Source organism: Camellia sinensis, chromosome 12 (assembly GCF_055761805.1).
Source record: "Camellia sinensis isolate YWXY chromosome 12, ASM5576180v1, whole genome shotgun sequence".
In the NCBI taxonomy this organism is placed as follows: Eukaryota; Viridiplantae; Streptophyta; class Magnoliopsida; order Ericales; family Theaceae; genus Camellia; species Camellia sinensis.
The window spans coordinates 36334996-36407084 of NC_138972.1; the positions used below are offsets into that span (position 1 = coordinate 36334996).

A 72089-nucleotide genomic window follows, 5' to 3' on the forward strand; every position below is an offset into this window, starting at 1 on the left:
ATTTTAGAAGAAATCTTCATGCTTTGGAGGAAGAAGAAGTGGTAAGGCTTACTAATAGGTTAGGTGTAGGGCTAAGGTTAAGTACGGATATAGAGGACCATGTGAGATGGAAGGCTGATCAAGTAGGGGGTTTCAAGGTAAACAATTCTTACAAATTGTGTGATCTAGAATATGGGCCTACTATGAGATTAGTTAGTTTGATATGGAATAATTTTTCTACACTCAAAGCCAAATTCTTTATTTGGCTGGCATGGAAAGGTAGACTAAAAACAGCAGATTATCTAAATAGAATTAGTGTATTTAGGAGTAGTGTGGACTTATCTTATGTATTCTGCAAATTAGAAATGGAATTAGTTAATCATTCAGTGTTGCCATGTCCCTTTGTATGGCAAATTTGGGCATGCATAATTGACTGGTAGGGGCTATCTTAGGCAACTCCAAGATTAGTTGACGGTCTATTTCAATGGTGGATGAGCTGGAATTTCATAAAGAAAGAAAGGCAGATTTGGAGAGTTATCCCCTCAACTGTGGTATGGTCTATGTGGAAGTGCAGAAATGATTGTATTTTCTCTAACAAGCAACCAATTTTGGAGGAGTTATGTAAGCTAATGAAAGTTCGATTAGCATTGTGATTGAAAACACTTGATCCTAGTTGTTTTTATTATGTTGGTGACATTGTAAGGAATATTCAACTAGTAAGAAAGTTCATCTAGTAGCTTAAAGGGTGAGCTGCTATGGTGATCTATTAGTGTGTATAGCTAGGGGTAGTAATGGAGTTTATTTCTTTTATGGTTGTTGCAAAATTTGTCTTGGGTATTGTAGTTGTGGGGTGTAATTAGCCTTGGTGTTAGTATGTTTACTCTGTTTCTATTTGTTTTTGGCTGTTTTTGATTGGTCTCCCACTAAAATTGGGTTCGTGCTAGTGTATCATTGAACTAGCTCTCCGGTGCCAACCTAGTTGGGATTGTTGCGTTTAGCTATGATGCTCATTGCATTGCCTTTTTTTATTGATGTAAGATTTCACGTGTATTTGTTTCGTTATCAATAAAGCTTTCTTTTGCTGATCAATATATATATATATATATATTCTCTAATATAAAAATTGGTTGACACAGTAATATATTAAACAAGTTTTTTTGAAGAGAAAAAACTAAAGAAAATAGTGATTTAAAAATTTAATATCATATTTGAATAGATTAAATTGAAACTTTTTTTTTTTACTAGAGGCTAAAGTACAATTTTTTACTAGAGGCTAAAGTACAATTTTCCGAGGGGGTACGTGCCCCCCCGGTCCTTAATTGCATTCATCCTTGTGGAGAAGAATATTATTATTTTCTTGTAACATGTAAATTGTTTAATATAATCTACTACTATTATAAAAGTGTGAAAATCTTATCATGTTTTCTATTTTTTTTTAAATCTCAATTTTACTCTTCCAAATCTATTATATTTTCTAAAAGTCATGAAGAGTCCTATATAAATCAACTATCTCTTTTCTTCTTTTTTTTTTCTTTTTTTTGGAGTTGAATACTCAAAAATGATATATCTACTTCCAAGAGTTTCATATAAATATAAACAAACTGTCTCCTTTCTTAAAAATAAATTAAAAAACAAAAAGTCTCTGTTTTTTACATTGATGATGATTGAAGAATAAAAAATAATTACTCTTTTTTACTTCATGTGTCTCCTTTTATATTGATATACATAATATTTACAATTGTCCATCATGGATCAAATTACTGTGAATAATTTTGGTTGAATTAAAGTTGTATGCATTCGTTCGAATTTAGATAGAGAAAAACGCATGCATTTTTAAAATAGAGATTTGTATACTATCTCAAAAGTTCGCAGATTATCTTCAACACTTTCTTTTTGTTTAAATTATATTTTATGAACTTTAATATTTTATATGGTACTTTAATAATCAATGTATGATATCAAAATTCTAAACAAAAACTACTTTCGTTGGTTTTATTTTTTAAATCTGTTTTTTAGCTTTTGATTTTTCATGTTTTCTCAGTTTTTGTAATGCCCCAAAATTAAATACAATAAACCATCCATAACGACAATTAAATAACAATATAAATCAGAGTATAATATCCTTCCATTATATGAGACGCAGTTGTACAAAAGAGAAGACACATGTGAATATACATTCATAAGTTCTAACCCTGAATCTATAGCATGTGCCAACAACAAAGATATGAGATAGAAGTTAAACAAGTAATAGAAATGCCCTGAAGGCTTCAACTTTCCAAGACTATACTTGGTTACATCAAAATGGATTCAAATCCAACACAAGTAAAGCCCTAGGCTTGTACAAAATACTAACAAGAAGTAAATAAAATGAAACTCTTGCTCCAATCCTCCCAAGCTACTACCTTGGTGTAGGCATCTCTCCAACACGTGAAAATGGTTTTCCCATATAGGGTGAACCAAAGCCTGGTAGAAATAATCTAACACAATATATGAATCTTAACAAAGATATAAAGTTCTATGCACATTCAATGCCCTTATCAAAACTTTTTACATTTTCTTTTCAAAAACAATGCCATGGTCAGTTGAGTTCACACTTCTCAGGTCATGCTCTTTATAATAGAAAATAAGGAGGAAAATCTCAAACCAGTAAAACCTTTCATGGATATTTCGTTCACGAGAAATCGTCAAATGGCGCCCATGTAAACGTAGTTTATACAAGCACTACTATTGTCATTTTACGGATATTTCATTCGCGGAAATCAACACCCATGTATACGTGCGTTTTTCGGGACTTTCACCCTAGACACATAGGCCAACTTAATTTGGTGATACGCACCTCTTTCCAACAATCATATACATATGCAATGTATTAAATGAGCAACAATGTTCAATGCACATGGATGAGAAATTAGTTTTAATTCATCTAATTCTCATGCAATTCTTCCAACAATCATAGCTATCCTCCATTGATAGCTCGAAACAGATATTTCTAAACAGATATAAAATCTCCAATATAAATAAACTTTCCAAATTTCAAGGTGAGTGATAATATATATCCAACTCCACCATCCATATCAATATCCATCTAATTTCACATTTTCAACATTAATTCTATTTATTTATATAAAATAAATATTTGAAACATTTAGGAAAAACTCCTTTCTTCTTCCAAAATCCAATTCAAGTATTAAAATCAATAATTTTATCACAACTCAACCTCATTTCCACTCCCATAACCATTTTCCATATATCCATTTAAAAATCCCTCTTTTGGTTTTAAACCAAAACCCTAGGTTTGTTCAAAATCTTCCAAAACCATAAGATTGTTTACGAAAAACAAATAGCTAAGTTAAAAATCACAAAAGAGTGTAGAAAATCCTAACCTCGAAGCTAGAAGACCAAGAAGAGAGTGGAGAAACCTCAAGGAAGTCGAAATCCAACTCTATTAGGATGAAAACAAAGATCTGGGTAAGCTCTACCTTTTTAACAAAGGGAGTAAGGTAGAGAAATGGGTAGATCTTGGTGTATTTGTAGAGAAAGAGAGCAAGTTCTAGAGAGAGAAGCTCTAAATTTAGGATTTTAAAATGTTTAGAGAGAGAGAGAGGTGAAAAGTGATGTAAAAAGTGACTTTTACGAACTCATATACATACAGTCCGCTGGAGCGCAAGATGTGTCGCTCGAGCGGCCAGACACAATAAATTGTTCCACTTGAGTGCAAGAAGTTTTCGCTCGAGCGTAGAATACACACTCCCTGTAGTTTTGCAGACAATAGACCAAAGCTCAAGCGTAACAAGGACCGCTCGAGCGCAAGAAGTATAGCTCGAGCATGGAATACACTCTCCTAGTAGTTTTGCAGACTTGCAAAAGAACTGAGAGTTTGCAAAGATCGCTCGAGTGTAGAGGCCAAAATCTGGATAACCAAAGTTTTAAAAACACAAGCTACCAATCTATTTCAAACACAACCAACACATCCCAATAGGCAAACTCAAGGAGGGAAAAGATGAATAAGACCAGAACAACAGTACAAAACCAAGAAACCTGAATCTAGAATATCAAATAGGTCGGATCTTAAACTAGAATCACTATAATTTTGGTGATTAAAGATATTGAGATTTCTTCATATTTTATATTTAAATTATACTTTTACATGAAAATCTAATATCTAATAATCTAAATATAATTAAAAAGTAAAATATTAGTAAATTTTTTTTATAAATTCAGACATGTACTTATTTTTTATTATTATATTTTTTTTGTTATGATTATTTAATATTAATAATTTCTTAAAAAAATACACAACAAATTATTTTTTAAATGTATTTAGATTATGTGAATTTAAATCTAAAAGTAAAATAAAAAAGTAAAAAAAGTATTAAATTAAGTGAATCTAAAATGAAAATAAAAGGGTTATTAAAAAAAAGTGTTAAAGACAAAAAACATGAAACTGGAAAATTTAAAACAAAAGTTTGAAAAAACAAACCAAACCAAACGCTATAAACTTCTCTTTTTTAAATATTTCTTTACTAATCTCTAATTTTATACAAATTATTCATAAATTCCTTTCAATTTTTATGTGAATTTAATAATGAGAAAATTATATGAAGGTGAGAGAAAGAGAAAAAAATAACCTACACATGATGGGGTGCAAGTGACACTTGCACCCCCACAGCCTTTCATTTGCACTCCACTAGAGACACATTTGCACCCTCCATGTGTGGGTATTTTTTTTTCCTCCTTCTCCCACCTGCATGTAGTTCCCCCTTTAATAATCTAATTAAAAAATGGTGCATATACGCAAAAATGTAACACTAAACATCAACATTATGACCAACTATTTAAGTATGAATAATTAATTTCTCATCGTTACCTGTATTATATTGTTGTGAAAAATTTCACATTTATTTTTGTGATGTTTTATATAAGTCAATGTCTACGTATATATAAATATATAAAAATATAAATGTAAATTTATTTATGTTACTGTATTTATACATTGTTAATTTGTAATGCTATATTACCATTAGATACTTTAATTTTCTAATAATATGTATCGCTTTAGTAATATAGTTATATTTGCTAGGAAAAAATTACGAAATTATGTATTGTTCTCCTATCAACTTATATTCAATATATATATACATACATGTCATACAAACAAGTGTCCGCAACAAACACTTTCAATAACAAACTAAAATTTTACAAAACATCTACATCACAATAATAGTTAGACATTTTATATTTATTTTTTTTCACGATAATTGTATAGCAATTGTATACTAATAACTAATGTTATATTTTTCATCATGCAAGATATTCGTGACACAGAAAACGAGACTCAACAACTCTTGTCGTACAAAAATATATTACATATTAATATTAATGCATTTTTATACAAATAGTATACAAATAATACACAATAGTGGGTTCAATGAATTTGTATTACGAGATAAACTATTAAACAAAATTGTGCAATTAATTTCATACCTTCAATTGTATTATAGGCATGGATTATGAAAAATTGAAGTGGAAAGTTGATAGAAAAAAATTTGGGTAATACTATATATTTAAAGGACCTGTTTACTGTTTATCGTTTAAGATAAGATTGTGATCTCAACAATTTAGCTATAAATTAATGTTTATGTTTACAAAATTTCTCGTTTATCATTTAAATTCTTTAGGAGAGTGTGTATTAATCTATTGTTTAGTTGTATTTTGGATACAGATCAATTTACTCAACAAGTCTCTATACTTTGTATAAACATATCACATATCAATTTAAGATATATGCATAATTACAGTACTAACAGTTGATGAAAAATCACATGCCACGTGCAATGCATGTGCTCAACTATTAGTATGAGTAAAAATGTGAGCATTTTATTGTATAATTTAGGCTAGTGTTGCTATTAGCACCCTATTAATTATTTTAAACTCTCCATTTCTTTGAATCCCTACTTATAAATTCTGAAACCATTAAAATTTCTTTTCTTTCCTCAAATAATACCAAAATTATCATTGTGAAAACATTCCACCCATTCACACACCCCTACACCCCAAAAAACCTCTCTTCCCAAAACTCTAACAAAACCCAGGAAAGAGATTACTATTTCATCTCCACATATTTGTTCATGACTTGAGAAAATAAATGTAGGCTTTTTTGTTGTTGATTCAAAATTTCTCTTTTGTGAGCTCTGTGATCTCCACAATTTTCGGTTATTTGTTCTCGAATAAATAAGAAATGTTCGATTACCTATTCTTGAACAAATGAACAATGTTCGGACTTGTGTTCCCGAATTTCAGTCATATATTTGGGAGTTCAGTCCCAAAAAAAGGACAAATAATTTTGATTATTTTTGTTATTTTTTTTCAACAAACTTACCTTTACAAGGCCAATCTCCCCTGAACTAAGAATATCATTAAAGTAATAAATCTCTTCTAAACTTTTATTGTTGTACTCCTTTCGTCTCATGGAGTTGTGATTGCCGGAAAAACTTCTACTCATTGTCATTGTCAGAGAAGTGTAGGTAATCAAATGGTTGTTATCGTTATCGTCGAAATATTGCTGCCAAAGGGTTTTCAAGATTTTGAGGGTATGTAGGTTTGAAGGTGGGACTTAGGGAAGATGGATGGGTGGTGATGGAGGTGGGTGCTCTCATAAACCTTAGCTCGTGATGTAGTGGGTGTGTCGATTTAATTGTGAGACAGGGTATCCCAAAATTATTGATGTCCTTTTTAGTAATTATTGATGTCCTTTTTAGTAATTCATTTGAGGTTATTATTGTAATAAAAAAAATAAAAAATGAAGGGTTTAAAATAAGAGTGGTACTATTAGCACCACATGAATTATTTTGGACCCCCCATTTCTTTAGTCCCCAATTTATAAATTTTGAAACCCTCAAAATTTCTTTTCCTCCTCCCAAATAATACCAAAATTATCATTTTGAAAACATTTCACCCATTGAATGCACACCCCCCACTTCCACACCCCCAAAAAACCCATCTTCCAAAAAATCCTAACAAAACCCACCAAAAAAAAGAAGAGCCAATGTGATTACTGTCACTGCTGCCTCGTTTACCATTGTCACAGTTAGTATGCTCTTTCTCTCTTTCTCTCTCTCTCTCTATATATATATATAATTTTTTAGTTTTCTCGTAATAATTTCTTCTCTTATAGGGAAAAAAATTATAATAATTGGTTTGGTTGGTAGATATTATAAAATTGTGAGTTTAGCAAAGAACTACGTAGCAATATTATCAAAGTTACGTGATGAATGAATAACTTTTGAACCTGATAATGGATTTGGCCTACTTCCGATAACTTCTGCAAATGTTAGAAATTTTGATCATTCAATGTGTTAAGAGATTTCCATGTTCGGACCTATATTCCCGAACTTGAAAAAATGAAAACTTCTGCATACATTAATAATTTTAACTGTTCAATGTGTTAAGATATTTCCATGTTTGGACCTGCATTCTCAAACAAATAAACAATGTTTGGGCCTATATTTCCAAATTTCGGTCATATATTAGAGAGTTTAGTCCCCAAAAAATGACAAGCAGATTTTATTATTTTTGTAATTTTTTTCAAGATACTTATTACAAGGTCAATTTCCTCTGAGTTAAAAATATCACAGCTATGAACCTCCTTTAAGCTTTTATTGTTGTACTCCTCTCGTCATATAGAGTTGTGGTTATCAGAAAAATTTTCATTCATTATCATTGTCGAAGAAGTACAGGTAGTCAAATGGTTGCTACTGTTACCGTAGGAATATTGTCGCCAAAGAGTTTTTAAGGTTTTAAGGGTAGGTAAGTTTTGAATGTGAGATTTGGGGAAGATAGATATGTAGTGATGGAGGTGAGTGCTCTCATAAACCCTAATCCATGATGTAGTGGGCGTGTAAGTTTAATTATGAGATGGGGTGTCTCAAAATTAATGATATCCTTTTTAATAATTTTATTTAAGATTATTATTGTAATAAAAAAAATGTTAAAAATTGAAAGGTTCAAAAAAATTTATAGGATATTAATAACAATACTCTAAAATAATTGATGTGTATATTATAAAATTACTTTTTTTTGCCAATTAAATAAGCTTTTATGATTACTAATTTGAATAGATTGTCTCTAATTAAACTATATGAACTAAAATAAAAAATATTAAGGACCAAGTGAAATTAATAATTTTAAAAAAATGACAATAATTTAAATTTAAAAAAAAAAAGGAAAAATTAAAATATTCCGGGAAAAGCAAACATGGCCGGTGCTACCGTCACCGGATTGTTGGACTATTCGCCAACTCATCACATGCCCAAAATCTTCTCTCTCCCCTTCATCGCTCTCTCCATTGCTGCATATACTCTGAGAATTCTAAAGTCTCTCTTCAAATCTCAAAAGCCTAAAAAGTTAGACAGAGAAAAACACCACACAGCAATTATTCACACCTCTCTCTCTCTCTCTATATATATTGCCAGCTCTACATACTCTCCTCTCTCTCTCTCTCTCTCTCTCTCTCTCTAAGCCTCACTTAATCATCTTCTTCAGGAGAGGGAGAACACAGAGATCTCAGAAGGTACGTCGATCTACTGACCACTGCTTGATCAGGATTGATTTAGATCTCATGTTTTGTGGTTGCTTATATTAATCTTTTGTTTCCAATTTTGACTGTTATTTGAAATTTCTTTCTTTGATCTGAGCTAGATGGTCTATTATTAATATTTTTGGTTAATTAATTGAATGTGAGAACTGAGAAATAATGTGTTGTTAAATTTAATTGCTGGCGATTAATGGTTTTTGATGGTTTGATCTCTGCTTTTTGCATGTGTTTTAGTGTGCTTCTTTTAAGCTTGAATGATTGTTGAGGCCTTGTTTGAAATGGAACTGATTTTGATCTGTAATTGAATATGAGAGTGAGGAGATCGGTATATTAAATGTGTTTTGTGACAATCAAGTGGGATCGTTTAAGGGTTTATGATTTTTTATTTTATTTTATGATGATGTTTGCAATCGGACAATGTGGGTCATTATGATAAAACAAGTAATTGGAAAATTGTTTCAGAAAGCAGTGTTCTTGGGCCATGATAGTGAAGTGAATTAGTGCATAATTATGTTCAGAATTCTTTGGGTATGTTTGGAGCTATTGGAATGGTGAGGGCTGCATAGGCTGCATTTTGTTTGACATAACTGGTTTTGAAGCCAAAGAGATTTCTGACTGTGTGCTTCTATTCTATCCACAATACTTGGCTTTTTGCATTACTCTTATGAAGTGTGGGAAACAATGTGTGAAGTGTATTATACAACAGATAACATGTGTGGTAGCGGAGCAAATGCTATTAATATCACTTTTTCGAAGTGCTGTGGGTGTTTTGGTTTTCAGTAATTGTACTACCAAAATTATTTGAAGGAGTCTCCAAATGGATCATCAGCATGAATTTGCAGATTGCGGAATAATGTTGCTCTGGAGTAACATTAAAGGGATGAAATGAAATGTCATGGCATAATGAGAATTCTAAGAGGTGACTTTTTTATGGTCTACTATGCTCAAAAACAGTATGATGTATCACCTCAATATGAATCATGGAGAAAACAAATGGAAGTGAGGGGAAAACTTGTAGTGGGAGGACCCAGAGATATCAAGGAAGGAAAAGAGGAGATTCTTCTATTAATTTTTAAATTTACTCGGAGACTTCATTGTTTTGTGGAAGAAAACACATAGGAGAGTCAAATAATATAGGCCTATTTGATGTTTTCCTATTTGTGGTCCCATGTCTAGTAAACAATTGGGTTGTTAAGTGTGAAAATGGGTGTTTGAGATAAAGGGTGTGCAAGAAAGATCAAAGTTAAGTTTGTACCTGATTTCCAACACCATAGATTGATGGGCTGACATTGGTTAATAACTAACTTCCTTCTTTTTTTTTTTTTTTTCTTTCTCTATTTTGTCGTTGGAAAAAATTCTAACAAATAAAGAAAAGAAAGATGTGAAGTTTAATGGAGTTGATTATCATAATATGGGAGAAGGTTTTGAAGTTTTGTGTGATTCATTAAGCAAAACTACCTTAGGGTTAGGGTGGTAATTCCTAAGGGATTCTAGGTTGGATTTTTTTTGTTCTTTTTCTTCTTCTTCTTCTTCTTCTTACACAAGAACATCATAGTTTCTAAGCATCACTGACTGTTCACATCCTCCTCAGCCAGACAGCCCTCTTTTTATTATCAAATCTTACGCTGCCAAGTGCTAAACATCTCTGGTCACTTTTCCTACCCTTTGGTCTACAAGTGACACCTAAATTCATAATTAGAAGATGTGCAGAGACTTTAGCATTCAAATTCTAGATGCAACAACACATCACCTTCTAAATCAAGGCAACAACCATTTAAAAAACCCTAGAATTTTTTTCTACCTATTTGAACAGTGAACAGTAAACAGTAAACCTAGAAACCTTCCATAACTAAAACCCACCACAAAACCAACTCTATGCTGCTTTGTCATAAGTTTCTCAAAGCTGTCCTATATCACCCACTTCACCTCAAAATCCAAAATAGCCTGAGCAGCACCTTTCCATAAATCATTAGTCAATGGGTAAGAACAATATGAAGGACAATTTATCTTCCTGATTGTTTACAAGGCAGTTTATATGTTCATTTATTACCCCTTTGGTGGAACTCAGGATGACGAGAAAGAGGCATATAACTCTAGATCAACAGCCTTGGGGGATTGATAAATGTTTCATGAACTTGATTGCAACATCTTGAACACTAAAAGAATGATACTCTAGAATGACATGATTATATTATCCAAAATGGCAGATATACCAATGAAATCTACATTTCATCCACCTTTTATTTAACTTGATCACTTGAAAATAAAGCCAGTATAATAGAAGTAATAGGTCAGCCATTATCAAAATTGATCAGGAAGGGGGATACAAAAAATTTATGAACAAATGGCCTACTTCCACGTGACCAATGACTTCAAAATATTGCATCTACCTTTCATTTTGATGTGATTGGATTGGAGAGGGGGATGGAATAAGATACGTAGTCAAATGGCCTATTAACTCACTAGCTGACATGCCAAGTACATATATTAATATCCACAACATTCTCTCTCAATAGATTCAGACCCATAGAATGAATACCATTTCAGCATTTCAGAAGAAGTTGCATTTATTGTACTCCATATATATTTATGGAAAGTCATATAACTTCACTATTATATTAAGAAACCTACTGCCAAAATCTACCACTCTTATGAAGATATGTTTCACATAATCATAAAAATTCTCATTTATGAATATTTCTGCTGATATCTCCAAATATAGGTCACACACTTGCACTATTTTATATGTGAAAATCTACTGCCAATATAGTTCATCCTTGTGTAGATAAGATGCATTTAGCATCAATGGACAAGTTTATTTAGAGAAGATTGAAACTGATCTTACTTATCGGAAAATATCAACGTTGACTTTAGTATGAGTCTGATTCATTAAAAAATTATGTTCCTTTTGGTATTGCTTGATTTGATATCTTGATTACAGCTTGTTACACAATTGTTTTTTAGTGTAACTGACACAAATCATGATGGTGTGTTAACACCTGATTCCTATGAAAGCTTAAGCTGATAATGACTTTTGTAAATTTATTTATATCATCAAACACACCCTCATCTTTGACCACACTCCTTGTAATTGGCCAAGCATGTGCATGTGTCATGGTGGTTAGTGAGTTGCTGGAAATCAAATATGTGTCTGCCTACTTTAAACCAAGCTAACAATTGACTACTCAAAAACTTTAGATGATAGTGTGGCATGTCTTAGTTGCTTTTACATTTACAAATGGATCGGCCCTTCTTTCCCAATTGGTTGTAGAGCCTTTTTTCTATTTTCTGTGTGGTAATTCTGTCTTGTTGAAGCTTTTTGCTTGTTTAATGAGTAGTGTTTTAAACCTTGATAAATACTAAGCTTATATAACTACAAACTCTCTTTTTGATAGGTTTCCAATCATCCAATGCAAAAGGCTATATTGCTTGCAGCAGCTAAAGTAGATGATTATGGCCAAATTGCTTTTCTTGTTATCTTGCAATTTCTTGATATTTTTCCTCTCTTGATATTTTTTCTCTCTGCTTCCTTATTCCTTCTGCAGTAGGCACCTGTGGAATTTTGAGACAACAGATCGTGGGAGCTTGAAAGGTCTTATTGCTCTCTGCCATTGTTGAAAGAAACAATAATACCAAGAATTTCACACAATGTCGAGCTCTGCAAAAGCTTTGGAACCTGCTTTTCAGGGAGCTGGTCAGAGATTGTATCCTTACTTGAAGAACTGTGTAGGATAATGTATGGTGTATCGTTTTGCCCTTGTAGTTTTGTGCATTTGGGTGTGTGTGGTGGATATTATAATTCTACTTTGACAATAAGAAAGAATGGTGTATCGTTTTTCCTTGTGTGTAGTGTGTCTATTCATTTATATTTAATTTCCTTTCACTGCCACTAAGAAAGAAAGAATACATTTCAGTTTTTCTGTCCTGTGTGTGGGGGCACATTAATTTTGTTAATTGCTAACGATGCCTCAATTGCACATCACTTTTGAGTTTATACTTGACACCTCGTAGAGGGACTGAAATTTGGAGAATCGAGAACTTCCAGCCAGTTCCTTTGCCAAAATCTGATTATGGTAAATTCTACTCGGGCGATTCATACATTGTCTTGCAGGTGCATGCTTAATTATTATTATTATTTTTCACTTTCACTGGAAATTTTCATGTTCATCTGTCTTTTACATGTAAAATTTTTTAAAAAAATAAAAAATTCTGCTTCTCTGGAGGGGATATATGCACGGCAGTTACACTTCTTATATATGTCATAAATTTCTGCAGACAAGTCCTGGTAAAGGTGGTGCTTATTTGTATGACATACACTTCTGGCTTGGAAAAGACACAAGCCAGGTATGCTCTATGCTTCTTGTGTCCTTATTTATACTTTTTCAGAATTATTTTTTCATTTGTTGTTATGAATTTTAATAGGATGAAGCTGGAGCAGCAGCCATTAAAACTGTTGAACTAGATGCAATTCTTGGTGGGCGTGCTGTACAACACAGAGAACTCCAAGGTCACGAGTCTGACAAATTTCTGTCTTACTTCAAGCCATGTATTATACCATTGGAGGGTGGTGTTGCATCTGGATTTAAGAAACCTGAGGAGGAAGAGTTTGAAATACGGTTGTATGTCTGTAAAGGGAAAAGAGTTGTCAGATTGAAGCAGGTATGAGAGCCTCCAAACATGAACTTTCTGAGCTTATTATGCAACTCTTTTGAATATGAATCTTCTCTAGATTAAGGGAATGAATTTATCATTTTTGTTATCCAGGTTCCTTTTTCACGTTCCTCTCTGAATCATGATGATGTGTTTATCCTGGACACTAAAGATAAGATTTTTCAATTCAATGGTGCAAACTCCAATATCCAGGAAAGGGCCAAGGCATTGGAAGTAATTCAATATTTGAAGGACAAGTATCATGAGGGAATGTGTGATGTTGCAATTGTTGGTATGGTCACATACATTTAAAACTTTGGTGTTGTCACCTTCCCCCCTACCTACTTCCACATATATCTCTTTGAACTTAGTTTGTTGGTTTATCTTTTTCTTTTTCTTTCTTTTTTGGTTGGGAGAGGGGAGGGGAGGGGTGGGGTGGGGGGTGCTTGAGAATGTGTGCCAAATTGCGAGGCACTTGTCAACACACTTCAGGAAAGACTGGGATTTTTCCAAATGGGTTACTGGGGGGAGTTTTGAATCCATGACCTTCACTTTGGAAGGCTAGGTCCCTGCTAGCTGTTCTAACCTTTGGGTTTTGCTCATGCACATTCACTCATAAGTAGTTGCTAATTCTTCACCCATTATTTATTTTGTAAATAAATTTTGTTTGCTGAGACAGATGATGGAAAACTACAAGCTGAGTCAGATTCTGGTGAATTCTGGGTCATTTTTGGTGGGTTTGCTCCAATTAGCAAAAAGGTTGCTAGTGAAGAAGATGTTATGCTAGAGAAGACTCCTCCTAGGCTTTATAGGTATTCTCCGCTCTAGGTTCATGATGTTTACTGCTTTCCAGTTTGTGATTGCTAAATGGCTTTCGATGGAAATATTTTTCAGGAACTATGATTATATTGCTTTCTGCATATATGCATAATAATGCAAATTAAACAACGATGACTTAAAATTGAGAATATTGAAATAGTGACACATACATGTTCCAGTAAAATGGGATTGAGGTTATCAAGTATTTACAACGAACATGTACGGAGGTGATCCCAGACAGGACTCCTCCTAAATGTAATCTGTACTTTTGTTGTTGTGTCCAATTGAGGAGTGGCATGTATGTCTAAATCATTGTTGAATCACAGTTTATTGCCCTTTTTAATATTGTTGAAAACTAGCTGGGTTAAAAATGAAAAAAACACTTTCAAGTACCTATGTGTTACAGTTTATTTTTTCTCATTCATACATAAAACACACTTTGTTTATGGTGATGTACGATTGGCAATATTATTTAAATAATTATGTCTACATATATCAATGGTATGGGAATTGGCTTGTTAGTGATATATGTAGAATGGGAGTTGGCTTGTTAAGCATTGATAAAGAGTGTGAACTCAAAGTGAATGGAATAATCATCCTGAAGTTTTATGAGAACTGAGGATACCTTGTGGATGTAGTTCATGAGAAATGTAAAAAGAAGGAAAAGCCAATTAGACTTTATTATGCCAAAGAATATGTTGAAGACGTGGCTTGAAGCTTTTGGATTGAAAGGAACTGTGAAGGGTTCTTGTTTCATTATTGTCTTTCTGTGACGTCATTTGTTTGTATGTTTGTCCAAGTGTTCTTGGTGCTCTGTTGTTTGGGAATGGTAGTTCAAGAACTTGTTTTCCACCTTTAGACAAAATTTTAAGTTTTTTATAGTCACTACTGAGGAAGAGAATTCTTGGAAAGCAGATGATGGCATCTATGTGCGGTCAACTACTTTGACTATTTAGCTGTATGTCAGAGGTAAGAACTAACAATGGCCACTGGTTTAGTGGTTAAAACCAGGCCTACTACCCTTGAGGTTGTGGGTTCGAACCTATGGGCAGCCATTTTGTGCAAATTATGCCAAAGTTTAGGTCTTCATCCAATGGGGACTAAATTGGGCATACATTTTTTTGTCAGTGGTAAGAACTCGGGCTGGAAACTTTTTCCATTTCTTCTAGAAAGGTATTTAGTGTCTTCTTCCGAAATAATACACAATTTAATGTGTGTTTGCCTATTTGTTGGATGAATGTTCTTTTCATTTTTTTAATCATTCCTCTGTTAATTGTTTCTTTTGTTCTACTTAGAATTCTATTGCATCTGCAACTTTCTCTGCAGTCCCTGTGGTGTGCATATTTGTTTCTTATTAGTTTAGTTTGGTTTGTTCTCAAGTATAGTAAGTCCATTTACTTGTTAGCATACGCTGAAGACACAAAAAATATGAGGTGTCTACAAGTTCCATTGTTTTCACTCTTTTATAAATTTGTGGCCTTTGTAATCTGGTCCTTAAAAACACCTTTAGATTTCTGCTTAAACTAACTCCCATGTTTTGTGTGGAAGGCCATTATCCATCTTGCTATTGTGCTGTACAAATGTCCTACATTCCTTATTTAACCTGTTGCAGGAAGCTTTAGAATTAGTTGTGGACTACAATATTGACTGAGTGGAAAATAGTATTATTTAGTACGGTTTTCTACTAGTCTACTATTAAGTGCTGTTTCTGTTTTTAATTTTTCATTTTTGAGAGCAAGAGTAGAAGATGAGGCATTGCTATTATGATGCTTTTTACTAGAACCGTAAGAAAGTTGAGGCTGACTTGATACCCTTCTACTCTTTGTTGTGTTTTCTTTTGCATAAAAGCTTGCTTTGTTTACTTTTTGTTGGTATTTTTCATGCTAGTAATAATTTGGTCGTGATTGGCTCACATATATATGTTCTCCCATGGTCGAGTTTGTGCTTTTGTAAGGAGAATATTATGGTGCTGAGTTATGATTGTCACTTTTTGCAGCATCATTGATGGACAGGTTAATCCTGTAGATGGTGAACTTTCTAAATCTTTGTTGGAAAACAATAGATGCTATTTATTGGACTGTGGTGCTGAGGTATTTCTTTGGGTTGGTCGGGTAACACAAGTGGAGGACAGGAAAGCTGCCAGCCAAGCTACTGAGGTTGAGAAGCTTAGCATTTATATCTAAATGTTCTTCTATAACAGCCCGATTCTTATCCCTAGTTGTGATCTGCAGGAATTTGTCAGTAGCCAAAATAGGCCCAAGTCAACACGCATCACTCGGATTATTCAAGGTTATGAGACGAATTCATTCAAATCCAATTTTGATTCTTGGCCATCAGGATCAGCACCTTCAACTGGTGAGGAGGGAAGAGGAAAAGTAGCAGGTAGATTCATTTCCTTGGTTGTGAAACACACTGAAAGATTTGCTGGATATCATTTTTGATTATGGAACTGTTCTTTGTACTGGTAGCTTTGCTGAAGCAACAAGGTGTTGGGGTCAAGGGAATGACCAAAGGTGCTCCTATAAATGAGGAAGTCCCACCTTTGCTTGAAGGTGGTGGAAAAATTGAGGTCTGGTAACCAATTTGTTTTCGTGGTTGTATTTATAGTTTAAATGACTAGTGTTGGCTGGCTATATTGATGTGGTAGGAATATTGAATATTTGGTTTTCCAGGTATGGCGCATTAATGGCAGTGCTAAGACTCCAGTGCCCAAGGAAGATGTAGGTAAATTTTACAGTGGAGATTGCTACATCGTTCTTTACACCTACCATTCTGGTGATAAGAAAGAAGATTACTACTTGTGCTGTTGGATTGGGAAGGATAGCATTGAGGTAATTTACTTTTTTCACTGTTGACTTTGAAGTAATGAAAAGAAAGGATTCATATTATATTGCAGAATATATAAAAAAATGGTTACAAATTCTTTAACCTTACTTCTAAAAATAAAAATAAAAACTACATGTCTTTAACCGATGTCCCTTCTAATATTCAGTTTCTTTTCCTTTATTTTCGATGTCAGATTGTAATTTTTTATTTTATGATACCATACTCTATGCTTATAGAAGAGATATCAAAGACTGGTTTCATTCGTATGTCTTATGAAATCCTAAGCTAGTTTTCCCTGATATTCAGATCTATGACCTTTTTGGAACTCCCATAATCCTTGAAGTAATACTTGTTATGAGTCTGTAGAATATTGTGGCAATGTGTTGTTATTGGATCCTATTTTTATTACTGAGATCTTAGACTGTGTACTACTTCTTTCTGTGACATCTGTCCTACTATTGTAACGTTATGTTCATTCCTTAAACTTTAACATACAAATTTGCTGAATTTTTCAAATTTTGATTTCCACTTTACTCAGATTCAATTAGCAGTTAACTCATGGGCTGGATTAATATCTTCATTTTTTTTCTCTTGCTACCTACTTTCAGCTGTATATTTTCTAATTGTAATTCATTCCTCACGTTGCTCTGATACATGCAGATGAAAGTTTTAGTATTTTGCTTTCCTTCTATGGGTTGGTCGCATTTTATTTTATTTTGTTTTCAAATAACTATCATAACCTTGTTGTATTTCCAAGTTCAGGAGGATCAAAAGATGTCTGCCCGTTTAGCTACTACTATGTTCAACTCACTGAAGGGAAGACCTGTGCAGGTATCGTAATAGTTTGTTACTTGTTCTGTTGGGGATTCAATCTTTAAGATTAATAAAATATGTGCATTGTGTAGGGTCGCATATTTCAAGGGAAAGAACCACCACAATTTATTGCCATCTTCCAGCCTATGGTGGTTCTTAAGGTACTCTTCCTGAAAATGCACACAAGGATTAAATATCTGGCCAAAGATGCTTGGTTCCAAAGCCTTTTAAGTTGCTTTTATTTTGATGAACTGAATCAACTGATCTTCTTTTATTAGGGTGGAATGAGCTCTGGTTACAAAAACTATATTGCAGACAAAGGTTTAAATGATGAAACTTACACTGCCGATTGTGTTGCGCTCATCCGGATATCTGGAACTTCTGTGCATAAAAATAAAGCTGTCCAAGTTGATGCTGTATGTACCTATTGTGATATTTTTGCCTCTTGAGCTAAAACTTTTTAGGGTTTTTAAATCTGTTGTATGCAGTGTCTTTTGTTTATTTTATGGCTTCGTTCTATTATTCCTATTGCCTAAAAATCTTTCCGATTCTTTTAGATCTCTTAACCCTTGTAGCAGTGTATTTTTGTGTATCACTTCATTGTGCAAATGAGTTGTCTGGGAGGGCTACAGCTCAGCTATTGACTTTGAACCGTGGTTCATGACTTATCACCGAAGAAAGGGCTTGGTCTCTTGTACATGGGTGTGCCTTTGCACTAGACGAATGAAATCATATTTACAAAACAAAAAAGAAAAAGAAAAATGAAATGGCAAGGAAACAGAAGATAGAACAAGAGTTCTTTTGTTAATGTTAAACGAGTTAAAAGGTATTTATAGGCAAAGTCAACCTTTGTGGCCTGGCACATGTGAGAAGTTCCAATAAAATGTGGGCATGTGCCCAATACATTGTTCCTTAAAAAGTGTTACGTGTCCCATGGCCATCCCTCTATCTCCTCATAGACAGTTAGGGATTAGAGTTTACCAAGTCCAGGGCAGCACAACTAGCAAATGCTGGTGATGCAGCACACACAATTTTGAATCAAGTTTAAGCTACCTAGGGTTAGGTTTTGTGAAATAATACTAAGGATTGTTTAGGGTTTGGTTATGAATGGTTTGGGCTCAAAAAGATCAGAATTTGGTGGCAAAATAAAGACTGTTTATGGACTGCAAATAGTAATTTATGAACAGTAACAGTAACAGAAAAGAACAAGATGAAGAAAACTAGGAATCACTCCTAGAATCCCGTAGGAAAATTCTGAACATATTGATTGGATTGCAACTTCTTGTAGGGTTTTCATCAACTTCAATTGGTAATTTACCAAACTGATTCAGGACAATTAGGGACAGCGCTGTGAGGACTTTAAAGCTATATTTTTGTGGGTTTTTGTGGTGGCTTAAAGCTGAAAATCAATAGGAATTTTAAGATTTCAATTAATGAATGGATTGAACTAGGTTAGGATTGATAAACCGGGTGAAAGAGACTATGAAGCACGGACAAGGACACGCATATGGACACGGACACGGACACAGGACACAGCAATTTCTAAAAAATGGGGACACGGACACGGCAGGAGACACGGCAAATTTTTTAATTTTTTTATAAATATTTTTATTTAATACACATTAATTATTTTATTTATTTATTATATTTTTTAAATAATGTGTTCCAATTAATTTTTTTTATTTTATTTTACCTAGACATTTTTCCTATTAATTAACATTAACATTAGAAGGATTGAAAAAAAAAAAAAAAGAATTTACATACTGTATATATATATATAAACCTATAATTAAATTTTTTTTTTTAAAAACTACAGTTTTAGTTTTAGATATATAAACAATAAAAAAAAAAAATCTTACACATATATAAATTTATATATAAAGAAATAAAAATCAGTCTAACTCTTACATATATATATATAAACGTATAAAAAAAATATAAATATAAATCAGTGTTTACCTTCGAAGTCGAAAACAAACCACAAAGAGAGAGAGAGAGAGAGAGAGAGAGAGAGGGCTTCGATCGACTGAGAGAGGGCTTCGACTGAGACGACTGAGAGAGAGAGCTTCGACCGACTGAGAGAGAGAGGGCTTCTACTGAGAAGGTCTTCACAGGTTCACTATATTTCTTCACCCTCAGTTTTTACTTTTTAAATATTACACTTTGACCCCAAATACATATAAAAAATTCAAAAAAGAGCCCGCCGTGTCCCATAGCGTGTCCACATCGTGTCCAGATGTGGACACGCGTGTCCCCGCCGTGTCCCCTTCCAAAAAAAACATTAAATTAAAGGGACACGCCGACGTGTCCGCGTGTCGGACACCGCCACAGCACCAATTTTGGAGTGTCATGCTTCATAGGAAAGAGATCAAAAAGGGGGCTGTTTATGAGCTGTGAACAGTAGCTTGTGAACGGTAAACTGAAATAGAAGAAGAATACGAAAGAAGAAGAAAAAGTCTAGGCATCGCACCTAGATTCCATAGGCATCTCACTTATGGTTTGATTGCATCACACAATCCATAAAGAAGCTTTGTTTGTTTGTTTGTTTTTGTTTTTTTTAGGTACAACATCCATAAAGAAGTTTTGAAAGCTTTGAAATTCTCTAAAATATTAACTACATTAAATAAAAAGTATTACATGAATTTATATAGAACTATGAGACTTTCTAAAACTCCAAAATAGGAAACTACTAAGCTTTTGACTTCCAAAACTAATCTAAGACCAAATAAGAAACAAAAACAAAGACTAATTAAATAACTTGACTCACAAGACGACGCATGGACAATCCACACAACACATATCGCTAAATTCTGCAAATTACCGAAAATAGCCTAACCTTAATACTGACCCAACAGCTTTAACATTAATAAGACTCTTGTAAGATTGGAAACATAATTATAGATGGTTCTAATTGATCCCAATTGAGTTCAGCTCCAAACCAAGCAATTTCCAAACATTAATGCTTCATTAATTTTGGTTTTCCTTGTTCCCATTGTGGACTGCATCAGCTGGCCTTGTTGTGCATGATATTACATGGCTCATCACACCTGCCTCCTACTTGTGACATTGCACCATAGCTAGCACTTTCCTCATAGCTCGCCATACCACAACCAATTTGAAGTTCCCAAGCATGAATAGTCAAGGCGCAACATGGCATATTGTAGAAATTTAATGTATAAAGAGAAATAGAGAATTGTATTATTGATTGATTTATATTGATATCTATTACAATGATTCATGATTCCTATATATAGAAGAGGGTGAGTGTGTAGTAGGTAAGGAGTAGGTGAAGTGGAGGTGGTAGTGGTGTAGTGGGTTAGGTTTAGTGGAGTAGGTTTAAGTGGGTGAAGTAGGTGGAGAGTAGGTGGATTTTAACAGCCCCCCGCAAACTCAAGGGGGATAGGAACTAACCAACTTGAGTTTGGAGAGAGTAACAAAACAAGAAAATACATAAAAATAAAAGAGGATAAGAGACACTGTATGGTCGTGTCAGACCATTGGTGAAGACACTGGATGGTGGTGTCATAACGTTGTAGAGGACACTGTATGAGGGTGTCATAACCATGTAGAGGACACTGTATGGTGGTGTCATAACGGTGTAGAGGACACTGGATGGCGGTGTCAGACCGATGTAGAAGACAGTTTATGGGGTCATGTCGGACCGTTGTAGCAGACAATGTTGTGACAGTTGTGGTGACAGTTTACGGAGTCTTGCTGGACCCTTGTAGAAACTAACCGGAATCAATGTCGGGACAGTTTACAGAGTCTTGTCGGACCCATGAAGGAGCTAACCGGAATCAATGTCGGGACAGTTTACAGAGTCTTGTCGGACCCTTAAAAAGTCGCACCCTCAAAAGGTGTGCCCAATCTTTCAAAAGGCGTGCCATCAAAAGGCGTGCCCAATCCATAAAAAGGCGTGCCATCAAAAGGCGCGCCATCAAAAGGCGCGCCCACTTCATCAAAAGACGTGCCCGACAGAAAGCGTCCAGCCATCAAAAGGGGCGCCTGACACGCGGCGATGCACGTGATTGACAGAGCGCGTGTCGGCCTCGTCGTCTCTGTCTTTATAAACCAAAGCGAAGTCTGAGGCTTGGAAGCATAACAAACCAGTTGAAACCTCTTCGTTCTCTGTAACATTCTGTAACCAACCCTTCTCTGAAACACTCAGCAACCCAAAAACATGGATTCTTCTTCCCGTTCAGCTACCCAAAACATAGCCTCTTCTTCCCGTGGTCTGCTCACTCTCTTTCCCGACCTCAACGAGTCAACAAGAGAGATAACTGGTGCGGTGGCCTGTGAACCTCAACCAAACACCTCTGGTTTTGCTCCGTTGAACTTTCCGATGCGGTCGGTGGAGCAAAAAATGGCAGTGCAAACGGATATTGAAGCTAATCAGTATACATTGAAGTCCTGTGTTGAAACTATGACTGCTGTCACAAACTTGTCGCACCGGCTGCAGAGTAGGACAAATGAGGTGCAGCAGTTAAACGCCCAACTGGCTCTGCTCCAACGCATGTATAAGGATGCGTGAGCAGAGATAAGTGTGCTAAAGGCGGAAAATAAGGAGCTGAAGCGGAAGGCCACCGTTATGTTCCGATTTGGAGGTCCGCCATATGCTGTAGTGGAGGAGCAGGGTGGAGTGATCGTGCCCAGTGGAGTGGGAAACACGGAGGCAACACCGTCAAGGGCCGCCCAGGACGGAGGCAAGAAGAAAAGACCGGCGGAATAGGCGAAAAAATGAGGTCGGTGGGTGGCCGTCTGCAGAAAAGAAAACAAATCTTGTGGTGTTGTGGTTTGTGTTGTTGTGGTTGTGGTTGTTTTTTTTTTTTTTTTTTTTTTTTTTGTTAAAATTGTGATCGGGGTTGATCCCTGAGATGAATAAAAGATGGTTTGGTGTGCAAAGCTATATGGTATGAATGGAATTTGAAAAAGATTAAAAAATAATGTGAAAGAAAAATAAAGAAAGAAATAATAAAAATATATTTAAAATCAAAATGAAAGATGGAGAAAATAAGGAAAGTGGTGTGGAGAAAATAAATAAAAATAATGGATTTTGAAATCAAACGGAGGAGAGAGAGGGGACAAGCCCATGTGAGAGAAAGAGGGGAAAAATGATAGCCGATGCACCCAAAAATAATCTAGCTGCTATCCACAGGCGCTTAGGGGAAGGAAATGGTAGCAAGAGACGGCCAACACCATATATGGCTATAGCAAAGAAATGGAGTATCAAGCTCAATGGGCTAGGATTTAGACCAGAGAGTAAAGCCACTGGTCCTGTTGAACACACACCTCCAAGGCTCAAATAATCAAAACATGCTTCACGCATTTCCTTCCTTGCTTGATCAGGAGATGCACAAAACACCTTATACAGGGCTCCAGTCATTCCTCCACCAGTTAAAGGATGACGCATGTTGAAAGCATCACTATTAATAGTGCTCCAGGAGTAGGGTAAGGAGCAGCTGGCATACTTCTATTGGGCATTGTTCTAATACTTCCCTTATCAATTGCAGCTATAAATGAATCATGCAGCTCAGGTGGAACCTGGGGAGCCACCAGAGGGAAGCAAAGCCGAAGGCTGCTGCAAAGCCGAAGGCTGTAAAAGCGAAAAAGGAAAAGAAGGCTCCGGCTAAGACAAAAGCTGCTGCGCCAAAAGCTAAAGCCGCTGTGAAGCCCAAGCCAGCGGCAAAGGCCAAGCCAGTTGCGAAGCCAAAAGCTACTGTGAAACCGAAGGCTGCCGTGAAGCTGAAAGCTGCAGTGAAGCTCAAGGCTGTGGCGAAGCCCAAACCAAAGCCGAAGGCGAAGGATCCTAACAAGAGGCAAATGAGCATGGAGGAGAAGCATAGATTGAGTGTTGGGTTGCAGAGTTTGCCCCAGGAAAAGATGCCACAGTTAGTGCAGATTATGAAGAAGAGGAATTCACATTGGCCTCAAGAGAGAGGATTTAGGCAGTGATGGGAAGGTATGTGTAGAAAATAAGCGGAATAGGTTGAGGTCCGGCGGGCGGCCAAGGCGAGGTTGCCGCCCGCCGGTGAAACGAAAAATACTAAGTGCTTAACCTTGCTCTGATACCATGTAGAAATTTAATGTATAAAGAGAAATAGAGAATTGTATTATTGATTGATTTATATTGATATCTATTACAATGATTCATGATTCCTATATATAGAAGAGGGTGAGTGTGTAGTAGGTAAGGAGTAGGTGAAGTGGAGGTGGTAGTGGTGTAGTGGGTTAGGTTTAGTGGAGTAGGTTTAAGTGGGTGAAGTAGGTGGAGAGTAGGTGGATTTTAACACATATCTATCCATGTGGTACCCTAGTGATATCTGGTTAATTGGACTGTTTGCAGGCAGTGCTCATGAAAACCGATGACTGTACCCCTTATGGAACAGTAGCTTGTTTTTAACTTCAAAGATTGAGAGAGGTAGATGATGGCCCATGGCTTAAGCGAAAAATTGCCCTAGATAGAACTGAATGATGAAAATATTTGTAATGCTTGATGATAAAAACTGGACATACATATGAAGTAGAAAACGAGTTCGGATTCTGCACATAATTATCTAACATTAGTTTTTGTATATATGCATTCATTTGTACTCCCTACATAGGTAAATATCAATTTTCATTAGTGGTCCTTTTTATTCTTCTCCATATGACAAGCTATCTGACAGACTTGAATATTTCTGTCAGGTTGCAACATCATTGAACTCCAATGAATGTTTCCTTCTGCAATCTGGATCTTCATTATTTACTTGGCATGGAAATCAAAGTACCTTTGAGCAGCAGCAGTTGGCTGCAAAGGTTGCAGAATTTTTGAAGGTATGCTCGTGACACATCTTCAATGACTGAAAATTTTGAAATAAACAGGTCATGAAATTGAGTATCATGAGAATCTAAACATATATCAATTACATCATAATTAAATTTTATATTCAAGCTTTGTCAAAAATCTTGTTTATTAGGGAAATTTTGATTGAGAAATATTTTTTTATCCCTCTCTCTCTCTAGGTGTGTCTTGTGATATTTTGTAAGGGCAAATGTAGTAGTCCAGATTTTTTTTTTCTTCTTAGTATTGGAATGTAAATTTCAACTAAATTTAGAATAAGATTCTAGGTTCAACTAGATGATGAGACTTTTCTTCCAAAAAAAAAAAATAGATGACGAGTCTTTAACATTCGTAGTCTTTAAGCGTATACAAGTAAGTGACACGTGGAGATTATAAAGTTCAAATGGCGACATGTTCAATCAGGCTATGGCACATGCAGAGCCTACGGCGAAAAGTTGTAGGATACCAACTCAAAAAAAGTTTAATATGATCAGTTGACATACAGGATAAGATACATGTTACTCAAGATCTTCAAGCCTATACAAGTCGTGTGACACGTGGAGTCTACCAAATTCTGCCTATGATGCGTTCAATCAAAGGACAACATGTATAGAACTTATGGCAGAAAAGCTTCACGGGATAAAATCTAGAAGATCAATATGGTCAACCAGCTTTGAAATACAAGATATGATAACATTATGTTTAAATTTAAACAACATTATCATAAAATTCAAAATTCAAATTGATGATGAGTCCCTTTTCAAGTGAATGACCCTCTATAAATATGATGATCATTACACCAAAGAGGGACTGGGAGATGAGAATACGAAAGCTGAAAGATTAAGTGCTACAGAGAAATTTAGAATTTATAGAATCGTGAAGTGCAACAACACACAACACTTAACACGCATACTGAGAAGGCGTGTTATAAGGTAAAGGGTTTGAAGCCCATTGAATGTATTTAATTTTTTTTTTTAATACTTTGTGTATTTAGGGGCTTTGAAACCTCAAAACTTTAATGGAATCATTTTTTTTGTTTAATTCTCTTTTGTCAATTATTTCTTTTTGTTCTGCATTAATTGGAACTTTCACTTGTTCAAGTGAGTAATTAACAATTTGGAATCCAGATTGGACATAGGAACCTTCTATTAAATAATCCACATTGATTAGTCCAACAACTAAACAGTGGATGTTTGTGACATGAACATTGATGTGTTGAAACTTTTCATGTTTTGAAATTTGTGTCTACACATGGTAAGAAAGAATTCCTAAGGGTAAATTTTCAGGCATTTAAATATAAATGGTTCAATATTCTTTTCCTTCAAACAATCAACACACTAGCATTATTGGAAAATAGAAACTTTAAGAAATTTCATTTCCCAGTGTAGATGAGATTTAGGCAACGTTTTCAAAATTGATAATGGAAATTGGAAGCTATGATGAAAATGAGATATCACCAAAAAATATTAGATTCCAACCCTTTTCATTCTTTTTTCTTTTCTTTTCGTTTCCTCATTTTTTATTTTTATTATTATTTTTTTCCTGGTGATTGCTGTTACTTTTGAATATTTGAATTACTTTTTTTTGGTTATTTTTTCTCATTATCTCTGTCGATATCATTAATTTTGACTTATTTTTGGGACTCTTTTATTTTTTATTTTTCTGTGTACAAAGACAATGTTAAGTAACCTTTTTGATTATAAGATGTTCCTTTACTACATTTTCTATATATATATATATATTAGAGTCACAGCTAATTAAAAACCTTTTGCATGAAAACTATTATTCTAGTTACATAGCTACACCATAATAAAAGATTCCAAGGAGAAATATTGTTATGGGATATGCTTAAAAAATTAGAGATGTAGAATATTACAAATATTTTCATAAAAATAAGGGATAGTCTTAGTTTTTTTGTAGTGCTCCTATAATTAAGGAGTGAAAGTGGTTTTGCTTTGTTTAAAACAACTGAAACTTTTCACATGTTGAGATGCTTGGACCACTGGAAATTGAAATGAGGACTGCTGCCTCCCTGAGTGTGGCACATAAATGTCTGCATTGGTAGATCCTGACATCAATGAACAAAATCTGTTGTACCCTTTGAAATCAAGTAGCGGACTGTGATATGTGCAAGGAGCATGGAAGAATTTTTGTGCCTGCTGCTCATGCAAGTCCTTTGTCCAAATATTCTCACTTCAGACTTTAACAGGTAGATGCAGATATGAAGATATTTGACAATGGAATTAAAAACTGGATTGTGGTTTAATTTTATATCTAGACATAGAGATGGTATTGTATTGACAAGGATAAGGTGTAAATCTGATTATTTCCCCCCATTATATTACCTTTTGACATCTGTTTGTGCCTGGATATTAATTGCTTGGCTAATGTCATAAGATTTTCATTAGATTGTGTGTTTTTGCCATTTTTTCTGTTCATCTCATGCTGTTGTAATAGTCATATGCATTGTTTTAAAAAGTCTAACCATTACCAGCTCGACTTGACTTGTACATTACAAAAACCTAACTCCAAATAAAGTCTCTGCAATTGTGGAATTTAGTACTTTTGGATGATTTTTAACATGTACTCAGGAAGCATATTTCTTTTTCTAGTCATGTGTAAATATGCCAACTTTTGTTTCCAGTAGTATTTGAAAACATGTTATACATTGATACTTGATTGATTTATTTTCTTTACTTCATTTTCGCATTTTCCCTCAGATACGAGTTCTCAAATTATGAAATATGATCAAAGATTTAAATGCTTTACTGGGTATCGACATATCCCTTCATTTACTTATAACATAGATAATCACAGTTTACAAAAGCTAATAGACATGTTTATATTTTTGTCTGTAATCAAATTAATTGGATGTGCACTTTAGATTGTTCATGGGTTGGCATCATGCATGTTATGCTTGATGTGTTTCTGCCAAGTTTTTGAGATTTGAATTGATAGGTTGTGATTAATCAATGATATTCATTTGGCTTATAAATTCAGCCAGGAGGAACTGTGAAACATGCTAAAGAAGGAACTGAGAGCTCATCCTTCTGGTTTGCTCTTGGAGGGAAACAAAGTTATACCAGCAAAAAGGTATCGCAGGATAATATCAGAGATCCCCACTTGTTCACATTCTCATTCAGTAAAGAAGGTAGCATTTCTATTTATGATAGCAATTTGTGTTGTGTAATCTTGCATTTTCTGCTTGGATTGGTATAATTGATAAAAGTTGTTAAATACGTAGTTTACATGAATTTCTAACTATTGTTCTGATCATTTCTGATGACATGTGGATCCCCAGGAAAGTTTGAGGTGAGTTCTGAACATTCGAATTGGATTGAACTTCCTCTTGTATTGATTTGGGTGTTAAGTAGTTTATATATTGAATTTGTATTTTTCATTTGGCAGGTTGAAGAAGTTTACAACTTCTCTCAAGATGACCTGTTGACCGAGGATATCTTGATACTTGACACACATGCTGAAGTGTTTGTTTGGGTTGGTCAGTCCGTAGACTCCAAAGAAAAGCAAAATGCTTTTGAATTTGGCCAGGTACTGCTCAAGTAGTTTATGCCTCTTGCGAAAGTATTCATTCTGTTGTGTTCTTTGTTGAGTGTTGAAGTTCATTGCAGAAATACATAGATATGGCGGCGTCTCTGGAGGGTTTGTCTCTATATGTGTCACTATACAAAGTCACAGAAGGAAATGAACCATGCTTCTTCACTGCATATTTTTCATGGGATCCTGTGAAAGCTACTGTATGTGCTGCAACAAAACTTTTCTTTTTGGTGTTACTGTTATGTTTTGATCAATTTATAAGCAAGTGTTTTTTATTTTTTTTGTGGCAAAGATGACTTTGAAATTTGATCGTTTTGCAATAGGCATGAATAGTTGAAATTAAAAGAATAAGTAATCTACCTGTGAATCGAAGAGTTAGTGATGTTACAAGGAAAGAAAAATTTGTGAAGTTTAAGAGTTAATTACAAAATTAGGTTTTCTTTAGCTTTCGGCACCTAATCAAGACTTTAATCGTCTTCAGTGACAATCAAACTGTAGTCACTACGCAAGTCTGAATGTAGGGTTGAAAATTTCGATCAGAAGCAGCAAGGGGCTCCAGAGTAAGGTGAGGCAAGTGATGACTAGAATATATAGATAGTTATGGAAGGGGTATGACAATTCTTTGCAGCACATAAAGAAGTGTTCATAAATAATAAGCTAACAATTGGATGTGACTAGAATCTAAAAGCAAGAAACACAGTCTATTTATTTATTGGAATGAGCAAGACATAATAATAGTACTATAATATAGTAAATTAGTGGGTGAGACTAGAGAAGGAGCTGCTGATCAAAAAGAGACTAGAGAAGGAGTTAACACAAAGTTGGAGATTTGGAGAAAAACACTTGAATCTAAAGGAGTCTGGATAAGCAGAACTAAGACAAAGTACATGGAGTGTAAATTTATTTTCGTTATTTAGGGTCGATTATCATAACGGTGGGGGAGATTGATGCGGATGTGGCCCATAGGATTAAGGCAGGATGGCTTAAGTGGAGAAGTGCGGCTGAGGTACTGTGCGATAATCGAATATCTACTAGACTAAAAGGTAAGTTCTATAGAACGGCTATTAGACCACCGATGTTGTATGGGACGAAGTGTTGGGCAACCAAGAAATAACATGTCAATAAGATGAGCATTGCTGAGATGAGGATGCTAAGGTGGATGTGTGGCAAAACTAGATAAGACAAAATTAGGAATGATTATATTCGGGAATGGGTAGGAGTAGCACCGATAGAAGATAAGTTGAGGGAGAATCAATCAAGATGGTTTGGTCATATTCAACGGAGACCAATAGAGGCAGTAGTGAAGAGATGCGATGCAGTGACGATGGATGAAAATGCTAGGGGACCGGGTAGGCCTAGATTATCGTTGGCTAGTATTGTAAATAGAGATATGGATCTACTTAATTTGACTAACGAAATGGCCTTTGATAGAGCCGCGTGGAAGGATTCATGTAGCTGACCCCCATTTCATGGGACTTAAGGCAAGGCTTGGTTTGGTTTGATTTGGTTTGGTTTGGTTTGGTAATATGCTCTTCATTTTGGAGAAAGGATGACCATGAATAGTAGGAAGTAGAAAATGAATAAAAGCAGCCAGATGGTTTGGTCCGTTTGGGTTTTCCCAAACACAAGCTTTAGACTAATCTATGCTTTGAAAAGGAAAGATGGAAGAATGCATAATGGGGTGTGGAAATGAATTCCTCGAGAAGTTTAGAGGTGCATTTTCATGCTATGGTGCACCTGGGTGTTAAGCTCTGTGTGCTTCATGTGCAATGCAGCAAGTGTGACACAAACATGTAGTCTTCACTAGTGAAAAAAAAAAATTCTTATCACAATCCATCCGTTCTTCTTTTTCTTTTCCTTTTCTTTTTCCCTTTTTAGTTAAGGATGGATTGATGGATTTTTTAAGCAGAAATAAAAATTAGAAAGAATTAGTTTCATTTTTAGCACATCCTTGGGCTACATATTTATATTGTTTGGGTTTTAAGTAGAAATAAACATTAGAAAGAATTAGTTTCATGATTTGCACATCCTTGGGCTACATATTTATATTGTTTGGGTTATGTCTCACAGTTATGCTAAAATAAATTCAGCGTTGGACTTGAGAAGTAACTTGACATATAAAACAATGAAAGAATTCTGACCTTTCAGTTGATCTAAAGCACTGACACTTCAAAACAAGTGTCGTATCCGTGTCGGACACACAGACACTTTAGGGACATGCGGACACTTCGGGGACACGTATGGGACGCACTACATGGTGTGTCCCCTTATTTAATTAATTTATTTTTAGGAGACACACTGTGGACACACTAGGGACATACCAAGTTGTCTTTTTTCCTCATTTTATTTAGTATTTTTGATGAATGTTGAATATTTATTATTTTTTTCTTAGATTTAAATACTTAATAGATCATTTATAAAAAAAGATATAAACTGTAAGTGTTAATTTAAAAGTGTTTTTAAAAAAATAGAATTAGAGTTAGTTTTTGTTAATATTGATTGTTTGTGGATGTAATATTAATCCATAAAGCATAAAGCAAATAAAAATATATGAAAATATATTTTATTGTCATGTCCCGCTGTGTCCGTGCCTCCATTTTTTTTTAAATTGCCGTGTCCCGTGTCCGCATCCGTGTCCGTATCCGTATCCGCATCCGTATCTGTGTCCGTGCTTCTTAGGTTGATCATCTTTTCTAGCAATCCTTTTCATACCTATGTGTCTGAGAACTGAGTACAGTCTCTTTTTATGGGAAATAAAAGTATGTTAAGTTACTATGACCTCCCCTTAAGTTTCAGAATTAGCACCTATACTTTCTTTCTTTTTTATTTTATTTTATGTATATATATATAAAAATAGACAGGGACCTCCCCTGCTGCTGGAGATGTTGGGAATTTTCTTTGTTGATTGGTTTACTTAGTAGAATGATTATTCTATAAATATGCAAACCAGTTCATATAAATTAAATATATAATAGGTGATACTTTGATCCTAATTAGTTTAAAGAGAAAAAAACTACTTCAGAGAAAAAGGAGAAATAGTTTGCAGGAGAAAAAAAGGTGCAGAAATAAAATAGACAGACTATAATTTTTTAGATAAAATGTAGAGCTACAGCAGAGGAACAAGTGTAATTCGTGTCGAAGAGCCGTTGTATCCTTTCAGGAAAGATCCTCTAATTTCAAGCCAACCCCCCTTCCAAATAAAAAAAGAAAAGAAAATGAACTATCTTTTTACTTTTTTCTCTAGGACAAATCTTATTCATAGAGAGCTATAGATGAATGTTTTATGTCACTACTTATTAACAAAGAGATTTTAAGGTTTACAAATCAATTGTGTACAGTTTAGAGACATGTCAAAATATACTTTTTATATACGTTGTGACTCTATATGGACATTGTTTTCTCTTTTTACAATAAAGTGTATTATTTACATTCTAGATGCTTTGAGGTATATTTGTCACTGTTCTTGACAATTCCTGCAGATTAACCCACACTTCCAGGAATTGTCTTTCATGCGTTTCTTGTCCCAATTTATTTTGAAGCCTTAGGTTTTCAAACATTATTTCCATATACTAATTGATTTATATTTTAAATCATCGTCCCAGATTTTTGAATTGTTCTTTTCATAGTTTCATATATTAACATCATTTTCTTCTCCCATTTAATTTTTGAAGTCTTAGGCTTTTGAATATTATTGCCATATACTGATTGAATTATATTGTATGCCATCATCCCATATTTTTGAATTGGACTTTTCATAAATTAACACCATGAAACTACCTCATGAATGCTACCCGGCAATTCTGCTATAATTTATTGATAGATGTACAAGCTTGATAAAACCTAAGTGGGTGGCTTTAGAAGAGGGCCTCGAAAATGCTGAGTTAAGTGTGTTAGTTCAATTGCATCACTATGATTCTATGCCTCAGCTATTTTTTTCTTGTCTTGAAGATTGATTGGTTATTACTATTCAAATTGATTAGTTATGGCATTGTTATTCTTTGGATGATAATTTTATCATAAAGGTCATTATTGCTGTATTATTAAGGTCCTTGTCTCATCTCGTTTTCTCATATTAGTTGCATCATGTTGCGTTTAGTCTAATGTATCCTTTGGCATGTTTTCACTGTGACATAGGCTCATGGAAACTCATTCCAGAAGAAGGTTATGCTACTCTTTGGAGCAGGTCATGCTGTAGAGGTAAAATTTTTAATTGTTATACAAAATGCTTTCATATTAAGCTTGGAAAATGTGTTGCACACATCGTTTTGGGAGTCACTTTGTTGGTACATGCTTCCAAATCTCCAATTTGCCTCTCCACATCATTGCCACACACTACCATGTCATCAACTCCATAGATTGGGCACCCCGTGTGAGCCTCATGAGACACATGGACTGATAACACATTTCCACATGTTCCAGATCCAGGGTGGAGCCATACTAGCCGAGGCTAATGTATGCGGTGTCTTAGCCTTGAGCCTAGGTGTTTAAGGATGTCCCACATGGGCAACTTTTAGTCTTCTTGCACATGCTTTCGGCACCCCTTGGCTTAGCCAATAAAATCACCAATTGAGCACTTCACCTATTATGTTTGAAATGACATGTTTGGTACTCTTGTGGCTCAATTGAGTGATTCTCCACCTGAGTGTATCCCTTCTATGCCCCAGTCCCTTATTTCCAATGTTATCTTGAAAAGGAACCAAGATGCTCTTACACTAGCCTAGGTTGGGATTAGGGCCTAGGGATCCTCTTGGGGTTGGTACCACGATCATGAGGCCTAGATAGTTTTATTTGGCTCTTAAATTGCTCATAGTATCTTTGTCTTATCTTTTCCTTTCAATCTATCATCCATTGTTGTGTAGATGGGTTGGTAGGGAGTGCTCTGCAGCAGAGTGTCTTCTGTTATTGGCATTTTTGTTTTAACCAATATAGAATTTATTGAATGTGTGTTGCAAACTGCAAAATGAACCTTGTTGATTTATCTGAGAAAATTTTATGGCATATTAAACTTTGTAGACATTATTTTTCATCCAATGCATGCCTACCTTGGCAGTATGAAAGTCTACAGAATAAATTTCAATCTCACATTCTGTAGTCCAAAATATTTGCTCACAATAAATTCAAGGATGTTAAATGTTAGAACTTTAGCATTATCTTTTATCTTCTTGCTCATGATTGTGCACAAGGCATAACATCATCCTTTTGTTAATGAGGTCGCTTTATGATTTTTTAATGCTATTGCATTGCCAGGATAAGTCCAATGGATCAAATCAGGGTGGACCAACTCAAAGAGCTTCAGCCTTAGCTGCCTTGTCGTCTGCATTTAGTCCGTCTTCTGGCAGCAAAAGTGCTGCTGCTACTGCAAGGTCGTCAGGCCCAAGTCAAGGATCACAGAGAGCAGCTGCAGTAGCTGCTTTGTCACAAGTTCTTACTGCTGAAAAGAAGCGGTCACCTGAAGCCTCTCCAGTTCGATCCACCACAAGTCCACCATCAGAAGCTAGCCCTCCAGGTATTGGAACCATAATGATAATTTTATTGGGCTTTATATATCTCGCTATCTATTTAGATAACTCCATTCTTATCAATTTTTGTAGCATCTCTTAAAATTTTTAGTTAACCCAATGCAGGATGTACTGGCATCCTTCATTTTCTCCCTGGATGGTGTTCTATTCATCAATTTTTAACCTTGTCGACTAATCAATTTTTGTAGCATCTCCTAAAATTTTTAGTTGAAATTTTTATTGAGTGATGATATAGAAGAAAAATGATAAGTGTAATTAAAGGGTGACGTAAAGATGAGAAATTAAAATTGTTTAAAGCCATTTGCTATTGATTCATTCATGTTTCATTTTTGGGAAAGCATACAATTGAAGCATGGAATTTACCTCATGATCATTAGAATCAAGTCGTCCTCATTGTTGCTTTTACATCCTATAAAAGCAAATATGAACTCGTTTTCTGTTAGGCGGCATTTTAATATCGGTATAGGACATGGGTATAACAACTTGCATACTTATGCTCCTTTTTTGCCATTTATATTTGTTAATTTTGGACATCTGTATTATTTTGACATATTTGAAGTACTGCTTGCTGCTGGAACAAAGATTGAGAATGTGCTTTCACAAGTAGAAGATTCTAAAGAAGATTCTGAAATTAAGGATACAGAGGTAGCTGAGCCTGTAGTAGATAGTAATGGGGACGATTCAGGACCAAAGCAAGAGGAAGGGCACGATGCGAACGGTAGTGAAACGAGTCAAAGTACATTTAGTTATGAACAGCTGAAGGCTCATTCTGACAATCCAGTTACTGGAATTGACTTCAAAAGAAGAGAGGTTTGGTTGATTTCATTTCTTGTTGTATTTTAACACTTCATATTTTGGCTTCTTTTTTCATAATTTTCCCGGTTTGATTTTTCAGGCTTATCTATCTGATGAGGAATTCCAGGCTGTACTGGGGGTGACAAAAGAAGCATTTTATAAATTACCAAAATGGAAGCAAGACATGCAGAAGAAGAAATTCGATCTCTTCTAGAAATTGATTTCACCAAAATGAAGTGATGTCTCTACTTTTGCAACTTCTTGCAATGCCTTTTTTTGTCCGACTTTTATGTCAGGCAACTTGGTTGGATTGCCATATCTTGCATTTTGAGTTTGCCCTTTCCCTATATGACCTTAGTTTTTTTAGTGTCGGTGTTGATTACGTGATGCGCGCCTGAAGAGTGATTTTTTATTCCCCCCTCTTTTAACCGCTGCTGCATTTGTTGTGATCACAGATTGTAGTTTTTAAGGACAGCAGGCAGGTGAAATTCTTTGATTTGGTTGGTATGTATCTCAGTTTGTGGTTTTTGGAGTCCCCTTTTTCTTGTTTGTCATTTATTTGTCAAAGGGTTGTATATGTATTGCATTTGTACTAGATTCCAATATTTAAGGAATGTACACACTTGTTTTCCATTAAATGTTTTTTAGCTGAAAAAACATGTACTTTACTGGTCCTTGTATGATGGGGATATTGGTGATGAAATGTTTGTTCTATGCTTCATTCTTTGTTGTCTACTTGTAGATGGTATCATACTTTATTTCGAATTTGGCTCAGTTTAAGGGAATAATCTTGCATTCTATAACAGCTCTAATGGAATTTAAATTTTGGGCGAATTCCACTTTTCCTTCGTGTGATTTACTCTCTGTGGTTTGTGACCTCATGCGATTTGTGAATTAAAGTGCACTGCTTGTACTGTGAAAATTGAAATACCATCTTTATATAACTAATCTTATTGTGTCATGGGCATTTTCAGCATTTTCTTGGGACTTAAAATGCACTTTACCCCTCGTGTTTTATTCTGTGCGGTTTACTCCCTGGTGTTTTATTTTGTGCGGTTTACTCCCTGACGTATGGATATGAGCACATAATCCTCATATACTTGGAACAAAACATTGAGGGTGTAGTGAAGTTTGTTCTTGTATTTGTTCATGGTATCCAGCAAGATGTTGCACCTTTTGCCTTATGCACTATGTTTGAATCTTGTTTAGGAAATGGAGGGGAGTGGGAAAAAGAAAAAAAAGGAAAAGAAGGTTTATATTTCATTTATTTATTTTTAACTATTTTCATTTCCCTCTACAAATCTCTACAAATGCATATAATCGAAACATAGAATTGAAATGCGATGAATACTGTAGTGAGAATCTACTGGAGAATTCACTTTGTAGTGAAAGGCCAACCAATAGGACATGTTCTGATTTCTGATATTTGATTTAAAGACCGAGTTTTTCCAAGTGAGGTCAAGTCATTGAGCCAAGAAATAGGTGAAATTTCTCTTTGCAGCAACTCTTATGCTCCATTTTATTTATTGAAATGAGATGGAATGTAATAATAATTGTTTTCGAAAACAAACTACATTGACAAATTGTTTTCGAAAATCGTATAACGATTTTTTTTTTTTTGAAAAACACTTTCATTTTCAAAGTTTGTTTTTTGAAAAATATTCAAAAAAGTAAAATAACTAATAACTAGTTTGGTGGAAAAAATGAAAAATGCTCATCATTTTCATATGATTTTATTTTTTTGGGAAAAAAAATATCTTTTTACTATTTATTTTCATCAAAAACTAATTTATAATTTTTATATAAATAATAGAATACTAATTTGATAACTAAATCACTTTAGGACACTAATTTGATAATTTTTTTATATAAACTATTCATCGAAATCTATTAAACAAGACCAATATTAAATATAAAATTATATAAAAATAAAAAAAATAATAAATTGGTGAAACAACTGTATGAGACATTGTTGTGTGAAACTCAGAATTTTCAATTTTATCAGTTTTAAAATAAATTGAAAAATTCTCAATTTTGTACAACTAAAAAAAATATTATTTTATTTTTACACAATTTTATATTCAATATTAGTGTGCAGGATAAAAATGTTGACCAAAAGCTCAAGAGAATTGATGCACGGCCCCAAACATTTTAGCCTAGCCAAGGCAAGCTCCAAGTAAGGGTCAGGCCCTTATCCTTGGTAGGTCCATCTAAAATGAACAAAGTCACGTGATAAAAGGTTTGAACAAGATCGTTTTTTGAGAAGAGATACGCAACACAAAGGAAAGTCCTTGGATTAGTTGGAAACCGACGATGGAGATCAAAATTGACAAAAATGAGGATATAAGATCAGCATATCCTGATAACATGATCATCCAATAAGAGAGATTCGATAATCAAAGATGAGAGCCCATGTCCGAATTAAATCTAGGCCATCCAAAATAAAACAACTCCGACAGTGTCTGGAGGCATAAAATACCATTGGATCAAGACAATCATCTGACGGCCAAAATGCAAGGTATCTACACTATAAAAAACAGAGCCAAGAATGACAAAGGGGCAAGCAAAAATTTCACAAGCAATTACAACTAAGTTTTTCCTTTCAGATATATCATGCCCAAGCCATATTTTAACTTGATCGTTGGAGGGTCCTCCCGATCAACTCTAGTCGGGAGAGATCACTGACATCCCGGTATTTTTTTTACAGAGCACAGGAAGAAACAGCTCATCTCGATTTCCCTGTGGAGAACAAATTGCATCCATCCACAATTAGTTTTATATATTTTTAAAATATAAATCTATATATTATATAAGGAAAATGGGGTTTATAATCTACAAACTTTGTGGGAGCTCCAACATCCTAATCCTAATTTTCTAATTTTTTGATTTAACCAAAAAAAAAAATAATAAAAAAAAATCAGCATTTATTGACTTCTCCCAACCCACAAATCCTTTTGACTTTTCTCATTACTGCAACATCCTTTTCAATTTCTCTCATACACTATGGTTACACACAAAAATAAAGAAGATAAGAATTTAGTTATGGATCTCAAAAAAATATAATAACATCTAAATTTGAATTATGATTTATGTTCGACTTATTTATTTTAATGATTTATTTAATTATGTTTTAATTTATTTGAAAAAAAAAAATAGAATCCAAAATTTATTTTGATAATTTATTTAATTATAGTTTAATTTATTTGAAAAAGAAAAATAGAATCCAAAATTTATTTTGATGATTTATATAATTATGTTTTAATAGAATCCAAAATTTATTTTGATGATTTATTTAATTATGTTTTAATTTATTTGAAAGAGAAAAATAGAATCAAAATTTATTTTGTCCCATTATTTCTCACCTAAACTTTTATTCTAAGTATTGTTTGAATGTATTTAATATTTGTTTAAATCAGGAAATCATTTCAACCTAAAAATAATGCCCAAACCAAAGGTTCAAACAGCCCAAAACAAAAGTTCAAATAGCCCAACACAACAGCAGGCCAAAATGTTCAAACAACCCAGCACAGCAGCAGACCAAAAAGTTCAAACAGCCCAGCCCAGCAGCAGGCCAAAATGTATTCAAATTAGTAATGATGGAGTGGAAGATATTCAAATGAATACAACGAGTATAAACGACTATAAATTCAAATGAATATAATGGCTATAAATGGCTATAAGTTTCATTATATTTACCAAAGCCTCTAATGTAAACAATTTACAAAAATAACCAAAAAATATTCTTTGATCTATAATCACTCACATCTATTCTCTAAAAAATTCTTTGAGAAGTGTTTTTCAATTTTTGTTTACATCCTCTTTCAGGAAATTATACACTGAGACGTATAGCTTTAAGCCCATCTTTCCTGTGTGAGGTTTATAGAAAAACCAGAGCTTCATTTTTATATCTATCTTTGAGAGATAATTCTTGTAGCTTTCTGTGAAAGCAAAAACAACTTCTTTTCAACCTTGTAAGAGTGTAGTACACTCAATGTTCTTGACTTAGAAAGTCTGTGTAAAATTCGTTGAGGATTGCTCCATCTGTGAAAAGGTTGCTAGCACCCTGTGAAACTAGAGAATAGTGGAAAATCTCAAGTGAAGCTTGAGGAGTGGACATAGGCCGAGTTGAAGCCGAACCACTATAAATTTGTTTGTCTTTTTCTCTCCCTTATCTCTTTATTTTATTTTAATTGCCACAGCTATATTTCGTATTTTTATTGTGCTAAATCATTAATTAACATAGTTGTTAGAACACTTGTTTTAATTGTTTTTATTTCATCAACTATATTTATCTATTGTGCTAGTCATAATTTTTATTAGGGTATTATTATTTTTATTTGTAAAAACCTAATTCACCCATCCTCTTAAGTTGTCTTTTGGGTAACAATTGGTATCAGATCCTAGACTCTTGTTTTAAATTTAACCATCTGGAAGTTTCGATCTATGACAACCTTAGCTGAAGGATAATCCACAATAGACCACCATTGTTTGACGGAAACAACTATAGTCATTGGAAGGATAAGATGACCTTATACTTACAAGCCACTGATTATGCCATGTGGGTTATTGTCACCAAAGGTCCAAAAATTTCTACCAAATTAGTAGACAATATTAGTATACCTAAAACTAAAGATAAATGTGATGAGAGAGATCATAAATTATTGCAAGCTGATACTAGAGCCAAACTCACCATTGTTTGTGGATTAGACTCTAAGGAGTATAATAGAATTTCAAGTTGTAATTCGGCAAAAGATATTTGGGACAAACTTGAGGTAACGTATGAAGGTACAAACCAAGTGAAGGAATCTCGCATTGATATGCTTGTTCGTAGTTATGAATTGTTTAAAATGAACTCTGATGAATCTATTTCAAGTATGTTTACTAGATTTATTGAAATTGTAAACTCTTTGAAATCTCTTGGCAAAACTTATACTAACAGTGAGTTGGTGAGAAAAATTCTTAGGTGTTTACCAAAAAATTGGGAAGCAAAGGTCACGACCATTATAGAAGCCAAAAATCTCCCCACACTTGGATTGGATGAGCTTATGGGTTCTCTTATGACTCATGAAATCACCATGAAAGGACATGAGAATGTTGAAAACAAAAAGAAAAGTGGAATTGCATTCAAAACCTCATCAAATGAAGAAGAACATGAAAACTCCAGTGAGGATGAAAGATATGCCATGTTTAGTAGAAATCTCAAAAAGCACTTCAAGAAAAATAATTATGGAGGAAGAAGACCTTTCAAGAAAGAGTACAACAAAGATAACAAGAAAGAGTCTATTATTTGCTATGGGTGCAAAAATCTTGGACATATGAAGATGGATTGTCCAAAATTGAAAAATCATGGAAAAGACTACAAATGAAACAAAAAGGCCATGGTAGCAGCTTGGGGAGAAAGTGAAGATGAAAGCTCAAGTGATGAAATTGAAAATGAAATAGCCAACTTATGTCTCATGGCTTTTGAAGATGAAGACTCTACTCAAGATGAGATAACTACTCTTTATGAAGAACTTGAAAGTCCATTCCATGAACTACAAGATAAATTTAGAAAAGTTTGTGCCAAAAATAATGTGTTGAAGAAATCTGTTGCATCTTTATCTATTAATGTAGAAGAATTAAAGAAAGAAAAGGTTGTTTTGAAAAATGATTTTGATACTACCTCTAATGATAAAACTACTTTAAAAAACAATATTGATGATTTAACAAAAAACATTTGAAAATTTTGTAAAAAGTAGAGATAATCTCAACATACTTTTTGGAAATCAAAGATGTATTTTTGATAAAGCAGGTATTAGATATGACCCTATTAAGAAACAAAAGAATCTTAATACAATTTTTGAAAAGGAACCTCTCATGACACACCCTCATATTACTTGTCATTATTGTAGAAAGAAAGGCCATTATATATCTTATTGTCCATTCAAAAAGAATATGAACATGAGAATTAAAAAGATTTGGATTATTAAGGGATCTAACAAAACTAACCAAGAAAGACCCAAGAGAACTATGGGTACCAAAAACCAACACTTGATTGTCATCTTGTAGGTTTGTTTTAAGTCCAAAGCTAAAGAAGGGAAGTGGTACCTTGATAGTGGATGTTCCAGACACATGACCAGAGATAAATCATTCTTTACTAAGCTATTATCGAAAGATGGAGAATTTGTTACTTTTGGAGACAACAAGAAAGAAAAAATCATCGGTATTGGTAGCATCGGTATTTCTCCTAACCTTTCTATTGAAAAGGTTTTACTTGTTAATGGATTTAAGCATAACCTACTTAGTATTAGTCAATTATGTGATAAAGGTAATCGAGTTATTTTTAATAAATCACATTGCACAATTGAAAACACAAATGATCATAAAGCTTTATTTGTTGGTAATCGCCATGAAAATGTTTATGTTTTTCATCTTAATGATCTCTATGCTAGTGATGTTAAATGTTGATACGTTAATAATGAAAATAGTTGGTTATGGCATAGAAGACTTGGTCATGCTCATATGGATTTAATTGCTAAACTTTTGAGAAAAGATTTGGTCATTGGACTTTCAAAAATTAAATTTAAAAAATATCATCTTTATAGTGCTTTTCAACAAGGGAAACAAACTAAAATATCATTTAAATCAAAATCTCATATTTCCACAACTAGACCTTTACAACTATTGCATATGGATTTATTTGGTTCCTCAAGGACATCTACTCTAGGTGGTAAATATTATTATGTTGTTATTGTTGATAATTATTCAAGATTTACATGGGTTATGTTTTTAGCACACAAAGATGAAACATTTTCTTCTTTCACAAAACTCTGTCGTAGAATTCAAAATGAAAAAGGCTTTTTTATTACTAATATTCGAACCGACCATGGTAGAGAACTTGAAAATGAGAAATTTGAATTGTTTTGTGATGAGGATGGTATTGGACATAATTTTTCAGCACCTAGAACCCCTCAACAAAATAGTGTAGTAGAAAGGAAGAATAAAACTTTAGAAGAGATGAGTAGAACAATACTTTGCGAAAATAATCTTTCTAAATATTTTTGGGCCGAAGCCGTTCACATGACATACTATATTTTAAATCGTGTATTGATTAGACCTATTCTCAAAAAGACTCCTTATGAACTTTGGCATGATAGAAAGCCCAACATTAGTCACTTGCATGTTTTTTGTTGTAAATGTTTTCTGCATAATAATGGTAAGGATAACTTAGGTAAATTTGATTCAAAATCTGATGAAGCAATTTTTCTTGGCTATTCCTTAACTAGCAAAGCTAATCGTGTTTTTAATAAAAGAACTCTTGTTGTGGAAGACTCTATACATGTGGCATTTGATAAAACTAACATCTTTGCTCAAAAGCAAATTGTTAGTGATAATACAGATTTGAAACCAAATGTGGAAGATTCAAGTATTTACAAAGAAGAGAACCAACCATGTAAGTTGAACAAAGAGATTGAACAATCTATTCTTCCACCTCAAGAAGGAGGAAACAATGATGATTTGCTAAGAGAATGAAAGTTTGTTCATAATCACCTTAAGGATTTAATCCTAGGTGACCCTACAAAAGGTATTGAAATTCGCCCTTCACTTAGAAACATTTGTAGTAACTTGGCTTTTCTCTCACAGATTGAGCCTAAAAACTTTCAAGAAGTCGAATTCGATGAACATTGGATGATAGCTATGCATGAAAAGCTTAACCAATTTAAGAGAAACAAAGTGTGGGAACTTGTGCCAAAACCTAAAGATCATACCGTTATCGGTACCAAATAGATCTTTCGAATAAGCTTGATGAATCCGGCACAATTATAAGAAACAAGGCCAGACTTGTTGCACAAGGATACAATCAAGAAGAAGGTATTGATTTAGATGAAACCTTTGCTCCGGTCGCTAGATTAGAAGCCATTCGCATGTTACTTGCATTTGCATGTTTTAGAGATTTCAAACTTTATCAAATGGATGTAAAAAATGTCTTTCTTAATGGTTTTATAAATGAGGAAGTTTATGTTAAACAACCCCCAGGTTTTGAAGATCATGTTTTTCCAAATCATGTTTTTAAACTATCAAAAACTTTATATGGTTTGAAACAAGCACCTCGTGCATGGTATGAACGATTAAGTAAATTTTTGATTGAAAATAATTTTTCTAGAAGAACGATTAACATAACACTTTTTGTTAAAACTAAAAATGATGATTTACTTATTGTGCAAATATATGTGGATGACATTATATTTGGTGCTACTAATGAAACCTTGTGTAAGGAATTTGCTAAGTGTATGCAAGATGAGTTTGAGATGAGCATGATGAGGGAGCTAAATTATTTCCTTGGGTTTCAAATCAAACAATGTAAGGAAGGAATTTTTATCAACCAAGCTAAGTACACAAAAGAACTACTCAAAAATTTTGGTATGTATGACTCAAAAATAGCTGGAACACTTATGAGCACATCCATTAAGCTAGACAAGGATGAAAAAGGTAAGTTCATTGATCAAACAAACTATCGAGGTATGGTCGGCTCACTCCTTTATTTAACTGCAAGTAAACTCGATATTATGTTTAGTGTTTACATGTATGCTAGATATCAATCAAATCCTAAGGAATCACATCTTTGTGCTGTTAAAAGAATTTTTAGATATCTTGTTGGCACTCAAAATTTGGAACTGTTTTATCTTAGAGGTGTTGCATTTGATTTAATTAGTTACGCGGATGCCAACTTTGCCGAATGCAAACTTGATAGAAAAAGCACCAGTGACATTTGTCACTTTCTTGGTAACTCATTAGTATCTTGGTTTAGCAAAAAACAAAATTCTGTTGCTTTATCAACGGCCGAAACTAAATATATAGCTTCCGGAAGTTGTTGTGCCCAAATACTTTGGATGAAACAACAATTAGAGGATTTTGATTTGCATTATAATCATATTCCTATTAAATGTGATAATACTAGTGCTATCAATTTAAGAAAAAATTCAGTTCAACACTCACGAACAAAACATATTGAAATTCGACATCATTTTTTAAGAGATCATGTTCAAAAAGGGGATATTGTAGTTGAATTTGTAAACATTGACAAGTAATTGGCGGATATTTTCACAAAACCCCTAAGCGAAGATCGCTTTAAATTTATTCATGGCGAGCTTGGAATGTCGATTTCTACTTAAAAAGTTTTGTTATGACTGTGAAACTTGAATTTTTGTTAAAATGATATATGTGTATTACTACATTGATATGGAAACATTTATATCAGTTGAATGCTCTCAAGTCCTTCATATATTTATTTTCCTTAACAGTTTGCTATTCTCAATTGTGTAATTTTTTTTTTTTTTTTGGGTTCTGCATCTTAAGATAAAATTATTGCATACATTGATTTTTTTTTTTTAAACCCTCATGATATTTTTTTTTTTGCATTACCATTCCAGCAACACCAACGTCCCATTAAGTTTAATTTCTGCTAGTATTATTTCATTTTTTTATTTTGCTATTAGGCTTAATTTCTTTTATTTTTATTTTTTTTCTCATTATTATTTTTTGTTTGGGCTTAATTTTCTTATTTTTTTCCTGCTTTTTAATTTCATTTTTCAGTACTTAAACATAAAAACAAAACATATCAAAATACAAATATTTACATAAAAAAAAACCCTTCATTTTTATTACGACCATACGCCGATCAATATAAACATATTTACATAACCAAAAAAAAAAAAAAACCCTTCATTTTTTTTTACGGCCATACGCAGATCTTACTTATTCGCCACCTCCATCGTTTTCCTCCTCTTTTTATCACTTTGGGAGGCCCTTGAAGGCCCTGCCCCCGTGCTTTCGTCGAGAGCGACGACTCCCCGCTGACTATCAAAGACCAAGAACGAGTTGCTCCAAATCAGGCCATAGAGGTGGTCTTCCGTTTAAATTCTTTATTTTTGGCATTTAGTGCGCCTATCTCTGCTCGCGCATCCTTGTACATGCGCTAGAGCAGAGAGAGTTGGACGTTGACCTGATGGAGCTCACTCGTCTTGTTTTGTAGTCGGTGAGCAAATTTTGTGACTGCAGTCACCGTCTCCATTCAGGACGTCAGTGTGAAATGATTTGCTTCAATGTGTGATTAAGCTATCATTATTTGCTCAATCGACATCATAGGAAGGTTGGGAAAGGTAGGAGCCGGGGCACTCGGCCCAACAGCGCTTATAGGATCATTCAGGTCCGGCAAGAGAGTAAGGGGACGGGACGAGGCCATGTAGTAAGAGAGAGAGATGTAATCGCAAGGAGAGTCGTTTTTGGCAGTCTTTCTGCTCTGCTCAGTTTCTCTGTTCTATCTCTCTTACGTAGAAAACGAAAGGGATAGAAGCGAATGAGGAAGAAGAAGGCGAAGAGAGTGATTAAGAAGAAGACAGAGGAGAAGACGACAAGAGGGAGAGATAGTCAAGGCAGCTGATTGACCCGTCTCACTTTTGTCGGTCGGCTGACGCAAAAGCAAGGAAGCGTGTCCGACGCGATTTTTGACGGAAAAGAGAGAGGCGCGCGAATCGTATCTATGTGTATATATATGTTTTGAATTGTATAGATGCCATTTATCACTATCATTTTCCTTCTCCTCCTCCTCCAGATTCTGACCCATGATTTCCTTTTGATAATGTCACAGGGAGAGAAATTATACGATGTTATGTATTATGGTATTATTTTGTTATGATGTTATGTATTATGGTATTATTTGAAAACTAATTTGATGATTATGTATTTATAGTTTGATATCTTAGTTTCATATCATGTCTCTAATTAAAGCTTATTTATTACACATGTACTAACCTATGTATTTAGAAATGAATTCAGAGAGCATGACATGAGGGGGAGCTTTTCTTACTCCCAAATCAAATCAAAAAATCATTGTGTGCCATTATAAAAAAAGGGGGAGATTGTTAGACTTATTTATTTTGATGATTTATTTAATTATGTTTTAATTTATTTGAAAGAGAAAAATAGAATCCAAAATTTATTTTGATAATTTATTTAATTATATTTTAATTTATTTGAAAAAGAAAAATAGAATACAAAATTTATTTTGATGCTTTATTTAATTATATTTTAATAGAATCCAAAATTTATTTTAATGATTTATTTAATTATGTTTTAATTTATTTAAAAGAGAAAAATAGAATCAAAATTTATTTTGTCCCATTATTTCTCACCTAAACTTTTATCCTAAATATTGTTTGAATGTATTTAATATTTGCTTAAATCAGGAATTCATTTCAACCCAAAACTAATGCCCAAACTAGAGGTTCAAACAGTCCAAAACAAAAGTTCAAATAGCCCAGCACAGCAGCAGACCAAAAGGTTCAAACAGCCCAGCACAGCAGCAGACCAAAAGGTTCAAACAGCCCAGCACAGCAGCAGACAAAAGGTTCAAACAGCCCAGCCTAGTAGCAGGCCAAAAGATTCAAGTGAAAGATATTCAATTTAGTAATAATGGAGTGGAAGATATTCAAATGAATACAACGGTTATAAATGGCTATAAATTCAAATGAATATAACAGCTATAAACGGCTATAAGTTTCATTATATATACCAAAGCCTCTAATGTAAACAAGTTACAAAAATAATTAGAAAATATTCTTTGATCTATAATCACTCACATCTATTCTCTGAAAAATTCTTTAAAAAATTCTCTGAAAAGTGTTCTTCAATTTTTGTTTACATCCTCTTTCAAGAAATTATACACTGAGACGTATAACTTTAAGTCCATTTTTCCTGTGTGAGGTTTATAGAAAAACCAGAGCTTTATTTTTATATCTATCTTTGAGAAATAATTCTTGTAGCTTTCTGTAAAAGCAAAAACACTTTCTTTTTAACATTGTAAGAGTGTAGTACACTCAGTGTTCTTGACTTAGAAAAGTCTGTGTAAAATCCGTTGAGGATTGCTCCATCTGTGAAAAGGTTGCTAGCACCCTGTGAAGCTAGAGAATAGTGAAAAATCTCAAGTGAAGTTTGAGGAGTGGATGTAGGCCGAGTTGAAGCCGAACCACTATAAATTTATTTGCCTCTCTCTCCCTTATCTCTTTATTTTATTTAAATTGCCATAGCTATATTTTATATTTTTATTGTGCTAAAATCATTAATTGACATAGTTGTTAGAACACCTGTTTTAATTATTTTTATTTCGTCAACTATATTTATCTATTGTGCTAGTCATAATTTTTATTAGGGTATTATTATTTTTATTTGTAAAAACCTAATTCACCCATTCTCTTAGGTTGCCTTTTGGGTAACAATTTAGTAATATGATAAATTTTTTTTTTGATGTATATCTATCAAAATTTTAAATCACTTAATGAGACAAATTAATCAATTTTCTAAAATTATTGATTTTTTTATTTGCAAAATAGATTAAAAAAATTATTGATTGATTTATTTATTTAATAACAAAAATATTTCATAATCTCTCCATCCTAATCTCTCTCACCAATTTCCAAAAAAAAATAATATTAAAACTTGCATTCCTTCTCCCTTCTCCAAAAAATCAGATAATATTTTTTTTTTATTAAAATTGTAGATATCTATCTATATCTTATATATTATATTATAACATAATAAAAAAACTAAAAAAAAAATCTTTAAAGTTTATCTAAACAAATCTAATTTGAAAATATTTTCCGCCATTATACTTTAAATCAATAAAACTCACATGTCTATCACATATCTAACTCACATCATAACTTACCTAAATAATAATGATTAAAAACAAATACAAATCACAGATAAATTAAATTTAAAAAAAAATAAATACCTACAACTCTATTTTAAATAAATTGAAAAAAAAATCCGAATAAATACTACACAAAAAAAAAAAAGATAAGAATTTAGATATGGATCTAAAAAAATATATTAAAACTTGCATTCTTTCTCTTTTCACCAAAAAATCAAATAATATTTTTTTATGAAAGTTGTAGATATCTATCTATATTTTATATATTATATTATAACATATCAAAAAAAAAAAAAAAAACTAAAAATCAGATATACAAACAGATAAACTTAATAAATTTGATTTTTATTTATTCAGTTAAAATCTTTCTTTTGCATCTCAATATCCAATTTTAAATTTTAAAAATCTTTAAAATTTATCTAAACAAATCTAATTTAAAAATATCTCACACCATTATACTTTAAATTAATAAAACTCACATGTATATCCCGTATCTAACTCACATCATAACTTACCTAAATAATAATAATTAAAAACAAATATAAATCACCGATAAATTAAATTAAAAAAAATAGATACCCACAACTCCCACTTAAATAAATTGAAAAAAAAAACTAAAAAAAAACTGAATAGAAACCACACAAAAATATAAAAGATAAGAATTTAGATATAGATCTAAAAGAAAATATGATAATATCTACATTTGAATTATGATTTAGTAATATGATTATCTATTTTTCTAATGTATATATATCAAAATTTTAAATCACTTAATGAGACAAATTAATCAGTTTTCAAGTCTTATTTAAAAAATAATCTAATTAGTCATCCCAACTCCTAAACTTCACAGGCATTGGCAGAGCAGCTAGCAGATTGGGTTATGTGAGGTTTAAGTTGTTGGAGGTAACATTCTCACACTATAAATTTATTTATTTTTTAATTTTATTTTTTTCCTGTGTGATTCTCTTTCTCTATTGTTGGTTTGGTTTTTGTTTCGGTTTTAGTGAGGTTTATGTGTTTGTTTACAGGTTTGCATTGTAGAATAGAATTATTAGTGATTATAGTTGCAATCGAAGTGTCTATATCCGTTCAATGCCAAGGATTTTGATCGGATTTTGTTTTCTTCATAAGCAGTGACAATTGCCCTATGAAGACTCGCTTTCACTACGACTTTGGTGGGTTCCCTTAACCAAGCCATAGCCTATGAGTCACCAGCTCATTCTTCAACAGGGATGCGGTCAGAGCCTCAAGCTCCTCTCACTGCTTGGGAGCTTACGGTTTCATGTTCTATTTTCACTTTTGCGATGGGAGTTCTTTTCACCCTTCCCTCGCGGTACTACTTCGCTATCGGTTACCCAGGAGTATTTAGCCTTGCAAGGTGGTCCTTACTTATTCACACGGGATTTCATGTGTCCCATGCTACATGGGTCAGAGCGTAAGTTAGTGATGCTTTCGGCTTCATATTCTTACATTCCAATTCATTTTCGACACCTCCCAAGGAAAATCTTGAATTGGATCCCAAATTAATAGGTTAGTGTGAGCTTATCCATGCGGTTATGCACTATTCGAATAGGAATTCATTTTCTGAAAGATTTTGGCTTTCATGCTTTGGTGGGTCTCCGAGATCCATTCGATGACCTATGTTTGTTGAAGGGATATCTATATAATCCGATGGATTGCATAAAGTCCGCAATAGCAACGAAACCGGGAAAAGGATACAGAAAAGATAGTTCTTTTCTATTCTATTAGTCTTTTCTATTAGATTAGTATTAGTTAATGATCCCGGCTTAGAGTGAAGACCATAAAATTGGAGTTGAACAAATGGGTATCAAATTTTTAATGTTTTTTGTCATTTTATTTTATAAAAAATGTGAAATTTTTTTGAGAATTCAAGATTTTACTATAACATTAGATTTTTGTATAACTAGATAAATTTAAAACTTTTAAATATCACTGCGTTCTTTATTTTTATTCTCTTTCTATCCTATTAGACCATTACTGCTATTTGTTAGTTTGTTAATTATAATTCAATGAATTGAAAATAAAAGCTTAATATAACTTTTCATATATATTATAGTTAATTTGTTACAATTATAGTTGTATATAATAGCATAATATATAGGGATAATATCTAAATATAATTTCTATTTTTTTATGTGATTAAAATAGTCCATCCTAATAGCATATAGAAGAGTTAGATGATTTCTTTTATCTCTAAAAAATCCAATCTATTTTTTTTTTACCTTTTAATTTTTTAAATTGAAATAGTCCATCTTAATAGTATATAGAAGAGTTAGATGATTTCTTTTATTTCTAAAAAAATCCAATCTATTTTTTCTTTTACTTTTTAATTTTTTAAATTGGAACATCAATTATTTATGTCCATCAAACAAAACTGATAAACACATATCAAAAAGTTACACATTTTTTTTTTCATTTTTTAATATGTAAGATATTTACAAATGGAAAATATTTGACAACCCAATTTTTTTTTCATAATCCAACTTATAATGATGTAGTTATAAGTGTCAATTTTTATACAAATATGAGAAGAGAATTAATTAAATTATACATTTCAATCAATCACATACTCAAACTTTGACTATTTTAAGATATTATTTCACTGCAATTTCAATTGAGAGAATTTTCAACCCTTAATATATTTTTTTATCAAATTATAATTCGATAAAAATTTAAAAAGATGAAACGTTGAAAATTATTGTTTTTTCATCAAAATTGGTTAAAAGAAAAAAAAAATTGGGATAAGAATGAAAGTTCTTTTAAAATTTGCTAAAAATTTAAAGAAAAAGTTAAAGTAATTCATATCAAATCAAAATTTTTATTCAAATTTAAAATCAAATTAGATAAAAAAAAATTAAAAGAAAATGATGAAAATTTGAAAATATTTTGAAACCTTCTTATTCATAAAGACTAGAAATCCGTGTGTATATTATATTCGTATTATATTTTTAGTTATGAAATTGAAATCAAAAGAAATGTAACTTAAATTATTGGATTAATAATAGAAATATCATATTAATTTTTGTTAAATATCACTTCACTTCATATTTAATAATAAAATTATATATTTGTTTTAATTATAACTTTTAAATTTGTATATTTTCATAACAAGAAGATGTATGTCATAACTTAGTTAATCTTATTTAATCAAGTTTAACTTTTTTTTAATACAAATTATTAAAATTACACTAAATATATTTATATATATTTACATATATATATATATATATATATATTTTTAATTTTTTAAACTACTAATTTAAAAATTTATAAACATAAAAGTTAATTTATAAATTTCATATATACCGCAAGATAAAATATTAAATCACTTCAAAATAATTATAATATATATTTTTTTAATTTATAAAGTCTCGTGTGTATAGCACGAGTTAACCCTAATTATATTAAAATGAAGGGTTTGGTTATGGTGTGCAACTTACACCTTACACCTTATACCTTACACTTACACCTTACACTTACACCTTTTGTAAAAAATTAAACCTTGCACTTACACCTTTTTTGAGGTTGCACACCATGTGCAACCCACTTACACCTTACACCTTACACTTACACCTTACACTTACACCTTATACTTATACTTACACCTTGCACTTACACTTTTTATGTAAGTGGCACATGGTGTGCACTTGCACACTTAAGAAAACTCCTAAAATGAATGTGTATAATAAAAGTTATCCAGTCTTAAAGTTTTGAAATAATAAAAATAGAAGTAAATGTGACGCCAGCATCTTCAAATCTGCTCATTTCAGTTGGAAGAAATTATTTAGTGCTCCTAGGCACGCCAGGTGATGCCACAGGAATGTGAATGGTAGGATTAGGATCCACGATTTTGTTTTTAGAGGTAAAATGGAGATGATTGTTAGTGAGGGGACTGCTAGTGAAGAGATTAAGAAAAATTGTGCTTGTTTGATAACTAGTGGACTAGTAATAGTTCATGTTTGTTTTGAGAGATAAGAGTGAGATTAATCATGTAAAATTTCACAAATACTCTTTGCATTATTATCAAATTTAGGCTTATACCAACTAAAGAATAAATAAATTTTTACTCAATGTTATTCATTTTCTTTATTTATATTTATTATTTATTTATTTTTAAGTATTATGAATCCAAATATTAATAAATTTTTATTCAATATTATTTTTTATTTTTATTTTTATTTTCAAATATTAACTATCCAACTATTAATAAAATTTTACTCAATTATTTGTATTTAATATTGAGAAATGTTAGAGATCATGAAAATTTTGTCATGAAAGGGATCATGAATTTTATAACAAAATTTGTGACCCTTAGATTACCTTGATTAGTGTGTGGTGCTTTATTGTAAGTGTAATCTAAAGGTCACAAATCTTTCATGACCATTTTCATGAAAAACTTTTCATGATACCTAGCATTGCTCTTTAATATTACATAAGCCATTTTATGAATCTCATTCCAAGTATTATAACAAATTTAGCAACAAACACAAAGGTAAAATAATCAATTAACTCATAGTCCCCATGGATTCATTTTTGAATACCATCTCCCCGAGGTCACTATTAGTCCCCTCATTCAAGGCCTTTCATAGTCTAACAAGACTCTTAATTCCATGGTCGCTTTTCAAAATAAACACAATTTTTTGAATTAAGGCCTTTCATAGTCTCATAAGACTCTTAATCCCATGGTCACTTTTCAAAATAAACACAATTTTTTGAATCGCACCGTATTACTAGTCTCAATGCCATCCTCTACCGTAGAACCAGACAGGGCTATGTGTTGGGTGGTTGGCATTGTGACTTAGGCCTCGTTTGGGAACAGGCTAATTTAGTAATTTTTTGGCTATTTGGCTAAAAAGATAGGTAAAAAAAACTTGTATGTTTGGGATGACTTTTTGGCTAATTACAAAAAGATGTGCAAAAAGTAGAGAGAAAAGAGAATCTTTGCCTTTTTGATATGAGTTGTTGGCTTTTTGGCTAACTTTTTGACTAATTGGCTAAAATAGCCTCTTGCCAAACGAGGCCTTAGTGCATCCAGAACACCTAATCATCTTTCATTCAACTAGGCGTATATGTTTGTATGTGGACACTTTTTTAAAAAAATTAGCTAATAGACGTATTGAAATAAAATATCTTGAGCAGACCTAAACTCAAAAAACTCCATAAAATAAAATTCTAACCAAATGCCTGAAATGAAAATACGCAATATTTTTTGAAAATTTCATTGTTGTTTAGAAAAATGATTATTTACATCAAGAGTCATTCAAGTATAAGCCAATATTACTTTAATCCTCTCATTTATAGACATTTTGATATTATAAAATATATATATCACTTTCACTCGTTTCGAACATCCTTCAATATATATATATATATATATGTATTTGTATGATTTTCATAATTTAAAAGAGCTAAAAAAGTTGCTAAGGCCATATTTTGGCAAGACTTGTTCAATTTTGAGCTCCAAGCGCTCTGCAAAAGACTTGCCAAATTATAGCATTGCCATAATTTGTGACAAATTTGGTGATAAATTATAGACTTTCCTAATCTTCCACCTAAGAAAAATCCAACAGCTTCAAGTTACAAACACCCATCTATTATCTTGCCAAGAAAAAATATAAGAGAAAATTGATAATAAATTCAATTTAGAAAGTATCTAAGGCATTAGGTTCAGTTAATATTTTTTGTTAGTAAAAAGTCCACGCTTTGTAAAATAGTTTGTTGAGAAATCCTCTAAGACATGTTGTATCCAATTTTACCTCTAGACTTTATTTGTTGACTTTTCGTTTACTACCTATTTAAATGTATATCTATCTGTTCAATTTTTTTGTCTATCTGTTTAAATTCTTGTCATATTTTTTCTTATATGCTAAAATTTCTATCTGTGTAAAATTTAATCTGTTGAAATTCCTGACCTATCTTTTCCTATTTGTTACAATTTTTTGTTCTAATTTTTTTTTTATCTGTTTGATCATCATTATCATCATCACGACTACGACCACGACCACGACCACCACAACCAGATCAATCAACAACACCAAATCAACAACTATAGAAAGAAAAAGAAAATAAAAAAGAAGAGAACATAAGTCCTCTGATCTGTGATAATCTAGATCGGATAGGGTTGGTTTTGGATCTAGATCTTATGGCCAATGACGGATCTCGATTGACCAGAGCTGAAAAGCAGATCAGACAAAAGCAAATCAAACAAAAACATTACAAATTCATTTTTGAGTGCTGCTATTAGCACCTACCAAAATTCTTTGGACCTCCCATTTCTTTGGACCCCAACCCTAAACCCTAAATTTTAATAATATTTTTTTGGACACCCCACTTATTACCAAATCTACCTATATTCATAATATTTTCACAATGAAATGCACACCCACCTGAATCCATTCCAACATTAACCTTAGCCTAAATCCACAAGTAAATGCACGCAATTTACACCCCCAACCACACCCACTCTCTGCCTCCCTCTCTTCTCCTCATCAGTGATGTCTCTTTTCTCTATTTTCTCTCTCTCTCTCTCTCTCTCTCTCTCTCTCTCTCTCTCTCTCAAAACCCCTTCAAAACCCTAGCTTTTTCTCTCTCTTCTCTCTCAACGTTAACCACATCTAAAAAGTGGTTCTTGAAAATACAATGCATTTACTTGTGGGGTTGGTGTTATTCGTCGATTGGGATTTCGACGACGTGGGTCTCTTTGGAATTTGCCATTGATTGGGAAATTCAGATGAGAAAGTGAAGATTGATGCGAATTGTAAGAATAGAAAACAATATATATATATATATATGGAAAACTAATCACCATAATATTTTCAGAATAGAAAACTAATCTCCATATTTTCACAATGAAATGCACACCCACTCAATTTGTTCACCACTGTGTAGTAAAAAAAATGTATTTTGTTCAGAACTATTTTGTCGAACAATAATGATCCTGTCAGCACTGTATGTCCGAACAAAATTTGTTCATCACTGTGTAACTTGAATCCATTCCAATTCACAACTTAAAATAACATGAATTAAATCCATTCAAAATACATAACTTAAATCCATTCCAATTCACTCTTTTCCATTCTAAGTTAGTTTAACAAAGAAAATTACATAAATGACTATCTGCATTAATGTTCGGAACCTATGTATTGAACGAAAGGATTATATTCAGTACTGTATTACCGAACATAATTCTAACAATCAGCAAACCAGTACCGAACAGTTCGAACAAAACAAGAACCACTGAAAATGACCGAAAATGTTAATACAAGACAGATAAACGACTGAGAATGTTGTCCTCATCCTCCATTGCTCTACACAGTGAAATAAGTGATGAAGTATACGTTATACTTGAAGTAAAACTTTCAGGTTCAATAGCGTTGATGTTGGTGATGAAGATGACACATTCAGGATTGAAGATGATTATGAAAAATAATAGATTTAGGGTTTATGTTAATTGGTTATGAAAAGTAATAGGTTTAGGGTTTACAAACATGGAATACATATAGTTGGAGTTGGAGGTGGAGGTGAGGGTGGGTGTCCAATATTATAAAGTATTAGTTCTTATTGATAGGTGGGTGTTCCATTTAATAATGTCTTTTAATGTAATTTTACTTTAGGGTATAATTGTAATAAAAAAAAATTATAAAATGGGAGGTCCAAAGAATTTTGGCAGGTGCTAATAGCAGCACTCTTCATTTTTTTATCATTTCAACCTTGATCAAGAAATTAGGGTTTCATATTCAAAGATATCACAAAATATATATATATATATATATATATATGAATATAAATGTAATATAGCATGAAACACAGTGAAGATGAGAGAGAGAGAGAGAGAGAGAGAGAGAGAGAGAGAGAGAGAAAGAAACGGTGATGGAGATTTTTCAGTACCATCGTGACTCGAAGCATAATCATACAACCAAATCTTTGTTGCTATAAAACAAACACATGCACATACATGAATATATATCAATGCTTACTACATTGTATACTTTCATATCTGTTTCTCTTTGAGCTTCGTTATTAATGGCTCGCACAAGACTTCAAGACCAATCTGAGGTTTGAACTGAAGGTATGAGGGGTGATCACACCATAATATCGTGGACCCTCTCACACCGAATCAAAGTTTTATATGGTGATGCATACCTTTCGGCAGGAAGAAGCAACTGGAAGTTTGAATTTCGAATGAAGAGTCACAATGTTTGGAAAAATGTTAACCGTTGAGTTTGATGATTCAATTTCAATGGTTGTAACCATTGATCAAAAGCCACCATATATGCTATAAATATATGGACAAAACGTGGGTTCATTTCACTTGAATTGTCTGTTTATTTTTCTCTTATGGATTATATATTCTTGCGTGATAAACACCCTCATGGGAACTCCGATCCATTGCCATTGTTAAGTTTATCTTACAGTGGTATTAGAGCAAGTTTATACATAAACACAGATGACGAATTACAGCCCGGAAGAACAAAATTTTTTTGAAAGAATTTTACCAAAAATTCAGAGAGTTATTGATCGTCAATCTTCGACATTGGTTGATTCTGTTTGCTTATTTAATCATCACCAACGTGTTGTATTCCCAGAAAAATATCCAAAGAAAATAATAGTTGGTGGTGCTATTGTTTTGAACCTTGCCGAAAGCGAGGTCGAATTATACTGATGGAAGTAATTTTATAAAATAATTTTTGGTTCAATTGGCGTCACTACTTTAGCACCATCTTGTTCGTCTCAAAATTTTGATCACAACAGTGAAATTCGTTGTGAAAAATGGCAAAAGTTCGATCCACAAAATTCAAATTTTAGTTTGTGGTCTCCGACCACCGTCACCGAAGAAGACGACCTGTGCAAGAATACCGTTGCAGATTGTGCCTCTGTTTTGAAAATTCCATCCATTGGGCCAGATTCAAAAATAAAAAGAGAAGGCCTAAAAATTAGAATTACAACAAGGAAGTCTGTTGCTTTGGGCCTAAGGATTAAAAAGAATTTAATTGGGCCAAATTTCCAAGCGCAGCCCAAAGCAAACCAGGCGCGGCCCAGCAGCCTAGCGGCCCAAAGACACGGTCTGCCCAACACGCTGACCCACGCCTTGACCCGCGTGTTAAGTCGGTTTAGCCCCAGCTGGCCCAAACCGGTTTATCTCAGCCCTTGAACCGGCAGCAACCTGGTCCAAACGATTTTTTGGTCCGTTCTCGCATATATCAAAGCCGTTTTCAGTCATTCAAAAGCCAAAACCTCCAAAATTCTTCTAAGAATTTTTCCATGGATAATACTACTAAAATTTCGGAAGAAATAATTAGAGAATGAGGCTATCCAAGAGTGTTACCTAGAAAAACATCCCCTAGAAAAACATCCAATGAAATTTTTTCTAATAAGCACCGTTGTGTTTCTTGGGCTGGTAACTATTTTCGCAAGCCTCATAAGCAAAGTATTGGGTTCAATAGGCCATTGAGATTTCATCATTCTTCTTACCCGGCAAGAAGACCATTATCATCATCAACACATCATCATCATTAATCAACATCTTCATCAACACATTATCATCATCAACAACATCTTCATCAACATCATTATCAACATATGGAGAGGAGAAGGGAGAGAGAGTTAGGGGGTTGGCGACCAGTGGTTCGTAGACATGGAAGGCAAGGCTCAGAGGGCAGGAGGGTTCAGTTTGCTGTCCATACCATCTTCGTGGATGACATCTCTGACTCGATGGATCCGAGGAAGTTACATTCTCTATACTCAAATTTTGGTGTTGTAAGGGATGTCTTCATCCCGTTTAAGAGAAGAAAAATGTCTCGTACCAGGTTTGGTTTTGTTTGGTATGACTGTTTAGTGGCAGCAACTATGGTGCTTCAAAAAACAGATGGGATGTGGTGTGATGATAAAGCTCTAAAGGTCAAGACGGCCCAGTTTGGGAAGGAGGAGGTTGTGAAGCATAAGTCAGCACATCCAAATGTTGGTAGAGATGGGAGAGGTAAGTCTATTGCCGTCCCAGGGTCACATAGAGGGAATATGTCTTATGCGTAGGTTCTCCGAGAAGGTGGGTCCACATCAAAACCAACCATAACTGTCAGGGCTCTTGAAGAAGGAAATAGTTGGTTATATGAGAGTGTAATAGTCAGGTTGAAGGCCTCTTGCTCTGTAGCTGATTTTAAGAAGGAGTTGTTGATCAGGGGTTTGGGGGAGGTTAAATTTACAATAGGTGGGGGCAGAGATGTGATACTCTCCTTTAACTCAGTAAAGATGATGCAACAGGAAATTAATAAAATGGAAGGTTGGATTAAGAATTGGAGTGACTCAATAAAAGTTTGGAAACAAGGCATGCTCTTGGATTAAGAAAAAATTGTGTGGATAAGCTGTTATGGGGTGCCTCTTAACTTATGGAGCTTCAACACTTTCAACAGTATAGGGAGGCAGTGGGGCAGGTTATTGAGTTAGATGATGACATTTTGAAGTTAAAAAACTTGCAATGTGGTAAGTTATCGATCTTCCCAAAGGGAAAGAGCCAGCCAGAGTTCAAACAATGAGGCCGCTGATGAGGTTTTCGATTCAGTTCTGGACAACTTGCTGGTGGTGCAGGGGGACGATGAGGCTGCCAAGGTAGGAGTTGGTGATCAGAGAGTTGCTGTGGTAGTAGGGAAGTGTACTGTGTCAGAGGATGATGGAAAGATAAATAGTGGGCAGAGTGTTTCTGAGGTGGAAGAGACAATTAGTATGTTGAAGGTGGCATGTGGAGCACGTAATGTCAGCCCTGAAGTCAATTTGGTGGGCTCTAGGCAAGGTGTGAGTGGAGGTCATGCAAATGTCAATGATGTATTATGCACGCTAGGTTTCATTAGAAGTGTGAGTGGTTCTGTTTGTAATGGGGGCTGGTTTAAATCTTGAGGTGGTGTTGGGCAAAGCCCAAGCCCAACATGGGGGGAATATTTGTAATTAGGCCCAAGGCCTTGGTGATTCTAGATGTTCAAAAAGTCCAACTAATATTGAGAATAATTTTCAGCCCATTTGTGGGGTTTCGGCCCAGCACCAATTACAAATTGAGACAGTTAGTGGAGTGGGTTTGGGTAAGTCTGGGGAGTGTTCAAAACTTTCATCTCAGGTTAAAAAAACCTACAGGAAATAGAAGAGTAAAAGTATGAGAAGGAGAGTCTGGAATAAGAAAGGGGGTCTCGAGCTTCATAACCGAATTGGTCCATCAGCACAAGTCAAGAAAGGAGCAATTCTTAGGTCTGCAGTGGCTGCTATTTCGCTGTCTATGGCAAGTGATTCCAGTCGTGGTAGATTGCTACTCAATGAGGCTGAAGCAACCTTATAGATGAGGCAAGTACTCGGGCTCAAATGTGAAGGCAAAGAGGAAGAGGTCGTAAGCAAGCTTATGGAATTGGAGTCCATGGATATGGACAAGGTGCACAAAAAGGGAAAGTGAGCAGTCAGTTAATTGACTTCTTCTAGGAGACTCAGGAGTGCTATTTTGTTAAATGAAGCTGTTATCATGGGATGTTAGGGGGTTAGGTAGGACTGGTAAATGTAGGAAAGTTAAGCAGGTGCTTAAGGAGAGGAAGATAGATATGGCTCTCTTGCAAGAGACCAAAAAAGAGGTAGTTAATTCAGAGCTGGTGCAAACTATTTGGGATGGGGAAAAAATGGAGTTTGTGTCAGTTGATTCAATAGGGTCTGCTGGTGGGCTTCTCTGTATCTGGAATCCTGAAGTTTTTCAGCTCAAGAACTGCTATTGCAATCGTAATTTTATCCTCTTGGCAGGTTCGATCCTTTTTTCTTTTAATTGTGTAATTGTTAATGTTTATGGGCCAAATGATCCTGTAGGAAGAAAAAGGATGTGGGATATTCTTGTGAATCTTAAATCACAATTCTTGGACCCATGGTGCTTGGGGGGTGATTTTAATGAAATTAAAAGCATTATTGAAAGAAAAGGTTGTTCTAGAAGGGATAAGGGGATGTGGGAGTTCAATGAAATGATAGAGCAACTAGAGGTCTTTGATCTACCTATGTGTGGAAGGAAGTTTACTTAGTGTCATTCACAAGAGGGTGATAGATGGAGCAGGCTTGACAGATTTTTATTAAATCCAAAATGGTTGCAGACATTCAATTTTAAGCTTTGGGGTTTACCTAGACTGGTCTCTGACCATTGCCCTATTGTTTTGATGGAGGATGAGAGGGATTGGGGTCCTAGACCATTCAGGTTCATAAGTGCTTGGTCTTTGCATCCAAAATTCTTGTCATTTGTGGAACAAACTTGGGCTGCTCTAAATGTGATGGAACAAACTTGGGCTGCTCAAGTTTTATTACCAATATTATAATGTGATCAAGTGGGAGATAAAGATATGAGAGGTGATCACACCATAATATGGTGGACCCTCTCACATCGAATCAATGTTTTATATGGTATGCATACCTTCCCGCAGGAAGAAGCAACTGGAAGTCAATTTTGAATGAAGAGTCACAATGTTTGGAAACATGGTGACCATTGAGTTTGATGATTCAATTTCAATGGTTGTAACCATTGATCAAAAGCCACCATATATGCTATAAATATATGGACATAACATGGGTTCATTTCACTTGAATTCTCTCTTTATTTTTCGCTTCTGGATTGTATATTCATGCGTGATAAGCACCCTCACGGGAACTTCGATCCATTGCCATTGTTAAGTCTATCTTACATGAACGGTCTTGAGACTTCGCCGGTGACGCTACCAGAGCCTAAACGAAGACAGATTTGGTATCTCTCTCCCTTCTCCAACTCTGTCAAGCTCCAAATCTAAAAGATCCAGATCTAGAATCCGCCACGATCTCAAAGAATTGAATGCCTTGACTTCGACGAAATGGAGCAGTGAAGGTGGGAGGAGCAGCGGTGACGCTTGCAATAGGTGACGACGACAGTGGCAGTGATAGTCTCAGATCAGTCGCTTCAAATTGTCTCGCCGAAGGTCGAAGTCGTTGTTTGACTTATCGATCACCTCAGATTGTCTCGTTGCAGTCTCTATCACTGCCAGAGAGAGCAAATAAGAGAATAGCGGATGAAACCCTAATCAGATAGAAGAGGGGAGATGAAAGAGAGTGTGTGTTGGGTTTGGGTTGGTTTTGGTTCAATAGCATGTATATATATAGGGGGTAATTTGGTCATTTTTGGGATGGTTGTCCTTTTGTACAAAGTATTCTAGAAGGGAAATTCTATTTCCATATACCATATTGTCTCTGTGCATATACTTAATGAACTTTATTTTTATTACAAATTTATCTTTAAATAAAATGATCAAAAAGACATCCATCTACACACTTAAACATCCAAAATAGAGATCTCTGTATACATCTTTTTTCTTCTAAAAGCTCTATATGCACATCCATCGTCCGTTGCCTACGTTATTCACACTCATTCTCACACACTCCACTCTTTTGTCACACTCTCCATTGTTATCTTCTTTCTCCATTCTTTCTCACATTTTATTGCATACCTTCTTCCTTCATTCTTTCTCACATACTCCATTGCCTACCTTTTTCCTCTATTATTTCTCACACACTAGACTCTATTCCTAACATTATTCCAATGTTCACTCATTAGGTTTTCATTGTTTGTCAAACAAAACTTGATGGAAGATTTGCCAAACAATTTAGAAAACTAGGAGGATATGCAAAACAACCAATGCAGCAACGGAAAGATAACTTTTTTTTGCTAAGAAATTGTTTTACGTAATTTCTGTTTGCACTCACTATTCGACAAACCAGTGCCGAATACATAGACAGCATACGGAAAACAACAATTGAATATGAATAATAGTTTCGGAAGTACAGTACCAAATTAAAACTTAAAATTTGGAAGTACAATATCGAATGGTCTAAAGTAATTCGATTGTTGGTTTCCGAATGGATTAAAATGATTCAGCAAACCAGTACCGAATGGTAGTTTTTCGTCTCAGTGTGTGCCAGCTACAAACGATTATTGAAAATGGAAAAAAAACTAACCTAGATTGCATGTTATTTTATATAATGATGGGCAATATTCACTCACCTTATAAGTAATTTACGACTGGAGAATGGCTGCTAAAGATGCCTGTTGATCTTCTTCAATGCCGATCTTCAACAGAGGAGGCTGGAGGCTACAGGTTACTAGAGAATGCCCGTCGGAAATAGAGAGGCTGGAAGATGATGGAGAGGCTGGACCGTGCATAGTGGAGAGTGGGACGTGCAAGTTGAAGGGAGGGCTATTTTGGGAATTTGCATGGGCTTATACGAGGGTGTGCACACATTTTTTATTAAATGGGTACATCTGGAATGTAGGGTGTGTGGATTGAGATAAATAACTAAAAATCAAATTACTAAGTGTGTAGAGTGAGAAAGGATGTGCACAGAGACAATGTGTTGTGTGGAAATAGAATTTCCCATTCTAGTGTCTGGACCTTTAGATAAACAAAATTTAAAAATGGATTTATCACCCGAGTGCCCAAAAAATAACCCATCACAACTAGAAAACAAAATTCTGAAATATCAAAAATTAAAATACATCTTCAAAAATAATATTTTAAAAAAATTCAAAATTTTTAATTTTTTAATATTTTTTATTTGTCTAATCGTGTAGAATGTAAATATATGATTTCCATCAAAATTTTTTTTTAAAAAGATCACAAAAATGAAAAAAAATACTCAAAAAATTAAACCCAAACACCACCTAAAAAAAGGACGGCAAGTTGATTGGCATTATGCCAAAATAACATGTCGCTATTGTGGCACTATTGCTATAATTTAACATTTTACTATTATAATATGTCAAATTATAATTGGGGCTATACTATTTATGACCTCAAAAATGATAGGATAAAATAATATCCAGTAATAATTAATAGGTTCAACTGTAATCAATCCTATAGAAAACATGAGAAATGAAAACAAAAAATGAACTAAGGCCTCGTTTGGGAAGGCTTTGTTTTAGCCAAAAAGTCAAAAAGTTACTAAATTAGCCAAAAAGCCAACAACTCATACCAAAAAGTCAAAGATTCTCTTTTCTCTCTACTTTTTGCACATCTTTTCGTAATTAGCCAAAAAGTCATCCCAAACATACTAAGGTGGTGTTTGGCAAGTGGGTTGGGGCTAAAATAGCCACAAAAGACAAAACAGGCTATTTTAGCCACAACAAACAAAACATCACATCCAACCCATAATCATTACACTCTTCTCTCACAAAAAAAAGCCAAAAAGCCAAAAAGCCAAAAAGCCCTTCCCAAACCAAGCTTTTTAGCTCAGGCTAAAATAGCCAAAAAAGCCAAAAAGCCAAAAAGCCAACCCACTTCCCAAACGGAGGCTAATTTTTTTTAACTTATATTTTAGCCAAATAGCCAAAAAGTTACTAAATTAGCCTGTTCCCAAACGAGGCCTAAGAAAATGAAAACACTAAAAATAAATAAATAAATAAATAAAATCCAAATTTCCAAATTGACCAGTCAAATTATACTAGAGAGAGACTATGGAGCTTAGCATGTAAAGCACTCGTTTGGCATATTGATGGTTTTTTTTTTGCTAAAATAATTATAAAAAAAATAAAATAAAGTTCACAAAATAAAATATCACATTTAAATTATAATTATTTTGATTTTCTTTTATAAAAATTAAAATAACTAAAAACTCAACACACACCCTAAACCAAGCCAAAAAACAATACATGAGGAAATGCGGAAGTGGAGCAATAGCAACATTCTCATGGGTGATATCAGGCTAAGCTAATATATTTTTGTAATGATTGCACTAGTAGTAGTACCCCCTTCACCTAACCATGATAATTTTGTAGCTCTTTTAATTAATATATGCTAACCATAATAATTTTGTAGCTCTTTTAATTAATATATGCAAATTTAGAGAGGTAAAGCATCACTTCATCTATAGTGATCTTTGTTTTAGAGCCCCCATTTGGTACATGTTTTGTATTTTCCCTTCACCAAAATCATATATGGGCCACTTCAGTTTTGGATCCTCCATAAGTGCCTTGCTCAACCACACCAATTCAAATCACCACTTATCCAAAACCGCCAACTATTTCAATTTATTATTATTTGCCTTTTTGCCCGTCCTAGAAGTGGTATAATTATAGCCCTTCATGTTCTTCTATGCGTGTATTTTTTTACTTTTTTATTTTTTTTAAATTTTCAAAGTGAACAATCATAATCCAACTTATGTCTAAAAGCTTAATAATTAGGGGTCAACATTGACCTGTTTGCTTGCTTAGTCAAGTTGAATCCAGTTCTATTTTTTTAAGAAATTTTAATTCATAAGATGGGGTTGAGTCAACATTTTTAACCTGAATTATTAATGAGTTGGATTTGGAATTTATACTTTCAATACAGTCCGGCCCCGTCCGTTATTAAATTAATTAATTATTTATAATACATTAAAATATATATGTTTTGTTAAAATTTACACTTTATCTTTATTGATTTTATTGAAACTCACATTTGTGGTGATGTGTGATTGAATTTATTTAAGAAATTTTTCAATTTATACACAAAATCTTTTAATTTATAATGATGTTAATATATTTATTTAATAAATATAATATGTTATTGAATTAATTATGAAATGTTTCAATTTTTTTTTAACATATAGCTTGATGGGCAAGTTTGGAATTTAAAATTATTTTTTAGACCGGACTTAGACAAATATAGAGGTCCAAAGTTAGGGTTAGGCTAGACTTGAACAGACACAAAATCTCTTATTATGTAGTACCGACTTGACGTGAACTTGGCCTGGCTCGATGTGAAATTGACCCGTCCCGTTCCGACGTTTGTCCACCCTGTTCCGACGTTTGTCCACCCTATTAATACCTCATCAAAGACTCCAATAATAGGGAATGAATAAGCAATACAACAAAAAAAAATAGTCTAATAACCAATTTAACAAAGGTCTCATTTGAGAAGTTGACTATTTTAGCAAATAATTTTAATTTTCGACTATTTTAATATGTTAAAATATTTATATTTGGAAAGAGGGTTAAATTTTTTTGTAATTGAATGCGATATTTGTGAGAGAAAAAATAAAATGATTATAAATTTGATATACCATTTTGCCTTATTGATTATTTTGACTTATTTTATTTTTTTTAATAAATTCTGACCAAAAAAAGCCAATTTTTAACTTTCCAAACACTCCCAAAGATGGCCCATATTAATGGAAAATTATCTCCGAGTTTATGAGAGTGATTAATTGTAGACGTCCCCGAACGCCCCGAGAGGATGAGTCCCCCCGTCCTGTTCGTATGTGGGCTCACTACAGTTCAGGACTCTCAAATTGTCATGGTTCTTAATCTAAACCAAAGAGTTCAAATCCGGCAAATCGTTTTGGAAAACAGATTTTTAAAAAGAAGTGTCAAACATGGATTGCTTTGCCAGATACAGAGTCGCCACCTAAATATTTTTATGGGGAAATTTAGGAAACCCTGACTCGGTGCCATAGGCCACGTGTCCGTCATCACCAAAGTTGCCTCGGCTCGGGAGCTTGGGTACGATTGGGGAAGGTCAGCTATGAGCACCCCCTCTCGCCCGATCCGAAGATCGGCCTCTACTAATCGTGATATCCAGTTTTGAAAACGTTATGTGTTCTTATTCCAGTTATTAGCCTAGAATTACTATGTTATGCGCACAGCAAACAAATATAGACCAAATCGCTTAAATTGGAACAAAACATTGCATATCCGTTTGTTTGGAAAACGCTTTGGAATTTGCTACTCACAAGTAGGCTAAAATACGGATTTCAACGAGTTATCCCAACTCAAACAATCCAACCTTCACCCACGGACATTTAAGCATTTTATATCACATAAGCATCTAGCCTCATGGTAGTCATGCTATTATGTTAACGTTCACACTCATGTGAGATGCTAAAGTATAAAGAGCTCACCTAGTACTCCGTGCCAAAACAAGAACATGTTAGCAATCATGCATGATCCAAGTCCATGTTTAAATGCCTAATGCAACGCATACGGAATGTCACTAGAGTAGGCTCAGCTAGTCTATAAATGACATGTTAAAATGCACAAGTAGCACGCATTCAAGTTAAATTTGAAATACTTATGCATTTAGTATGATGCGCCGAGCCTGGTGTATGCAAGACTAATGAATGATGCACGCATGCATAGCATAAGGTATGCTAAAGTAAACATGTCCTAGTACTAACCATCAAAGCAGGTAAGTAAAAAGGAGAAAGAAGTGAGGGTTGGAAGACAAGCACACACGCATCCACACTTATTACAAATTCACCCTCGCTCGAAGGGACCAAAAGAATAATACAAATTAATTAACCTACAAGCTAATTAATTATTATAGACCACCTAATTAATTAAGCAAATTAACTAAGCTAAGAAAGCTATAAAGGCCTCGGGAAGAGGATCCAATGTGCGGGTGCTCGGGTTTGCTCAGAAATCCAACGCCATACACAAGTTTGCCTCTGCTTTGACTGTTTTGCTTCTTCTGAAAATTGCACAACTCCCAAGGTTGCTTCTCTGAGTGTTGTAGAACACCACCGGCTGAGTGGGATCATCACCGGCCATTTTGAAGTGGTCATCGACCATCAATTGAACTCTCGGCCAAACATTATTTGCCGGTCGGTACTAAACACTGTTGGTCGGCCAAATCTTCCTGCTGAATCTGTTTTGACAGCAGCAGAGGACAGAACTTGGCATGGCAATGTATTTCAGGCAATGTATGCACCAATCACACCCCTTATCATGTGTCTGACTCAAAGGGACATGGTCTTCGATTCTCGGACCACCAATCGCACATTTTCATGCATGATGGCCCAAAGAATCAAGTGTGCATCTTGATATGGAATGCAATGCACATAATCAAACAAATTGAACTCAACCTCTATCATACTCACTTCAAGAGGTCAAGCATGCATACTCATGTAATGCAATCCTAAGCATATGAACTAGCATACAACATGGCAATGCAATGCGAATATGCAAGTATGCAAGCAAACATACAGGGTGAGCACACAATCAAGCAAAGGGGATGGACTTAAACTAATTTAGGATGTCTCGCAAGCATGCCAAAATCAGTGGCCGAAGTGCTCAAACATGAGGACCAACACACACACACACATGCACATGTTAATGGGCCAACATTTAAACATCAAAAGGCAACTCTCAAGCACGCTTGGAAGAGACTAAACATGGACTAAGGGCATGCAATGTAAGCTCTGAAAACCATGCTAATGATGGTGCCAAACTAACTTAACCAAGACAAACATAGCGTACAATTGGTCCAAGTACTTGAGGCTAGTCAAGGAGACTTAAACCATGGCTAAGCCAACCAAGCCTCACAAGGCCAAGAGGGCTTAAAATAGGTTCAAGGTAGGCCTAGACCATGCAAAGGGAACACCTAGATGGCATCTAAGTGGCTTAAACATGGAAGCATGCAAAAGAGGCTAAACATGGAGCATACAACACAAGCTTTTAAGGCATCAAAGAGGCGTCAAAGGCATGCATGCAAGCATGTTATGAGAACTGAAATAGCATGGTAAGTGGTTCCAAACCACTAAAAATGATGCAAGCAACCCACACTACACACTCACACGCTTGGGGCTAACAATCCAAGGTGCAAAGGGACTATGCAATGCATGTCTTGGTCAACCAAAACAGCCAAGGACAAACCTTAAGCATGGCAAGACAAACATAAAAGCTTCATAAAGCTAGGCCTAAACATGCTTGAATAAGGGCTCAAAGCATAGGACATGCTAAGGCTAAAACAAGGCATTACAAGGCATGTATGCTAAGCAAGCATGGTGTACCAAAACCAACATACAAAAATGCTATATTATGACATAATAAGAATGAAAATCAGTCAAGGCATGGTCAATACACACTCAAACTATATGCTCCCTCAAGAGGCAAAAATGGCCCTTTTCAAGGACCAACAAGGAGAGGGGGTGGCCCTCTCTTTCCTAGGACCTCAAGGCACCATCCTCATCACTGAAATCCCTCAAGATTTCAGTGGTGAGGAGGCCCAAACACAATGGTCCCGGAGCTCAACCGAAATGGCACAAAACAAAGGCCAAACAAGCCTTAAGAGGGGTCAAACAACCCCAAAGCTTAAAACACCCTTAACAAACTATTTAGAGCACTCAAAAACAAGACTTTTCTATGTTATATGTTAAGCTCAAAAATAGTTGCAAGTATGGAAAAACAAGCTATGAAAACAAGGCTTAAAAGAGGTAAAAGCTCACCCTTGAAGCACAGCAGCAAATCAGCAACTTTTGGACCAAGAAAAGGCTTCAAATCACCCCAAAAATCACCTTCAAGGACCTCATCTCAATAAAGGGATTAGAGAACTAGGTGTTTGTATGCAAAAGTGCAAAGAAAATGCACTTTTGAGCACAAACAAGCCCTAAACCTTAGAGAGAGAGGCAGAAAATGTAGAGAGAGAGAGATTTTTTTGCTCCAAGTTGTATATCTCTTCCTTCCTCTCTTTTCTCTCATGTGAGAGAGCTTGATTGATATAGATATGTATCAATTTGCAGCTCCTCAGAACACTCACGTCCAGGTATGAGCTGGGGTATGGCCTAGAATGACAGCTGCCAGCTGTCTACAGAAATATCTGTTGAAAACCACACTTGGCCGGTCGGCCATCAAAGTGGCCGACCGGCGTCAAATTGGCCGGCTGGCCATCACATTTGGCCGATGGCAACAAAACACAGCCGGTGGCCTCAAGCCATGGCCGATGGAGTGTGGGGATGTCCCAAAAGCCATTTTCTACCCTCCAAAGCAAAAACACAAGTGTTTGGTGCAAAACCAGACATAAAACGGTCGAGTCGAGAGATCCTGAGGTAAGGCGCGTAGCCAAGGCCTCCGGGAACTCAAGACGAACACAAATATAGATGATCACTGAGTGTTCAAGCGGTGACGTCCAAGTCTTGAGGACGGTCAAAAATGGGGTGTCTACACTAATTAAGTTAACCCAGTTGATTCCTTCTTGTTTACGAAAGTGATTATTTGCCATTCCTACTAGCATGAGAGCTTATTGTGAATTTTCAATGGTCTCAAGTTTGATTTTCACGGTGCAAAAAGGCTAAAGTGAGCTTAATACGCATAGTTTGCAGGGTGATTGCTTATATAATTTTGGATAAATTACAAAAAACACTTTTTAAGATTTACTTTTAATACGAATTGCCTCCCGTAGTTTTGAAAATTACATTACACTTCCTAAAGTTTTTAATTTTATAACAAATGACATATTTTATTAATAAATCATTAAATTAGTTAACAATTTTTAATGATGTTAAAAATTTATTTTAATTAATAATTCAAGTAATTTTATTATTATGTAGGAGAGCAGTTGGGAATTTCATTTTTTCAGTTAATTTTGTTAAATAAAAAATTCTGACAAGTAAGCATTTGTAATTTCCAAACCACAAGAGTACAATCTGTATTTTTAAGCAATCCTTTAGAGGTGTTTTTGTAATTAGGGGAATTGCTTGTCAGTGGGATAAGAAAAAAAATTGCCAAACATAGAAGAATGATTCATGTAGCCGACCCCATTTGATTGGGACTTAAGGTTTGGTTTGGTTTATAGAAGGTCCAAACTGTTCTATGGTGGGGTGCAAGTGAAAACTTGTGGGGAATTTGGATAAATTACAATTATACCCTTTAAGGTTTACTTAAAATATGAATAACTCTCAGTGGTTTTGAAAATTACATCACGCCTTTTGAAATTTCTAATTTCATAACAAATGGTCTCTTTTATTAATAAATCATAACAGTTTTTAATGATGTTAAAAAAATATTTTAATTAATAATTCAGGTAATTTTATTATTGTATAAAAGAACAATTAGGAATTTCATTTTTTCAATTAATCTTGTTAAATAAAAAATTCTGACAGCGGAGTATTTATAATTTTCTAAATCACAGAAGGCAATCTATATTTTTAAGCAAATCTTTAGGAGTGGATTTGAAATTAGGGGAATTGCTTATCAGTGGAAGAGGGGGGAAAAAAACAAAGAGGACAATTCTGTTTACACACCATAATCACTCTTAGTTCACACCATTATCTCATATATATATATATATATATATTTATTTTTTTTTTAATTACCATTATGCCTTTAATGAAATTAGCTTTTAGGACAAAACCCTAAATTCCCTCAACCACACCAGACACCATCATCATTAACAACAGCCACCAGTCATTTCTTTCTCAACCTAGTCATTATCGTCGCCGCTTTCCAACTCCATCCTTGTCTTCGCCACCATGCAACCACTACCATCTTCGTCGACCCACCACCATTGTGCTTTCAAACCCTAACAACTTAACACCATCGCAACTGACCTCCGATTAGCGACTGATCACACGAAGTCCATATATGTTTGAAGAGAAGAGAAAGAGGGAGAGATTTGTGGCGCTGTGACAACGGAATTACAATGGGTAGAGGCTGCGGTGTGGTGGAGTAGCAGCGGTAGAGGCTACGATGGTAGTGAGGCAACAGAGGTAAGAGATGGTGACCGGAGAGGTCAGGTAGGGGCACCAAGGAAGGAAGGAAGTGTTGAAATGAGGAGGGGAGAAGAGTAGTTGTCGGCGACTGGCGGTGGACAGTGAGCAAGGAATAGGGTTAGGATTTGTTTGAAGAGATAAGGGTAATATGGTATTATATGAAAATTGGTGGTGTGTATTGAGATAAAATCAATATATTTAATTTGTGTGTGGTGTGCACTGAGTAAATGGTATGTATTGAAAGTAATTGTGGTGTGTAAATAGAAACCCCAATATATATATATATATATATTTGCCAAAACATGGAGGGTGCAAATTGTTCTATGGTGAAATTGAAAATTTGTAAGAATGCAAGTCACCCCCCATGTTTATGCAAATTTTTCTTTTTTATTTCACTGTAAAGTAATTTTTCCTTTGTAATTTATCTTATAATTTTATATGAAATGATGTCTAGACTCCAGATCATAAAAATAAAATGATTAATTGTTTATTCCAATTTATTTGATTAGGGCACACATATTCTTATAGGATCCTCATATAGGATCCTCACTTTGATTCTTCTATTAGTTTATACTAAACTCCAAAGTAAAAGTTACTTTTTAAAAACCTTTTGGAAACTTTAGTAGACTATCAATATGCTTTCCAATTAGACTTTTAAATATAAATTTTGGAAAGGTGGAGCCCATATTGGAGCTAAATTGAGATATCAAATTTCTTTACGTTGTGTTTGTTTGAGAGATTTAAAAAAGAAAACGAAAAAGGTGTGTGAAAACATTTCACTATCCTTTTCTATTTCTCTTTCTAAATTCTTTTTTAAATCCTCTAACTAAACACAGCCTCAGTGAAGGAGTCCTTTAAACAAATAAGGTAATTGTTTTCCCAAAATATTGACAAGGTTAAAGAAAACACAGAAAGAAAATGAAAAGAAAAAAAAGCATACTATTGTGACATTATGACCTTATAGTTTCTTGCTTTTACATAATGGCAAACAAAAAATATAAAAACATTGAATGCAATATTCTTTTGAGTGAAATGTGTATTGGCTTAGATATACAATTAGGATAATTAATATAATCTTTTGAGTATAGAGCGCATTCTTGTATGCTTATAAGGAACAATTTGGTAAGTTCTAATCTAAAATTGACAGGGATAGGTAATTTCTTATGCTCAATTTTTTTACTTGAAAAGTCCAATCGTATTTCTTTCACTGGGCCTCAAAAGCATGTAAAAGCAATTACAATTCAAGTTCAAGTAAGTAAACTAGGCAATTTGTTGTGCTTTGAATTATTTCCCAATAATGGAATGTGGATATGAACAAATGGAAACGAACAACACTAGGAAAACCAAAAAATAAATAAATAAAATAGAAGAAATGAAAATGTTACTATAAGTAACACCACATTGTGGTGTCAAAATATCCTCTATCTACTCTTTCTTATTTTATTGTCTTAGGTCATCTCCTTATCATACAATTAATCTCGCTGTCTTGATCATATAGTGGAGAAGTAACTTAGGACAGATGATAGAAAAGATTCCATTTTACACATAGCACATAAGTAGATAACAAAATGGAGGTAAACTACAATGACACGGCACCATAGGTCACAAGACTATACACATATATATGTTGGTGTTTAAATGTATTTATATTATTTTAATTTTAAATTGGTATTAAGCCATGTGATATTGGTATCATCATTTCTGCTATATTTCTGTGTTGAATGATATAATCAGTTAAGAGCAATTGAAGAGAATCTAATGCTCTTTCATCCATTAATTTGGTGTAATTGTATTTTGCATTGATGGAGTTGAATGGAAATTGGAAAGGTGAGAATTGCTTGGAACAAGTGCAACAGGTGGTGAATTTACTTAAACACTAACTCAGATTTTTTTTTTTTTATTTTTTTTTTATTTTTAACTTATCAGCAAAGAGAATAAACTTTATCGATGTACTTTGGGTTTGATTATTTATTCTTCTATATATAATACCATATATACAGATATTATAGTGTGACCAGCTCCTCTATAATTTTGTATTGTGATTATGAAGAGAGTTATCAGATAATTTGTAAAGGTGTTTTTTTACAGTAGAGTTTTAGACTTAACGACTTGTGCAAGAGTGATCTGAGTCAATACAACTATAAGTCGGACTATAGTTAACATGTACTGTTCTGTTACACCGGAAATAAAGGTTTTGATCAACCAAGAAGAGTTTGAATTTCTTTAAAGAGAGCAAAATTATGGTGTCTAAGGCCGAATTATTGTATATCCATGTGATGTAGGTGCTATCATTTTAGTGATAGTGGATATTTTATAAACACATATTTGATATAGCAGACGAGACGAGGACATAGGCAAAGTTACCCAAACCACATAAATTTTGAAATCTTTTCATAATGATTTTATGATTCTTACCAATATTTATTTTTGATTTCATAATTATTTATTTATTTTGATTATTGTAACAACCCAATGTATTCTCATGTGAAAGAAATTAGGTGGCTGAGATCATAGGCCACCCGT

The 72089-nt window shown here is 34.0% G+C and overlaps 1 protein-coding gene across 3 annotated transcripts; it reads left to right on the forward strand.

Annotated features, from left to right (window-relative positions):
* Positions 1 to 8220: 8220 nt before the first annotated feature.
* LOC114315285 (villin-2) lies at positions 8221 to 35094 on the forward strand. 3 transcript variants are annotated; one of them, XM_082898387.1, is made up of 24 exons: positions 8251 to 8548; positions 11968 to 12015; positions 12118 to 12276; positions 12584 to 12683; positions 12848 to 12916; positions 12995 to 13231; positions 13337 to 13514; positions 13902 to 14034; positions 16038 to 16197; positions 16273 to 16423; positions 16510 to 16610; positions 16714 to 16872; positions 17630 to 17698; positions 17773 to 17841; positions 17959 to 18096; positions 24365 to 24493; positions 27501 to 27651; positions 27802 to 27812; positions 27909 to 28049; positions 28130 to 28255; positions 32190 to 32252; positions 33303 to 33561; positions 34134 to 34384; positions 34470 to 35094. In XM_082898387.1, exons 3-24 carry the CDS (start codon positions 12221 to 12223, stop codon positions 34581 to 34583), a joined length of 2865 nt encoding a protein of 954 aa, XP_082754513.1. In that variant the 5' UTR covers positions 8251 to 8548; positions 11968 to 12015; positions 12118 to 12220; the 3' UTR covers positions 34584 to 35094. The 3 variants fall into 3 exon arrangements, with proteins under 3 accessions (XP_082754512.1, XP_082754514.1, XP_082754513.1); XM_082898386.1 differs by lacking the exon at positions 11968 to 12015 and having other exon boundaries at positions 8221 to 8548; XM_082898388.1 differs by lacking the exon at positions 11968 to 12015 and having other exon boundaries at positions 8242 to 8548; positions 12584 to 12645.
* The last annotated feature ends 36995 nt before the right edge of the window (positions 35095 to 72089 follow it).

What these genes read in the sequence shown, in the direction of transcription:
- LOC114315285 (XM_082898386.1), top strand. Translation starts at nt 12,221, where the DNA reads ATGTCGAGCTCTGCAAAAGCTTTGGAACCTGCTTTTCAGGGAGCTGGT. An exon ending in ACTCCTCCTAGGCTTTATAG is followed by an intron (nt 14,035 to 16,037) that starts GTATTCTCCGCT and finishes CACTTTTTGCAG; the next exon opens with CATCATTGATGGACAGGTTA. An exon ending in ATCAGAAGCTAGCCCTCCAG is followed by an intron (nt 33,562 to 34,133) that starts GTATTGGAACCA and finishes ACATATTTGAAG; the next exon opens with TACTGCTTGCTGCTGGAACA.